Below are 69,384 nucleotides of genomic sequence, written 5' to 3'. Positions count from 1 at the left end.
AATATTTGTGAGAGGAGGAGAGAAAGGTTTATGCATGTCAAGTGATGGTAGCAATAGCAGTGATGGCTAATATTTATGTCACTATCTGCTAGGTACTGTTGAATACATTAACTAATACTTTTCTCCACTAGTCAGTGAGGTGGACATTATTTTTTCTGTTTTATGGAACTTAACAAGTCCCAGTTCCTCATCTTCAAAATGAAGATCGTAATATTACTTACTTATAAAATGAGGATTGTACTCAATAAGCAAAATATCTAGATGGTAAGTGCTGGTTAAACTCTGTCTGTTGCTATGATTATTTGCCTTGCCAAAGATACCAGAATATTCCAGTTTTTAGGGAAATAAGAACAACATTAACCTGACCCTGAAGATGGCTGGTAGAGCAGAGAAGAGTCTTTGTGAGACATCCAAGCTCTGGAGTAGAAGCAGAAAGATCTTTCGCTGCCTGCTACTCCCCAACCCCAGCAGCATTCAGGGAGGAAACCACAGCGGAGAAAAATCTGCAGGTGACAAAAAGTCTGTGGATTTGCTGACTCTGAACTCCAGTGAATAAAACTTCCCCAGTATTAGATAACTCTTTGATAGTTTCCACTCTGTGTAGCATTAAAAAAAGGAGAGAAAAAGCATGTTCATGCGGTATTTGATAGTCAAATGACAGACAATGACATTTGGAATCAGTTGGTCTCATGTTAGCACCATGACAATAAACCCAACCATGAACAAATCTTTTATACTTTCTGAGCCTCAGTTTTGTCACTCATAAAATGGAATAATAAAAACCATCACTCAATAGAAATTAGTTCCCTCCCCCACTGGCTAATTATCATAATCTTTCTGATACTCAGCGTCTTCTTTAAAAAATGGATGTGAAAGTTATACTATCAGGAAATTGATGTTTAAATGGGCTAATTTGTAAACTGCAAAGCTTACTATGTACTAAATCCACTGATAGATACAGGTAAAATACATCTACAGAGGCAGGGTCTTGTCCTCAGGGGAGAGATGCTGGGAGAGAGATCCATTCTTCTCCTTGGTCCAGAGGGAAAAAGGACGCAAGGTCAGAGAAAGGCCTGTGGCCCACAGAGCATCTAACTTCTTGGCACTAGCCCTCCCCAGGGGATATCTGATACCCTAACCCCAGCCATCAGCTGAGAGCCTGCCAGGCTGCCCGACCCAGAGCTCTAGGGACAAGGCTGCAGGATGGATTTCTAAATCTCCAAAATCAGCAGGCAAAGAAATCTTACAGCCAACAAAGACAATGACCTAAGTGTAGCATGGAAGTAGTTTTGCTAACTGACAGGAGGCTGCCAAGGATAAGTAAAGGAAAATCACCAGAGAATTCTGTGTTTCTACAGCAAGTGGATTAGTCAGTCTGAATACACTGATTCCCAGTCCGGCAAGGCAGGCTGCCTCCTTTTAAGTTTCCTAAGAGGTCTTTTCCTCTGTCTTCTGAAAAGATACAGAATGAATAAGGGGTGGAAGGATTCTTGCTCAACTATGAATCAGGAGGAATCTCAACCACAGAGGAGTCAAGTGTGGCATTGCCTTGGAGGAAAAGAACTTGTAGAGACAGGTCTCAGACAGATCCACCCCAGATTTTTTAGTGTAGGAATTCCTTCATGAAATGTTCTCAGACCTTCCAAGTACGAGAAGAAACCATCTACTTCTACACTGAACAACAGATCCAATGTGCCCAGCAGGCCCCCTGTGAATGAACAGGAGACTTCTCTACAACATGACACACAGGGACAATGTAAGCCTCCTCTGCAGTCTGAGGTTTGTGACTCTTTTAGTTGCTCTAAGCCCAGAGCTTGTATTCCTGGGAGCTGGAGTGCAGCTTCGAGACAATGGATATGATGGATTACTCGTCGCAATTAATCCATGGGTACCTGAGAATCAGAATCTCATCCCAAACATTAAGGTGAGTGGCAATTACAAATCAAGGTTACAATCTCAGTAGATCAGACCTGTAGCCTTCATTAAAAAGCTAAAATCTACACCTGGTTTGCATTTGAACAGAGCTTCTTAAAGAGAACTCCAAAAATTACGATTGTGACCAAGCCAGTTTGTTCAACTAATTGTGTTCACCTAATCCAGAGAGTATAGATCTAGCCCTTTTTTTCTTGTCTGTTATTATGGTCCTGTAGTCTTCTTTGTTGTTGTTGTTGTTTCTGTTACTGTAATTTTCACTTTGTTATTGTTTTCCTACATGATTGTCTTCGGGATAACAGCTTACAAAAATAACAATAAAATAAGGCTGGGTATTTGATGAAAAACCATGATAGTACTTACTAGAATCATCTTGTTGAATCTCATCCTGAGGCCGAAAATTCTCAGACTCAATACAGAAAGTCTGTATTGAGTGCCAGAGAACAAAACTATCTTTTCACCTAATGTTCTGAAAGTAGGTGCTTTCACTTTAATATACCAAGGAAAGATCATTACTTAAGAGTCTCTTTCTGGTATTGCCTAAGTGAAAACTGTATCATTACAAGGTGTGGTCTTGAACATGCCTACAGGTATGAAATGAAAAGGATTTGTGAAAGCTGAAAGCTCTTTCAAAATTTTCGGATAACCACAAGGGCAAGCTTTGACATGTAGTTTCCTCTCTTCCACATTAAATTTTTCCTCTCTTCCACTATTAATTTTTTTTTAATTTTGCTCCTGTATTTTCACACAGAGTGCCAAAATATAAATGATTTACAAAAGATAAAATAAATTTTCCTTTGGTTGGTGTATAGGAAATGATAACTGAAGCTTCTTTTTACCTCTTCAATGCTACCAAGAGAAGAGTGTTCTTCAGAAATATACAGATATTGATACCTGCCACATGGAAAGCTAACAATTACAGCAAAGTAAAACAAGAATCATATGAAAAGGTAAGAAGCCGGGATTTCATTAAATAAATTTAACTACACTGGAAGAGAAAAAATACCAAAATATACTGTGTTATTTGGGTTAATATACAAATATTTCTGGGCAGTATTACTAATGAAATACATGACCATACCCCATAAACATATGAAGTTATGTCAGTTAAAATAAAAAATTAATAGAAAAAAGAAAAATATTTGGAAATAAAATAAATGAATGCAAATTGTGGAGTAAAAAATTAAGTAAAATGCGATTGCCCAAGTAGCTTCTCAGAAGGCCTCTTTATAACTTGGAGGATCTTCAGAGAAATTTTTGGTTGAGGACCAAGAATCAGTTATATCCTCCTGAGGATGACCAGTGAGGGGAACAATTTCAGCTATAATTCCATTAGGGGCAGAAACATGCATGTCTAGATGGGAACATAAGTCACCCATGCATATTAAAAAATGAGTTTTTTCATGGTGCAAATCATCAGAATTTCACCTTAAATAAAGTCCAATATTCTAATTAAAGGTAAGAGTGGGTGGGGAAAAGGCTACCTTTTTTTCTGCAACTGGAAAAGAACTTAACCTTGAAAGATTCTCACATCACAAGTAAGCACCAATGAGGATGCCTAGCATGTAGCAGTATGTACACTATAAATAAATATCAAATAAGTTTGGCAAGTGACTGCTGGAAATTAACATGAACAAGAGCCAGTCACAGCTACCAGAAGGCCCTGGAAAAGAGACACTGAGAATTTAACTCAGGGTTTCAGCAGTGGAGTGGAATTGATGTCAGCAACTCCAGCGCAATCAGTATAGCTAGACCATGTAGCACAACTCTCTTGTTCCTTCTTTGTGTCTTTTGGTATGAAATAGCTTAAGATTGTTTTCATTCTTACTTACTCTCAGGAATTAAATGATATAGCAATATTGACAGGCACCCGAAAGTCCTTAAGAAGTTAAAGAAGCCTTTCAAAGCATTTGATTCACAGCCAATGAAAGCATTCAGTAATGCTTGCCATAGAGATGAGATAAGATAGGAGAACTGGACTAAAATAGGAAGACAGCTTCAGCTAAGTGCCAGATCTTTTACATATATTGTTAACTTCTTATGGAGCCTGAAATTAGTTGCTGTAATTACATCTTAGAAAACTGAGTCTCATACAAAATAAGAATATTGTTATAAGTGAAAGAGCTAATAAATTGGAGAGCTACAATTTGAATGTTGATTCAACTTCAAAACCTGTGCTGTTACCCCTAAGGTAAACTATGTTTGCTCTTGCTCTCTACAGAAAGGATGTTAATCAATTTGGCCTTCAGTAAAACTGGAAACTATTGGAGACACCCAGCATCAAAACTAGGTACTTATCAAAGGTAGTAGTACTCCTAATGTTAAAGGCCAGGAGAGAAATAAGTCATCCATACATAAGACTATGACTAGACAGAAGGGTGAGAGGAAAGAAGAGTCACTGAATTCTGTTTATGTATCTCATGAATGTCATTTCCTTCAACTTCAGAATGTCAGTTATATAAACACTTAGAGAATAATCAGTCTTTTGTAAAAGCTACCTAGCAATACCCTTGGCTTTCTAAAAATAAGTGGAAATAATAATTTAAAAATTATAATAATTTGTGTTTGTTAGAAAAATAAAAATATATAGAAATATGGAAAATTAAAATTAAAATATTTTCCTCTGCTCCTCAGTGTCTTACACATATACATATATATTACATATAATGATATATACATATGGGATCTAAGTGTTTCACAACCAGTCTCCCTTTATTACCTTAAGTTACAAGGGTTGATCTGAGACAGTAAGTAATCATTCTTCCTAAAAATAATGAAAAATAGTTATATATAAAAATTATGCTGTCTTGATGGCTATTGGAACAGATACTTTATTTTTGGACTCAAAATGTCGCATATTAGCAATTGGAGTTTAAATGGTCATGGCATAAGATGAAATATAATTTCATTAGACTGATTGTTTTCCTGATCAAATTGGTTAGAGAAATGAAAGAACAAGGCTAAAGAGAAACATGTTCTTTGGCCTTCAGTGATGAAATAAGCCATAATTGTTTGCAAAAAGCTGTAATTCTTAACAGTACAAATTTAAATAGTATATATGAATGCTCTTAAAATTGCTTTATTTTATTACATTGTAATAAATGCTTTATAATATCAGATATTTATAGTGTGGATTTTTTGGAATATTTTAATCTGGAAAATGAGAAGGTCAAAAGAGAAAATGAAGTCTCATGGAAATTTGCCAAGCATTTGAAACCGTTTCACAGTGCCAATATATATTTAGCTGTGAGTATTCTAGACCCAACCTAGAAAGCATTCTTTTTCTTTCATTTTTATCCAATTTCTAAGTTGGGTTACATGCAGCAAAATGCACAAATCTTAGGTGTACAGTTCAAAGTGCTGTATTACATGTATATGTTTCTGTCACCGACATCCCAGTGGAGATGTAAAAGATGACAATGTATCTCTTTCAATTCAGGCTAATGTCATAGTGACTGATTGGAAAGGAGTGGATGGAGATGACCCACATACCCTCCAGTACAGAGGGTGTGGGAGAGAGGGAAAATACATTCATTTCACATCTAATTTCCTACTGAATGATGACTTGATAACTGGCTATGGATCACGGGGTAAGTGTAACTAATAAAAAAGATAGCCACTGGACAGTATTATTCACAATATTTTGTGCTGAAAGGGACCTCAGGAAACCTGAAATTTGTCAGTGTCTTACTTAGCACTTAGAGGCCACACGCATGTGTAAAAATGAGAGAGAGTGAGCCAGAAAGTCAAGTGCCAGATTAGTGGCCCAGGACAAGAGTGTTCCAAGAATTCAGTGAAGGGATTTTGAGAAAAGGTGGTCAGAACTGGTCTCCCAAAGGAGGGGTGCTTCAAGCTTGACATCATTCTTTAATGGGATGAACAAGAAATCAGTGGAGAGAATATGAACGAAGCTGTGGCTGCAGAGGAACCCAAGCCGTGTTACAAAGGTGCAGAGCAGCAGAAGCTGAGACTGGAGGTAGGAGAAAATGATGCAAGCTATAGGAGAGCCAGGCGATGTGATAGAGACCTGAAATATCCACATGATCAAGTCTCCACTGACAGTTCGTCTGCACAGTAGTGCCACCATCACGGCATTGTTTTCAGACGATTAATCTGGCTGTGCGATGATCTGGTGCACCGAAATCAATGTGGGATAAACTGGATATCAGGAGGAACATTGGGAGAAACTCAAGTATGAGGCCAAAGGCTGCACTTTAGAATGGAGGTACTAAGACAGGAAAGACATCAAAACGGGCAATAAGGACTTCCCGTGTGGCAGGAAGACTGAGTTGCCCTGCTGACAGTTACAGTTTCTGGTTAGGTATCAATGGCTGGAGCTTCTGAGCCAAGTTGGGGTCACAGGTCTGTAGACCTGGGCAGCAAATAAGAGTAAGAAACTGAGTAAAAAACTAGTGAGAAGAGGTCAGTTGGTCAAGGGATAACTCTCCCAAAATATAGTTTTTTTTTTTAATGTATAGTAGTGCCTTTCAAGTAATGTTTTAGTTTTTTGCACTATTTAAATCTAAATAGATTTTGTTATCCTCTACATAATTAGCAGAAAATGTGGTAACTCACTTTATAAACTACATTTTATGAAACACTTTATAAAACATTATCATACCTTTATAAAACACTGTACATGAATTTTTCCTCCTGGCAACTGAAAGGTGCAGATAATCTGGCACCAACACATGACATAATCAGTACTTGTAAATTCCATGAGCAGGCACAAATGCTCCTAAATACTTTCAGTGGGGGTGTTCTCCTTCCTCCTCTGGTCCCAAGATCCCCAAATTATACAATACACTTCAACCTGAGTCAATTCAGCAAATGCTTCCTGGATTCCTACAACTTAAAATAACTCTGCAAAAAGAAATATATGCTTTGGGAGGATAGTTGATGTGGGAAACTTTTATGAGGAAATAAGTTTCTGGTCTTAACTTTGAAGGAAATATAGGATTTATAAAGGTAAAATTATGAAGGATTTGGTTCCTAGGATGGAGTTCTTCCTTGGAATAAGAGTTGGAAATACACATAAACATGAATAATAATAATTTATTAATATTTAATATTAATAATAATAGAAAACAGAGACAAGACAGTGAAAGCTGGAGAGGGAATTCTGCCTTCTTTTATTGTGGTGGTTGTTTTTTCCATCCGAGCTCCTACCCGTAGGTTTCTGTCATTGTTATAAATAAGAGAATTACTGGGCTGGCGATATAGCTCAGTGGCCCAAGCATTTGCCTGGCAAGTATGAGGTCATGTGTTTGATTCTCGGTACCAGAAAGAAAGAACGAGAAAGAGAGACAGAGAGAGAGAGAGAATTACTTGCAAGAAAAAATTTTAAAACAACAAAAAGTCAGGCATGTTTGAATGGCACAGAGTGGGGACTGGGAAAGCTTTATTTGCTTTCCTGGATGTACTTTTTCCCCTTGCTCCAAACCTAAATTTTCAGGCCTCTCTGAAGCTAAACAGAACCTGTTAGACAACTTCATTAGGGAATGAGATGATGTGGAACATGTGGGTGCTGCTCTACCTTCTAATAGGTGTAGAAGTAAATCACTGCTCTGCATTTACAGGACTATTTATATTTTCATATCGTGCTTTCTATGATTATATAGAGTAGGGCAAGAGGAAATGGAGAGGGAAGTAGGAGAAGGAATCGTATTTCAGTTCTTTTAAGTGAGGTGTTCTGTATACTCAAACGACGCTGCATCTTCTTACCAGCAAGGGCCTTTGCTGTGATGTCAGGAACTTCTCTCTTCCACAGGTAGAGTGTTCGTCCACGAATGGGCCCATCTCCGCTGGGGAGTGTTTGATGAATATAACAACGATAAACCTTTCTATTTGGATGGCCAAAATAAAATTAAAGCAACAAGGTGAGTGCTTTTCATTTTTAAATCTATAAGTTACCTGATTCTAGAATTAACTAGTGTATTATGTATTTCAAAGAGAAGAAGAAAGTATTGAGTGTTTTTACCATAAAGAAATGATAAACACTTGAGGAGGTAGATGTTTTTACTGATTTAAATGTCACATAATGTAATAAATAAATAAAATTAAATGTTTAATGGCAACTAAAAATTAATAGGGAAGAGATTCATTTTTCTAAACAATTATTGCATTTTAAGAAAAATAGGTAAATATATGATTAAATATCACAATATAAAAAAATTATACTCTTAACTGTCTTATTTCCACCACTGTCCTCATTTTGTTTCCTTTCATCCTCTCTAAAAAGTCTTTTTATTTATTAGTACCGGGGATTGAACGCAGGACCTCGCACTTGCCAGGCAGGCGCTTATGCCGCTGAACTAAATCCCCAGCCCTTAAATAGCCATTTTGATTGCCATTTTGTCTATTTTTTAGTATTTCTTCAGAAAAATTCAAATAAATATGAATATGTATTTTCTCACTTCTTTTAAATTATTGCTTTATAATATTTCATTCATTGTGTAGGTATACCTTAATTTGTTCATTAGATTGAATTCCATCTTTTGTTATTACTACTAACACTGCAAGTTATAATGTTATGTATATACTATTTCTTATTATGCAAGCAGGTCTCTAAATCTACTGAGTCTTCCAGGAATTACTGGGTCAGAGGATCCCCTCAGCTGTGATTCTTGATAGATATTCACAGGTTCCTCTCCTAAAGGTGACACTTATCACTCCTATCAGCAACATTTGAGATTGCTTATTGAGAAAGAAATTTTTAAAATGTCCTCATTGTATGTTCATTCTCTTCTTTTCTTGGTATCCAGGGACATGAATCCATAGGAGTGTTGACTCAAGATATCGCTTCTTATGCCCTTACTTGGGCTTCCAAAGTTCCTCTAGGTTCCTCATATCTTCTGATTTGATTCTGGTTGTTAAAACTCTTTGGCAACACATACCCCCTTTCACAGACATAAAATGCTTTGCAGTAAAGTGGCGTGCGTTTGTAAATTAATTAACTTTCTTAGTAGAGCAGTGTTTGAAATGTTTTACGTGTACTTAGCAAGCTACAATACTTGGAACAAATTGTTATCGAAGATAAATCAGCAAAAAATAGTAGTTTCTAAAACAGAACCAACTCCCAGTTTCTCTTTATTTTTTAGGTGTTCATCAGATATCGCAGGCACTTTTGTGTGTGAAAAAGGCCCATGCCCCCATGAGAATTGTATTATTAGTAAGCTTTTCAAAGAAGGATGTACGTTCCTCTACAATAGCACCCAAAATGCAACTGCATCAATAATGTTCATGCAAAGTTTATCTTCTGTAAGTATCTCCTTGGGATGACAAACTCCTATCAGATTTCATCTGTTCCCAAGATATATGACATGTTTTTAATATTTTGAATATTACAATTAAGATTGGAAAATGAAGGAGGGGCGGAGCAAAAGAAGAAAGCAAGAGAAAAGGAAAAAATGAGAAAAGATGGATAAAATGGAAACAAAGCTTTGTAACTAAGAAAGGGAAAAGGAGTTGAAGGGAGGGAAGTGACTGCAAATAAAAGAAGAATCATGTACAGGTACAATTTTCCTACGATGAACATGATCATTTAAATATCTAAATTGTACCAATAAACTTAAAAGAAAAAAGATTCTTACACTAGAGCTTGTGGGTCCTTAGGACTCATTTAGTTTTTATTCTGCATATTAAAAACAGACGCCTTCCAAGATGATCACCAAATTTAAAATTTTTTTGAAAAGTGATAATTTGCTTTCCAGAGAAGCTGGTTTTACAAAACTCTAGAGATCACAAAATAAATTTTTCATGTAGTAGAGTTTCTGTACCCTTTCATAGGAAAGTTTTAGGTTAAGGAAAATGAAAAACATTTCCTGATTTGAGGTATGAAATCACTTTATAGTTTAATTTTATTTGCCGAGTGGCTTTTTTCTTTGTTTTGCATAGTCTAGCACTTGAAAAGAAACATAAGACATCACCTGTGTCTTCTGGCCAGCTTATGCTCTCTCTGAAGAAAGCAGATAGAATAGCTAAATTCTCACCAGAAGCCTGCTGAGAGAATATAGGCAGATAGGAAAGAGCTGCGTAATTTAGAGATTTAGAGAAATCAGCCTTCATGACCTGCTATATCTATCCAACTTCCCAAAGACCTGGAAGTCACATCTGCGGGCCACCTCTCCATGGGCTGGGAGCAGTATGGGTGCCTGCCTATGTGGAATTTCCTCTTTGTTTCTGCAGCTGACCAACGCCACTCACTTGAAATACTGCTTTTTTAAAAGATTATTTTTCCTCATCCCAGTTTTAGACAAGGCTAGGTAGGAGTCATTTGTAACTTTAGGTGATTTTTTTGTATTTTTCATGCTATCTATTATGTTTCTAATTTATTGCTTTCATATCTGCAGTCAATCTAATTCCAGGTATTTTAATCCATATTACTTTGTGACAGGACACAATCTTTGTGATCCTTTAAAAGACCTACTCAAAAAACATCCAGTCACAAATGTCTCACGGTCTCCTAGCCACAGGCATGATATACAGGTAAAAAGATCCAAATAGAACAAAGGGGGCTCTGCGCCTGTCTGACACCTAAGAAGCACATATCTGGTGTGGTATTCACGTTCTCAAGCTTCAGTTTCTGTGAGTCAGAGGTGGAACTAGAGTCTATAAGAACTATTCTACCTTTAAGTTCACATGACTGTTAGCAGGAAATACAAGTGTTTGTGGGAAAAGAACCACTGGGAACTGGTGGTGACATGCTACCTTGAAATGGAAACCATACTTTTAAGTGGGATACTAACATTGTTTAATAATTAGTAAGTAAATTATAAGCTATATTTCTAAATGAAAGCTTTCAGGAAGTAAATTTAAGTTACTTTTCCTCTTATCCTATTCTCACAGGGATCAATATTTGAAGTAGATCATTAGATAAACATGCATAAATAAAGGATCAGGATTATTTTATTGATTTCCAAAGAATAGGCTGGCCAAGATAACATCTCTTGGGGTGTTCCTTTACTATAATATCACACTAAGAAGGTAGATGGTTTTGTTTAAGATCATGATAGTCTGCTCTCTGTATCCCAGTGCAAATAAACTTAAATAGAGTTTGCCCTCAGTAGCACAAGAGCTGGTGCTTCAAGCAGAAGGTGCCAAAGTTTATCCGTAAGCCTGATGTCCTTTCATAAGAAAAGAAGTATATGAATGTAGCAATGTTGACTGTCTGCCTTTTATCTCACCCTTTCTTTAACCTATCCAGAATGAGTAATGTGTTTGGGGTGGGGGAAATGCTGTTATTCTCTGATGAACTCTGCTCTTTTTGCAGGTAGTTGAATTCTGTAACACAAGTACCCACAACCAAGAAGCTCCCAACCTACAGAACCAAATGTGCAGCCTGAGAAGTGCATGGGATGTAATCACGGATTCCCCTGACTTCAGTCACAGTATCCCCATGAACGGGACTGAGCTTCCACCTCCTCCTATGTTCTCTGTTGTCCAGGATGGCGACAAAGTGGTCTGTTTAGTGCTGGATGTATCTAGCAAGATGGCAGAGGTAACATCTAAAAACAAAATCACTGTAAATCATTTATCGTTTTTCAATCATTTTTATTTTCAGGGATAAGAATGAAGGTGGGAGAGATAAAAGGTTTGAAGTAATTAAAAGCCTTTCTTTCAGTACAGGATAGGAGGAACAAATGCAGAATGTGGCCCGAAAATTGAGGTAACCAATAAACAAAATCCAGAATTCATTTTTAACCATCATTTTTGTTTTGATTCTAAGTTTCCTAATGAAGACCAGGACAATGAAATTTGATATATTTTTCATGTGCCATAAAACAATCTCTTGATTTTCTTTTTTTAACCATTTAAGGTATAAAACAATTTTGAATCTGTGACTTATAAAATAATCTCCTGTTTGGTCACTCACTGGTGAACATAATTGAGGTAGTAAAGTAAAACCTTTTTTGAATCTATGACTTATAAAATAATCTTCTGTTTGGTCACTCACTGGTGAACATAATTGAGGTAGTAATGTAAATTTGCAGAGAGGATTTGTGTCCACTACTCATGTTTTCATGTCACTGCATACAGTCATCTGACAACTTGACAACCTCCTGAAAATCCACTCTGGAAAAATAGCTCTCAGAGAGGGATTGAAGGATTAGTCTCTGGAATCAAGCAGATAGGTTTCCTCTCTTGCTTTCTATGTAAGGAAGATGACTTCTTTGAAGCAGTTTTCTCATCTGTAAAATAGAGATAATAATATCTAATTTGATGAGAGTTAACTGTTAATTTTTTAGGAAACTTTCAAGCCAGTTGTTAAGTATAGTTATTACTTCAGTTACATGGTTAGGGTGTAGCTTAGTTGTGAGAGTATGCTTAGCATGCAAGAGGCCTTTAATACGAGTGGCATCACCCCTCCCACCAAATTACACAAAAAAATATACTATATAGTCTTACAATAAATAAAATATATCAGAATAAAAGTGCTAAGTGTTCAAAACTTATCACTTCCTAATTTTTCCTACTATTTATTATTACTATCTATGCTCAGGGTTGGAAAACTATTCCCATAGGCCAAGACTGGCCCATTGTCTAATTTGCATGACTCACAAAATAAGAGCAATTTTATACATTAAATGATTAAGAAAGAAAAATCAAGAAAATCATTTTATGGCACATGAAAATTGTATTCAGTGTCCCTAAGTAGAATTTTATTGGGACACAGTAACTGATTTAATAGGTACTAACTATGCTTACTTCATATAATACCAGAGTTGAGTACGTAGAACAGAGAATGTATCGCCTACAAAACCTAAAATACTTACTACCTGGCTCCTTATAAGACACGTCTGCTGATCCTTGAGCTATATGGATAAAGTTTAATTTCTCCCTGCTGAATCTGTGTGTATCTTTTCCCACTTCCACATTCAGTGATGAAATGTAAACAACCTGAAATAAGCCATGCTAGTAACACATCTCTGATAGAAATTCACAATTTCTACAAATCAGGACTCTTTTTTTAAATCAGAAAGCTAGATATTAAATATTTATCAGCATAATCACTTCCTATGTTGTAGGACCACTGAGGAAGAATAGATGAGACAATAAATATAAAATGTGAGGTTAATAGTCAATAATAAGTGCTTGTTAGGGGAGAGATTTTATCTTGTTTTACTCTCTGGATCAGTGGTCCTGGGATATTTGCCTTTTTTTGGCTTGTCTCCATGAATACAAGTCAGATTTGGAAAATTTTGTCATGTTGCTTAGCTGCAGTGTGAAAGGGTATGATTCTCTCAAATATGGTCTTGGTGCAATTTATACATTATCAGTTGAACAAATAGAAAGAGAAAAATAATTGCACTCAAGACCTGAAATAAGTAGGAAAGAAATCCAAAGTAAAAAATCATGCCAACCAAACTTCCATCCCTTTTTCTTACTAAACTGTCAAAGAACCATTATGGTCACACAATCATTTATGTGGTCCTTACATTGTGATGGCCTAGAGATAGAAATGGCAGAAAGAAGCCGTCCTCCTCAGAGCATTCACAATATAACAAGGAGGACAAAGCCAAAATGTAAATAAAATAATTAGTAGAATGATAGGTCTCCACTGAGATATAAGTTGCTGTGCTAGAGGAAAGAAGGGCAGAAGACTACACTGAGAAGACGAACTTGGAATTGAATCTTGAAGGATGAGGAGGCATTTGGTAAGCTGGAGGTGAAGGAAGAGAAGAGAGGATGTTCTAGGGGAAGGAAAGAGTGTGTGCAGTGGCCAAGAGTCTTGTTCAGGGGAAGGGAATTGCTTGGCATGGCTCTGACAAACACTGGGTTGGGTGAATTTAGGGAGTGGCAAGTGGAATGGAGACCTGACATGGATCTGAGACAAATTAAGTCATTGAATTGATGGAACTGTTCAGGGACAGAGGGCTGGTAAGAGGCATAGTAAAAAAAAAAAAAGCTTCACGTTTCTGGTTTATCTAGTTGGGAGTAGAGGTTGGGACTGAGAATGATGATTTGACAGTTGTGAGGCTGGCGATCACTGTCATATTCTGAGTACTTGTTTAGTATTCATTTTGCAGTGAGAAAACTAAAGCTATGCAAAGAGAGATAATTTTTTTCTACGGTTAAATAATTATCAAGTGATGAGGGCAGGCTTCAAAGTCCTTGTTTTATGTATGCTACTAAATTATTTCCCAATATTGTAAGAGAACCAATATTTGGTAAGGGAGGCAATGAATTAAAAATGCATAGAATTTGATGTTTCTATGAAATATTAAATTGGTGTTGTGTCCTAAGAGGTGTAAAGTGTAAGCCTGGATATTAAGGGCGAGGCCTGTGTTGGAAGCAGAGATCACGCCATCCCTAAATGAAGTGCACCATGCTACTCCTTTCTCTTCTCCCTCAGCCTTCAAAGCAAGAGGCCACATGGACTAATGAGTAGCTGCTGCCAAAACCTTGACAGTAACTTTAAAGTTGATTAGTAGCTCACAGTGACATATAATTGTCACATACATACCTCGGTTGATCCTCATAGCAATTCTAATTCAATAATTAAGAAAGTTACTATTATTCCCACTTTACAACTTCAGTATCCGCCCTAAAGTAACCACCGTATAGAGAGTAGCAGCAGGATAGGCATCAGATCCTCTAACTGCTGCTCCTCTCCATTATCTGGTCTGCTTGTAAGGTTTACTCTTACGGGCTGAATTTTAAGAGAAGCAACTACAAACCTAATGTCAGGCAGTTCCATGTATCTTTAAATTCTGAGCTGGAGAGAAATAATAAAGATATATGTTTTTAATTATATGCAGCTTGTTCCAAACAATACTTCTTCCCACAACAACATGCCTTTTTGGGGACCTGAAATTAATCAGACAATGTTCTAGAATGATGTCACTCTTGACAACTCAAAACGGCATTATGTGTCTCTAAAGAATCAGAAGTATTAGATAATTGAGTTACTTAGTCATACTTTTGTCTGCCAGTCAACTGTTCTCAGTTTTCTTTTTTCCTTTTTGGGACATAGGCTAACAGATTTCTTCGACTGAAACAAGCAGCTGAATTTTACTTGATGCAGATTGTTGAAATCCATACTTTTGTGGGCATTGCCAGCTTCAATAGCAAAGGACAGATCAGAGCACAGTTACACCAAATTAACAATGATGATGACCGCAAGCTGCTAGTTTCGTATCTGCCTATCACTACATCAGCTGAAGCAGAAACCAGCATCTGCTCAGGGCTTAAGAAAGGATTTGAGGTACGGTGGAATATCCTAAAACTTGATCACCATCAATATCCTTTCCTTCACTTTCCTTATAGCTGAGATTCCTAACGAGGGAAAATCTGCTGCAGTGTGATCACAGCGGAGAGCAGTGTGGATCATCGTTCAAGTCAGGAACCATACAACAGTCACTGTTGTACTCTACTTAGCAAAATACTTGGCATGTAGTAGTTGCTTAATAAATGCTTATCAAAGAAATTAGTATATAAATGAACACAATGGCCAACACCAAGGGACTTAAATGCCACCTGAACAATGTCTTAACTATCCGTGTTTATTCTGGGACATCTCAGTTTTGGTCACAGTTAACCTGGGATTTTCTAGTCAAAATCAATGTGTCTGGTTCCTCTCTATAGTCATACTACACCTCAAGTGTATGAGAATCAATTAAGGTCAGAGGTATATTTTAGGAATGACAGTTTGTCTAAATAAGCATCTGAGATAAGCTTATATCCCTGTGTTGATAGCATCTGATAGCAAGCAAGCATAAATTGTGGCTGTCACTGTGTATGAGCAAGTGGCTCTCAACCTAGGCTGTCCCTGGAACCCTCTGAATAAGAAAATACTTAGAGGTTGGGGGTGTTTAGCAGTGGTAGAGCACACACTTGGCCATGCTTAAGGCTCTGGGTTCAATCTCCAGCACTAAAACAACAACAAAACTGATGCCTGGGTCTCATGTTCAAGTATTCTGATTTCACTGACCTAGGATTTCCTCATCTACTCTGTCGTGTATCCAAGGTCAAGAACAACTGCTCTAAGCCCTCTCATTAGTCACTCACTAGACTTTGAGGCAAGGCTGCCTTATGATAACGTACCCCATTGTCACTGTGATGGATACCTACGAGCACATCAAGGCAATTCAAACAGGAAAGGTCCCCAAGCACAAGCAAACTGGCAGTGGCATGGAGGGTGACAAGCGCTGTGATGGGGAGAGACGAGGACTGAATTGGGAGAGGGCTTGGAGTGTAAGGAGCTACAGAGGACCGCAAAGAGGCATCCCAGGGCATTTAGAATGAAAGTGAATTCTTGCATTCAGTAAGAAAATCTGAACTACATTTGCTTTCCAATGACTGGTACTTGTGTTCAGGTGGTTGAAAAGCTGAATGGAAAAGCTTCTGGCTCTGTGATGATATTAGTGACCAGCGGCGCTGACCAACACATCAGCAACTGCTTGCCCACCGTGCTCAGCAGTGGTGCAACCATTCATTCCATTGCCATGGGGTCCTCTGAGGCCGAAAAAGTGGAGGAATTAGCACATCGTACAGGTAACAGTTTCTAAAAACTTACCTTTGAGAGCATTTCTTTAGAGCTGCATATTTAAAAGCACAACTTGGAAACTCAGAGTATATGGCTTAATTTAACAAATTGGAAAGGTTTTCTTAAAAGCATAAAAATCGTGACTAAAAATCATGATTACAATTACTAAATTATTAAAATCATTACTAAAATCAGCCATTCAAAATTTTGCTAATTTTGTTATAGTCAATTAAAATGGGTATTTTACCATTGAAATTAGGATGTGTTAAATTATATTTTAAAACAGTGATTTCAGAATATAAATGTAAATATAGAGCAATATAAGTAGATAGAAATCAGCTTAAATCATGTGGGAACTACCTTGCTCCCAAAGTTATTTAATAAACATTCACTGAGTTCTTATGTAGTGGGCAGAGAACAGGCTGCTTACCACGTGGCTATATAGGATGTCGGGGCATCGCTCGTGCTTCCCTAAAATTAACACCCTGATGCAAAAATGTTTATCTGAAAAGGTGTAACACTTTATTTTTTGTTTTGCTTTACCCATTGTTAATAGCTAGTGATCCACTCATGTATTTCAGGTGGCTTAAAGTTCTATGTACCAGATAAATCAAATGCTAACATGATTGATGCTTTCAGTAGAATTTCTTCGGGTACCGGAGACATCTTTCAGCAAACAATTCAGGTCAGTATTTCCTCAGCGTTACATCTACAGTTTGGCAGGAAAAGGGGGAGGAAGCAAGGGAAACTAAGGAATTGCGCTGTTTTATTCACTTTATTTGAATCTGAGTTCTTGGTGTCCTGAATGCTAGGCTTTGTTTCTACCTGACGCCTTTATTTTTGAGTTCTAGGAGGTATTTTCTGTAATTAGCATACCAGTTCAGTTTTTCAAGGTATGTGAGAGCACTTTTTCTTTGTGGCTCTAAATGCAGATAAATGAGGGAGTAGGGTGGAAACAGGTCCAGAAGAAAAATAAGAAACTATGTATTTGATTCCATAACTTTCCATCAATCAGACTATATTTTACTTCTGCATCTAAAGTGAAGCTACTCACTTTAATAAGGGGTATTAACTAGTTCATTAAATTCTAAAAATTTCTAAGTATCTCTTTACCGGCAATTTTATTGATTTTGGTCACACACACAAAAAAACTTGCTCTAATCAAGCCATTCTTACAAGGGCCAATTTTTTTCTAAGTACTTTAAAGATATTTTAAACAAATTTGAATAGTGTTTCAAGAATTTTTCACCTGTAGTTTCCTCACAGATGGTGAGTGAACTTGCCAAGTTAATAACTTAATGTAAACAACTCCCTATTGTTAGAAAATATTTACAATGAAGGTTATATATACACAGCAAAGGCAATAACCAGTGTTCTGTCGTTAGAAGTAAAAATAGAAAAGAAAAGAAAAAAATCCTCCCATCAAAGAATAGCCCTGGACTAGATGGCTTCATTATTTCACTACTGAGATCTTTCAAACTTGTACCAAGAACTAATATCATTTCTGCTTTTATAATTCCAAAAGAACTTGAAGAGGATGGACTTCTTCCCAACACATTCTATGAGGCCAGTATTACCCCAATATCAGAATCAGACAAGGACATAACGAAGAAAACAGAGCTGTGGATCAGTATCTTTAATGAACATAAACCCAAAACTCCTTACCAAATTACTAGCAAACAAAATCCAACATCAAATTAAAAAAGAGTATTCAAACTGGGGATAGTGGTACACACCTGTGCCCATAATTCCAGCGTTCAGAGGGCTGGGGCAGGAGGATTGTTGTGAGTTTGAGACCAGCCTGGGCTACAAAGTGAGTGCAAGGCAAACCTGAACTGCATAGCACAACCCTGTTGCAAAAGAATGAAAAAAAATTATTCACCATGATCAAATGGGACTCATCTCAAAGATATAAAGAGCACTTCAATATACATAAATCAATAAGCGTGACATAATACACCACCATAAATAATAACAAACCTTATAATCATATGAATAAATGCAGAAAAGGCACTTTATAAAATTTAATATCTTTCATGATAAAAGATTAGATATAGAATGACCAAGTCTCAAATAATAAAGGTCATATGTAACAATAGCAAGAGCAATACCAAGCATCATACCGAATAGGGGAAAGCTGACATTTTTTTCCTCTGAGATGTGGAATGAGACAAATTTGCTCACTTTCACCATTTTTTATTCAACATTGTACTAGAGGTAGCAGGTGGAGCAGTCAGGCAAGAAAAATATACTAAGAGCATCTAAATTGGAAAAGAAGTCAAATTGTCACTGCTTGCAGAAAACATGATCTTACATGTAGAAAATGCCCAAACCCACCAAAACTACTAGAATTAATGAGTGAATTTAGCAAAGTTACATGATAGAACAATGAATGTGCAAAAATCAATATCATTGGTATATATTACTAATGAATTTTTAAACTAGAAGTCAAGAAAGCTATTCCATTTATAATAGCCATAAGTATTTTTATACAGGGATAAATTTATCACAGATGAAAGATTTCTGTAATGAAAACCAAAATGTTGATGAGAGAAACAGAAAAAGCTGGAAAATATGGAAAGCCATCCTGTGTTCCTGGGTGAGAAGAATCAATGTTGTCAAATGTCCTTACTACCCAAGGCAGCTTAGAGAGCTAATGAAACCCATGTCCAGCCCCTCGGCAGCCCAGGGTCCGGCACAGAGTGTGGTACAGAGTTCACAGCCAAAAGACACTTGTTAAATTGTTAAACAGATAATCTACAATACCTTTGGTGCCATCTGTCAGTATAACTTCATATGGTGTCTAGGTTTGAGCAATTGTACTGTGTTCCTAATGTGTTTAACAATTATAAAATTTTGAAGTTATTTGCAGAATTGTACCCACTGTAAATACATAGCAATTAAATGCAAGGTGTCTGGCTAGCCCAGTTAGGTTTTATATTAGCTACATTTTATCTCAGTTCTACCAGATAAGTTTTATATTAGTTCCACCTTTTTGGTGCATGACTCAGGGCAAATTATTTCTCTATATTTCTGACTTTTCATCTGATAGAGGAGGATAGCAATAGTATTTATTGCAGAAGATTTTCATGAAGATCAAGTGAAGCATTTAATATGATGTCAGGCATATGTACACACCTTGCACATGTCACACACACGTGTGTACCCAAATTCATACACAGGTCATTGTGAATGACTAAAAATTTGTTTAAATATACCAAAACTTACTTTTATATTTCTTATTAAAATCTGTAAAGTATCTGGATATATTATGTGCAAGTTAAAACAATTTAAACACATTCACAAATGAAGCTTTTAAAATTATATTTTATGGGGCTGGGGATTTAGCTCAGCAGCATAAGCGCCTGCCTTGCAAGCAGGCAGTCCTGAGTTCGGTCCCCGGTACCGATAAAAAGGAAAAAGACAAAAAAATTATATTTTATAACATATTATAATTGCCTTTGATTTGATAGATAACAGCTAAATTATTCTTCATGAAGAATAAATGACAACTGCATTAACTATAACAAAATATCTTTATAACTACTTGCATAACATATAATAATTTATGATACATGTCAGACTTAAATGGTTTCTATTTTTGTTTGTGATAAACAAAAACAGGGAATGACTAGAACATTTCACGTTTATATTTCTTTAACAGCTTGAAAGTATGAGTGAAAATGTCAAACCTCACCATCAACTGAAAAACACTGTAACTGTGGATAACAGTGTGGGAAATGATACTATTTTCCTAGTCACGTGGCAGATCAGTGATCCTCCTGAGATTGTGTTAGTGGATCCTACTGGAAAAAAATACTACACAAATAATTTTACCACTAGTCTAGCTTCTCGCACAGCTAGCCTTTGCATTCCAGGAACTGCCAAGGTAGGTGTTTGTTGTTTATTATGACAACATTTGACTAAGTATATAACTTTCGGTTGAATACAATTAAATGCATTATGGAAAGAAAATTTCGTTCTACATATGAAGGTTTTGAATTTATGAAAACACCTTGTGCGTGCTAAAAATCTAAGGGGAGCAAATAGACTATGTATAAAACCTTACTGGGCTTCTCATGTCAACAACAGAAATTAATGTTTTCAGTAGTTCCACAAATAATTTCTGCAGGTTAGATTTTTCTTTATATAATCCATACATATGTATATGCTTAGAAAAAAATCTGTATCTAGAATTTATAAGACAAGCAATATAATATATAGGTTTTTGAGTACCATTTTTAATGTGGAGGTTCCTGTTACACAGCTGTTACTAATGTTAAAATTCCAAAACAAGATTGGGTAGAGAGAAGATCTAAATGCTTGTATCAGATGTCACTGGAAAATGAGGACTCACATGAATCCTACCAAAAAAGTCTTGGCTGGGTGTAATAGCACCCTGAGTCTCACCTGGACACCTCGCTTTCCTCTCTTGGTTCCGCTGTTACTGCTGGGATTTAATAAGGAGCAGCAGCAGGAATCAGGAAAAAAGAAAATCTATATAACTTAATTACAAGGAGATGCTTTGATGCACTGAAACCTTAGTCCTATTTTTTTTTCACACTATGTTTTGTAGATTTCTTCTAGGTATTCTAGGAAGGCGAGAGAGTGGTATGTAGCAGTATTTCTTTTTTTAATAAAAAGAAAAGGTTTATTTGAAGATGAGGGAAAGGGAAAAAGAGAGAGAGGACAGCAGCTACTCTAGGAATAATCAAAAGTTAAATACTCATGGATTTCTTGTCTGTAGCTCCTTTTATTGCGATCAGTATTTCTATAAATTACACCACACAGACATTGTTCAATCCTGACCTATTGAAAATAGTACATCTTTTCTTGATCCTTACGAGTTTGGTTTTTTGGTTGTTTGAGATTTCCTGGACTAGGGGTTTGGGGGAATGGAGGGAAAGAAGACTGTTATTGTCCCTAGTTTGGTATACCTGCACAAATTGTAACAGTTCACTTAATTTGCTATGATTTTCTCAGTTTTGGAAAGAAATGAAAGCATTTATCATCTTTTCGAGTAAAGGGCCCCAGATTAATATTTGCAAAGAACTTTGGTCCGGATGCTGTTATGTGCTAAAAGTGTGAATCAAGATGTATCCTCCCAGCTCAAAATAAACCCACATTATAATTCCCTGAAGTTAACAGTAACAGTGGTTTGTTAGCCATCCTTTAACCAATGTTACTTTTCACAACATCCTTTTACAGTACCTTGAAAAGTACATCAACAAAACAAAACCATAAGGCCTTAGATAAGTGCTTTAAAATTAAGAGCTCATTTTTTGTCTTCATTTTTTACAAAGCAAAAAGTGTTTATCTTTCAGCCTGGGCACTGGGCCTACTCCCTGAACAATACCCACCATTCTCCTCGAGCCCTGACGGTGACAGTAGCCTCCCGCGCCTCTAGCTCTGCTGTGCCCCCAGCCACTGTGGAAGTCTTTGTGGAAAAAGACAGCGTCCATTTTCCTGATCCTGTGACAATTTATGCAAATGTGAGAAGAGGGTTTTATCCCATTCTTAATGCCACTGTCACTGCTATAATTGAGCCAGGGTCTGGAGATCCTGTTATGCTGAAACTCTTTGATGACGGAGCAGGTAACAAGAAAGAATGGTGTTTTTGTATGTTCTTAAGAGCTGTCCTGTAGTGATGAGGCTGTATCCACGTTAAGCTCATCTGCAAAATTCTTTCAGTTCTTTTTCTTATTCAATCATATCATACTCTCAAATTCTCGTGGAATTACTGACATGCTGAGTAGGTACAGCTAGGTTGGGGAAAGATAGTACCACTGAGGTTCCCCAGAGTGCCTGTGCCAGAGCAAAAGTATGAGAGGAAACTACCTGACAGCTAGGTCTTAGCTTCCACATGGCCAGTGAAACTGGCCACTGCCACTTCATGGGGTCACATAGAAACAGGGTTATGGATCCTTTTGACATGTCCATTATCTTCTCAGAGTGACCAGCTTTATTCACTGCAGCAATCAGACCTGACAACTAAAAAGAGCAAGTGGAAACCAAGAAAGGAAATGCAGTGATGGTTAACCCCTATTTTCCTTTTGGACCCAGTTGTGAAGAAAAATGGCAAATTGAACTTATGCCTCACAAGATAATTCTACATCAGTGGAGGCAAGCCTATGGCATATTGTGTTTTTCTTTTAAGACAAAAGATGTTAATGTATGAATTTTTTTTCCTCTCTCAACTCAAACCTTAGTACTCAGGTTTAATTGCATTGTGAGCACTTTGCAATGAATAAGTGGGTTTTAGGTTGCAGTTTGGACACTGGGTCTAAAATGTTCGCCATCACTGCCCTAGATTATTCTTTGTCAAGTAACCAGGTTGATGAGAGAACACAGCCCATGTCTAGCCCAGAGCCGGTGCCTTTGATGTGTGTGATTTTGTCCTAAAGAGACCTGAGCAGAAAGCTAGTGGGCTGGGAAAACAAAGTAAATCAAAAAACTACTACAAAGCTCTCATTCTGCACAGTGGCTTCGAAGTCCCTTTGGTATGCAGGGCGGGAAGCAGAGTATCAGGCTAAGCAGACAGTAGCTGTTGGACTGTTTCTGATTAGCATTTTTTTTGGCTTTTAAAAACAAACTCATTTGTCATTCCACTTCTTTAGTTTCCTGTTCTATTCTTTCCTAGGCTAAATTCTCAGAATGATAATGATCCATAAAATCTGCATTGGCACCCTCAAATTACCTATCTTTGCTCTGTTATTTCAAAGTTAGTTTTTTTCAAGATTCTTGGTTTGGCAGTCCAGCACGGCAATCATCTATGACATTTATGAACACAAGTCTATTCAGAGGACTTAACTCAGTGCCATAGAGAGATATCAGAGAAGTCTTATTTGCCTATTGAAATGAATCCAAATGGACTGCCATGTTCTGATTGTTTATGCATGACCAACCCTACCTTTCTTTTTCTTTTTAATATGGTCCAAAAATGCACTTTGGAGAATATTTCTCCCTTGCTTCAGCCTGTGAGCTGGCCTGGAGAACAGATCATGTGGTCTTAAGGAAAATCAAGTGACTGAACTCAATAGGCTCTTACATTTCTTCCCTGGAAATATTTCTTTGTTTGTTATCTAAATTTATAGACTAATAAAAGAAACAATGGAAAATATTTCTTAGTCACTGAAGTGCAAATTTAGTTTTTCCCCTTAACACTTAACACATGTGTACAGATTGTAGGTAGTATTTATCTGCTAAGAAAAATTAAGGAACAATAATAAAATTTATACACATAAAACGCTTTATAATTTACTTTCTCATGCACAATCTCAGTCACTAGAACAACCCAATGAGGTAATTTATCCTTGTTTTAAGGATGGTAAAACAGAGGCTCAGACATTTAGCTTCAAGGCTACTAAGTGGTAAATTCAGATCATAAAACTAAGTTTCCCAGCTACCAAGCCAATTTTGTTTCACCATTTCCTTCCGCCTCCATGATTAAAAGAGGTGGCAGAGATGACTGTGATATAGAGTGTTTCCTTTGCATAAAGATAAACTGACTTAGTCACTACTAAATACTAAGATTTGATTTCCTTCCAATAGACCAACATGTTTTCTAAGTCTACCCTGATGGTATATTTAGCACTTATTTTTTAAAATATGCTCCCACTTTTCTTGTGTTAAGGAGCTTGCTACTGAAATGGGGAAAGGGAGTTTAATATACTTTGAAAATGATGATACATAGATACATTGAGGCTGGGTGTGTAGTGTGAGAACTAATCTGACCTCTGGGATAGGCCAAATTGCTTCCCCAGTGAAGTCACCTGCATTTTAAAGGGGATGTAAGCTGCATTTGGGCTAAGATAGATATCCCAGTCACACTGGAGTCGAGGTCTTTCTGTTACTTAGCTGTGGACTTGGCTTAGAATTGAGCTCCCTGAGAATCAATCTAAAAAGCAGGGCATTTGTCAGATATTGAGAGTACCTCTTGCAGCAAGGCCGAGTGGGTCCAACCAAACCCTGCCCAACTCTAGGGCTCCAAGCCCCTTAGAACTAAGGACAGTTCCTTTAATGAGGAAATTAATTCCATACTATTTTATTAGCTAGTGAACTTTTTTGGCAGAGGCTTTTAAGCAAATGGCTTCAGGACATTCATAAACCCTTGAAATCGTATGAAAATGTGAACATATGCTTATATACTTATATCTTGAGGATAAAGCTTTTACTTAAAAAGAGCCTATGACCATAAATAAGCTTTAGAATGGGCTTCTTTGAAAAGTTAGCACTATTTTCAGTGAGATATTTAAAAATGATTCAAAGGGTTGTATTATAACATATTCACCTTTAGAGAATAGTTTTTCAGAGTTTAAAAACATCACAGGAGGAAATTATAGAGCTATTGCATTTTCAGTCATCCATTATACCCATGGTACATATACTAAAACCGAAACAATAAGGGGTGGATGGATAATATTTTAATAGCTTTTAAGACATTAGCAATCAACTATGATAGCAAGCTTTGACACTGAGTTTTTGTCTTCATACGCAGGTGCCGATGTTATTAAAAATGATGGAATTTACTCGAGGTATTTTTTCTCCTTTGCTGTAAATGGTAGATATAGCTTGAAAGTGTATGTCAGTCGCTCTGCCAGCATAAGCACCCTAGTCCACTCTATCGCAGGAAGTCATGCTATGTATGTACCAGGTTATATAACAAATGGTAAGAATCATCAGCACTGTTAACTTGCGATGTTATTTCATATATATAATCTCTGATGTGTATGTGTGTGTGTGTGTGTACAAGAGAGAGAGGGAGGAGAAAGAGAAAGAGGGAGGAGAAAGAGAGAGAGCATAATAGATGAAATTTTCAAAACTCTACTTAAAAACCATAATTCACTGGCCACCTTATCAGCCCTCATTTATCTCAAACAATGGGTAATTGCCTGAGATAACTCTTACCCTCATTTTAGTAATTGTTTTGACCTCTTTCTTGTGACTGTTTTTTTTTTAATTTTATTTAAAAGGAAAAAAGAGAAAAACACAAAACAAAACAGAGCGGTGTAAGGGTACAAGTAATACAGAACTAAAAAAAAAAAAAAAAACAGTAAGAAATCACCAGTTAATAGATTATATATTATCATCTTAGAAATAGTTGCTCAAATCACAGTATCAAAGAATACAAAGTGGACATTCAAACAGTGAGACTGCAAACAGTTGTGTTCAATGATCCAACCAAAAACATTAATATGGTCAGCTATTTAACACCCCTAAACACACTTGCTGTTGTATCCTTTAGAGCTCTTTTTTTCCCTCTCTTTTTACAACAAAATTTACACATTTTGGGTTTTATTACTCCTTAGTTCTTAATACTTTTTTTTTTTTGGAAGAGAATAAAGTCAAATATGGCAAAACAAAGCTGTCAGTCAAAACCAAGGATAGACATAGCACATGATGTAAAACAGAGTACAAGGTTATCAACAATGGTTATCAACAGTGTCTCTTGTTTCCTTAAAAAGAATTGTCTATCTCATTGGATATTATAAAGTTGAACAAAACAGTAGAGAACAAGACCAATAAAACTTAAGCATTGTAAACATTACAGGACTTCCAAAGGAGACAATAGTCAAACCAGAATGGGCATCTTAGTGAATCTTATTGCCTTCAAAGTAGTTGCCTATACCCTCAAACTTGATACTATCATACAGAACGGAACAGAGTCTAATCAGTCAAAACAAGATCGTGGGAGTATTACAGGATCTTGTGACTGTTTTAACAGAATTACTACTGGATATATTACTGACATTTCTAAGTGCCAGCTCCTATATTTCCTCTGTAGTTAGGCAAGAGAAAGAAGCAAAATTTTGCCAGCAGAGGAAAGAAGGAAGCAAATGCCTCAAATAATCTACTCAGGAAGTGAGCTCCTGAATAAATATGAGCGTGGATATTAGAGATAACTTTGTGATTCCTGCAAATGCTCTGTTTTCCTTCAAGATAAAAAGTACCAGATGAATAGAAGATAAATATGTCTTTAATTTTGAACAGCGTTATTCTAGTTCCTCATAGACAGTAGTTAGAACATCACAGACAATGTATCATGCTGTTGTCTCTCTAAAACAGTCTCAAAAACCATTTTTTAGCATTTTAATGATGATGAGTATTATTCGTGTATTTCATCAGTTAAAACCAGTCATCTGGACTATTTCATCACATAATTCTATATCTTTGTGTATTATTTGTGCTTCTCCCTAGAAGCTAATCAGGGTGCTATAGCAGATTTGCATTTTCTGGTGTGTTTTATGTTACCTAGTAGACAATTGACTCTCACTTATAATTATAATAATTTGGATTTCTTCCAAACCAATGTAAATTAATTTGCAAGATAACATGGTTTTATTGAGGAACTAGAATAACGCTGTTTAAAATTAAAGACATGTTTATCTTCTATTCATCTGGTACTTTTTATCTTGAAGGAAAACAGAGCATTTGCAGGAATCACAAAGTTATCTCTAAGATAACATGGTTTTATTGGATACATATGATGTTATATCTAGATAAAATGCTTTGTTTCTAAATAGGTGTTCCTTTTTATCTATGCATAACATTTTTGAAGGCCTACTAGGTGACAAGTTAGAACTTAACATACCAAGTGGAAGACCTGATTGTCATCAAGGAGCTTGTAATTCACCTACTCAAATGATTAAAACCTTAAAGCATGCAAATATCAGTACCTAGCATGCACGGAGATTAAAAATGTTCAACTGTGGTTGTGTCTGTGTATATAATAGAAGCACTCATAGCACAGAAAGGAAAAAGGGCTCCTCTGACGTGCCTGCTGTTCACAGCATTCACTTTGAGAGCTTATTTTCAAGTGATAACCTTGAGCACACACTTCTCTAAAAAAACAGGAGCTGCTGTATTTGCACACCAGCAACTCCAGACAGAGCAGCACCTGACCTTCCTCTCCTCCTGCAAGGCCACTATCTGCTGGATGTGCTCTGGATCCAGGGAGAGCTTGAGGGCTCCCCCTTATCTATCCCGTGTCTACTGTCCTCTCTGAGTGGCATTCAGGTGCATTCCCATCTTACAAATTGGTCACCTTCCTGCTCCCACCTCTCTATTTCTATCCCAGTCCCCCAAACTAGCCCAAACCTGACAACTGTGCTTTTTCACCTCCTGTTTGTTATTCCAGTCCCTGGAATCTGACTTCTACCCAATCGGTCCATTGGAACTTCTCTGCCCTGATTGCCAATGGCCACCCTGTTGCTAAATCCAAAGCAAATGTGTCAGTCTTCATTTTTCCTGACCTCAGCAGTATTACAAGGAGACTACTTATTCTCTAGTTTCTATGACACTGCAGTCACCTGGTGGTCTCTTAGTCTCTGGAATATTTTGTCGGTCTCTTTTTCTGGCTCATTCTTTCCTACCAGGCCTCTAAACATTGAAATTCTCAGAGCTTGGTCCTACCCTTTTTAGTCTACTGGCTAAAGCCAAACAACCTGAGGCTAAGCTACATGACTTTGATCAAGCTTTTGTGTCTGTTCCATCTTTTATTCAAATGGTGGTAATAACTCCACCCCACTCATAGCATTGCTGAGAAAATAAAATATTTGATATGCATAAATTTCTTTTAAAAGTGTCTGGCACATAATCACTCAATAAATACTGCTTATCATTATAATAAAAATATTATTAGGTAATCTCGTTAATCTACATGGCTTTAATAATGTCTACATACCTGTAATCTCTGTCTTCAAATTCATCATCAACTTTTGCTGACTTTTTCTCCAAGATGCCTCTTGCCACCTCTCACTGCGATCAACTGTCCCAAGCTGCTTCCTTCTGTCATCTGGTCTGCTGGGCGGCTCTCTAAGATGCCCCCTTGCTTCCTGAGGTCCTTCATGAACTTCTCTCTTCTGCTCCTCTCAAACTACTTCCCTCCCCTCCCTCTTCTCTGTCCTCTCCACCCCTCACTTACCTTCTTTCCCTTCCTTCCTCGTTTGTGTTCTTGCTTGCTCATTTTATCACTTTATTTCTTGGTGTGTGTGTGTGTGTGTGTGTGTGTGTGTGTGCTGGGGATGAAATTTAGGACCTAAGGCATGCTAGGGAAGCGCTCTGAACACAAATCAGGTGCACAAGCTTAAATATCACAATTGAAACTGGAAAACAGATCTTGTGCTAATAGGCAGGGGACTAAAAAGGGGGGACATAAACAGAACTAAGATGTCTCATGTACAGGTACAAGCTACCCACAAAGAATATAATCATTCTATATTACAAATATGTTCTAATAAAAATAAGACCAAAGCAAACAAAAACTCTTTTGCTCCTCAGAGTTTGCACACCAACTGTTCCCATTGCCTGAAATATTCTTCCCTCCACAGTTTACCTGGCTGATTTCTCAACCTTTAGGAGACCATTAAATGTGACTCTCTTGATTTTACTCTAAATTATGTATTTGAGCTATTTTCTTTCATAATACCACTATTTGTCAATGTATGTTACTAATACAATTGATATTACTATAAGTTCTATGAGCAATTGTCTTGTTTTCTTCTGTAATTACTGGCATAGCATATGTACTTAATAAGTACTTACAGAATGAATGGATGGATGAATGAATGAATTACTGAATAAACTAAGGTACTCTAAACAGGTAACTTTTGAAAAAGGTTTTCAAGAGTCTCTTGATAATTTCTCAGAAACAAGCTATTCAGGAGATTTGTCATTTGTCTATTTTTGTCTTTTGGGTCAAGGTAACATTCAGATGAATGCTCCAAAGAAGTCAGCACACAGAAGTGAAGAAGAGCAAAAGTGTGGCTTTAACAGAGTAAGCTCAGGGGGCTCCTTTTCAGTGCAAGGAGTTCCAGAGGGCTCCCATGCTGACATCTTCCCACCATGCAAAATTATTGACCTGGAAGCTGTAAAAGTGGAAGAGGAGGTGACTCTATCTTGGACAGCACCTGGAGAAGACTTTGATCAGGGTCAGGGTAGGTTTGCTGGCTTCTGTATCTAATTTTCCACAAGACAACATTTCTGAAAACTATGTCAGGAGTTAGTGGAGTGAAAATAGCTTTGGGATTTAGAACTGAAAACGTGGCAGAGGACTGTCGTGAAAAGCTCTGTGTGGCTCATACTGCTTTAAATCCTGGATCCCAGGAACGAGGGTGAGTCAGATGCCCTAGGAGTAGAGGACAGGGTAAGCTCACCCCAGTCACAGAAATCCTGATTGGAGACATGCACACCACACAGCTTAATTATCTATTCAGCAAAAGGGAAGTCTGTTCTTATATAGTCTATGTTTCCAAATACTTACAATGACGACATTTCTTAAGATTTACTAGCAAATATTTACTCATACATTTACAAGTCAGATTTGGACACATATTTCCCACAACTAATACAAACCTTGGTGCACTCTCTTCTCCTGCTCTAGCCATGACTTTTGTGATAAAAGCTGAGAGAAGTTGACTAATCCAGGACTTTATTGCCCTTTCTTTGTGGCCATTGATGGGAAACCTAATTCTACTTTTCCTTCTGTAAGACATGTGCTGACTTTTAAGGTTCCATTTACTTCTTTTTTTTTTCTTCCAGATTTTTACCCAATTATCACAACAGTTTTTCTTAAGAAGTTTTTATTTCCTACTATTGATTTGAATTCCAATTCTATTTTCTGAATTTGGTCTACTTCTTAATACATACATATGTACTAGGCAGTAGCATTTTAGCTGTGAAGGTATTATTCTATTTTTGTACCTAGTAGCATTAGTCTCTTTGCACTGCTATATTTTAGACTTTATATCACTATTTTGTTATTCATTTTCCATATAAACTTTACAAAAAGCTTTACTAGTCAAAGTAAAAACTGAAGGCATTTTTAATAAATAACACATAAAATTTTCATGATAATCATAAAGACATTATTATATCTTGCCTTCAAAAAAAATAAGTCCTCTTGCTCAACTTTTAGTATGACTTTTTATGTAGTGTTTTAAAGTTTGACTCATTTATTTTTCTTGTTATGTTATTCCTAGATATTTTAACTTTTTTGTTGCTGTTCTGTCATTACTAATAAACTAGAAAACTTACTTAAGATGACTTAACCTTCCCATTTATGTTTTTAATTTCAGCTACAAGTTATGAAATAAGGATAAGTATAAGCCTACAGAATATTCAAGATGATTTTAACAATGCCATTTTGGTGAATACATCAAAGCTACATCCTAAGCAGGCTGGCTCCAAAGAGATATTTAAATTCTCACCCAGATTTTTTGCAAATGGACTTGAACCTCAATCTGAAAGAGAAATACAAGAAAACCACAGAATTTATGTGGCCATCAGAGCAATGGATAGGAACTCTTTAAAGTCTGCTGTATCTAACATAGTTCAGGTATCTCTGCCCAGTCCTCCAAAATCTGCTTCTGTACCTGGCAGAGATCATCTCATATTGAAAGGAGTTTTAACAGCAATGAGTTTGATAGGAATCATTTGCCTTGTGATAACTGTAACACATTATATTTTAAACAAGAAAAAGTGTAGTCATGAGAGACAATGGGACAAAATTGCTATGAACAAATGTACAGAGTACCTTCCTTCTTAGGTTTAAGACCCATAGCCATCAAACTTTGCAAAAACACAACAATAAATTGAAATGAAAGTCAAGTTGTATTAAAGTGTATTGAATTTTTGTACAATATGGATCATAGTTTTTTATATTAATACTTATTTTTGGAGAAGAAGTTAGAAAAAAGACCGTTATGAAAAAATAATAAAGATTATTCTTCAAAGTAATGTCTTTAAAGGCAAAGGCAATGACAAAGTTGAATCAGGGTCAAGAGAAACTTACTTTATTAAGGTGGAAAAGTATCTCCGAGAAGAGGAAAGAGGGTTAGATTCTGAACCGTGCAGTATAACTGTCTATTTAATGCAACTGTTTAGTTACTTTGATTAACTTTTTATTTGTCCTTATCTGTGCAGAACAGGTTGCTTGTTTATGGTGAATGATCAAGCTACATTTTTTACATGAGGCGCCAACTGTAAAATTCTTTATCTCTTGTCATTTGGTTAAATGTACTATGGGTCAAATCTCACCACTAATATTCAAAGAAATCTTTTTGAAGAGTAAGAGGAAACCTTAAAATGTGGTTATTATCCTTGTCCCTTCATACCAGTTTTGTAACAAAGATTTATTAAATTTATTGTTTGTAAATTTCTACTTCCATCAAAGCAGTTTTCAAAGTTATTGCCCTGGGGTTACTGGATGAAAATGGCTTTCCTTCGCATAAGGCTTTAAGAATGAAAGACAGAGTTGTGAGCTTATTTTAATAAGTATGTAGACAATACAGTTTTACTCAGTTAAGTGAAAGAAGAGGTCAGAGGGAGAGACTCATCTTTAGCAATGATTATCATGTTCTTTGATTAAATAAAAGTCTAGAATCTTCTTCCATCAAAAGCAAGGGAAAGGGAAAGCAAATGCCACAAGGAAATAAAAATCATCTTCCTCTAATTTACTTGCTTGCATTTTATTAAAGATAGTTGAACAACAGAATTTGGTCTTTAAATTACAGAGCCTGAAATTTTATTGAATAAATTTAAAAACTAATATAGAAGAGATCTCAGCTTTATAACCAGGACCTGTTAAGAATGAAAATCAGACTATGTTTTGAAAGGTACATAAGGAAGTGTGGTGACCTCAAACAACAGAGAAGAAAAAGATCGAAGCCCTGAGTAGAGACTTGGTGCAGTGCTGGGGAGAAAACAAATAGTCGTTTCCCACCTAGTCTGAATCTTCACAGCTATACTACAGCCCATGACTGGCCCACCACATCTAAGACTCAGTGCTTAAATCTTGGCCCACAAGAGCTTCAAAATCCATGCAGTCCAGTTTCTAACTTGCCAGTTTGTCCCTTGTGCGTGGTCGTTTACTCATGCGAGCCTGGAATTTGTTTCTCTGTGGTTTCAAACGTGGCTGGTAAAATACCAAGAGAAGGCTGTGGTCAGTTTCAAGTCCTCAAATATTTTCCCTATTTTACAGACAGGAAGATGAAAAGTGAGTAACTCAAAGTTTTGTGTTGATGAAAGGCAGATTTACATAGAAGAAGAGCTAGGTTCTCAGACTTCCCTTTACACTGCCTGCCTGAGAGGAAGAGGAAAGATGCTGGGGATTGTGCTTGGGAGTACTCAGCTCTTCCAAGATCAGAGAGCAGAAACACAAATCTAGCTCCAAAGGAATCTGCTTCTTTTTGTGTGTATTTTGCTCTTTAGCTCTTTTTCCATTTGGTGAATGCTGGAACAGAAGTGGACTGAAGTCTAGAAATTAGTGAAGTGTAAGAAGAGGAAAAACTATGGGATGCCAAAGATATAAAGCACACCAAACGTAACAAGGTAGAAGGTGACATTAAGAAGGTGGTGTTTAGTGTTGTGAGGGAATGAAGGCATTAGACAAGAAAGATGTGATACGTGTGAGAAAATACAGATTTAGTCACTGGGAAGTCCCTACTGATCCTGAATAAAAAGAGAAACAGAATAATTGAGCCAAAGAGAAGGAGGAATTTTTCTCACTTCTCAATTTTGGACACCACGTGAACAATAATAGCATGGAAGATATGAGGATTGCAAGACAAGAAAGTTATCTGGGTATGAGAATACAATTCTGGGAAATGAGGGTGGGCTGAGGAGGTAGCTAATGGAGCACCTTTCTAGCATTCTCAGAGCCTTGGGTTCAATTTGTAATACTGCCATCAAAAAATAAGAAAAGGAAAGGAAAAAGGAATGAAAAATATAGGCCGATGGTATTTTATTAAAAAGCAGAATAATCATTGGTCTGCAATAGATAGAAATTTGTTCGGAAAATTGAAGAAAACATTTCTCTGGTTTTGCCCCATTCTTTTAGTGACAGTAAAGTAAGATTGAATTCCAGTGGGGAAGAGACATAAGTAGTACATAGCTTATTTTAAGGGTGATTGATACAGCTTATACAGGTTACTGTTTATGTGCACACTGTTGTCTGCCATCCAAAATCTTTGTATTTGCATTTTAATACATTAAGTTTATAGGAAAAATTTTATAATGTATATTTAAAATGTATATTTCCTACATACATTAAGTATATAGGAAAATTTTTACTTATGATTTATTTTTTAAAATGTAGCTATCTTTGGAAAAGGTGACCCCCAGATATATCATTCATTTAAAAATATGACAGATAAAGTAATATTAATGTTGAAGTCACTCAATCAACTAATCCTTTTGATAACAATTATAACTCTGGACACAGTAGAAAACAAAATTCTTAGATACACTGGGCTCTGACAAAGACAGAAACTAGAAAAGGGAAGAAACCCAGGCAAAGTACGCACATAACCACCTTTCTCTTAGAGGCTCACCTCAGTTTGTTTGGACCATGTGGACAGGATTTACACAGAAGTCAGCAGTCTTACTGGTTTGACAAACCAGATGTAGAAGGCCTTTGTTGCCAGAATATTTAGAATTTAAGAGAGGAAATCCAAGAATGGAGGCAACCACAAACCATGGAGGCAACCATACCTACATCCTTTTAATCTTTGGAAGAGTCCTGAATAGAAAAGAATCTAATGGAAAACGAGAGCTGAGAAGCTAAATGAGTTGAACAAACATTTCAGCTTCTGCTTAGTTCTGGGGAGAAACGGTTTAGGATTCAACTCCACTTATTTTAGAAGGAAATGGCAAGTACTGTGAATTTCCACTGGAACTCCAGAAGGGAGGAAGACCTTGTGCCCAGACCCAGAGTTATACCCAGGAACTAGGCAAATCTTAGATAAATCAGCTTTGACAAAGCCTAAAACTAAGTTTCCACAAAGTCAAAGTGATTCACTAACAATTTACTACTAGAGCATAACTCAAAGAAAGACAACATAATACAGAGACCCTACAACACACCATCCAGTATCTAGTAAAAAAAAATTGCTAGACATGTTGATCTAGGAAGATTATCCAGATTCGAAATTAGAAAATACAGATTTGAAAAGTATTAAGAGGTGGGTGGTACCAGGTGGGATTAGTTCAATAGTGCCCTGCCATCCTTAATGGATTAATGGATTATCTTAAGAGAGGGCCTTGTAACAAAAGCCACATTGGCTTTACGTCACCATGTGATATCCTCTTCCATGTTTATGTCACAAGAAAGCCAAACAGATGCTAGTGCCATGTGTTTGAATTTCACAACCTATAAAACTAGGAGCTAAATAAATCTCTGCTCTTTATAAATTATCTAGTTCGTGAAATTCAGCTGGAGCAATAGAAAACAGCTCAAGACAAGAGGTACATTTTCAAACTTTATAAGGAACTCAACTCAATATTAAGAAAACAAATAGCTGCCTTTTAAAATTTTATTTATTTATTTATACAAGACAGGGTCTCACTATGCAGTTCAGGCTGGCCTTGAACTCAACGATTCTCTTGCCTCAGCCTGCCAAGTGGTAGGGCTGCAGGCGTGCGCCACTACACCTGGGTCCTGTATTTTTTAAAATGGACAAAGATGAGCATGGCGGCACACATCTGTAGTGTCAGCAGTTGGAGGCTAGAGCAAGAAGATTGCAAATCTGAGGCCATTCTCAGGGACACAGCAAATTCAAGGCCGTCATGAAGTATATAGCAAAATTCTGTCTCAAAACAGATAAATGAATAAAATACCCGAATAGACATTTCTAAAAGAACACACATAAACAGCCAAAAGGTGTGTGAAAAGGTGTTCAACATTACTAACCATAAGGAAGGGCATATTAGTAGTGTACTAGGATACTGCTTCACGCTTGTTAGAAGAGCCAGTACCAAAAATACAAGAGACAATCCATGCTAGCAAGGTTATGGAATAGAGGAAATAATTATGCACTGTTAGTGAGAATGTAAATTAGAACATCTACTATTGAAAACAGCATGGAGGCTCCCCCCAAATAATAAAAATAGGAGTTCTGTATGATCCAACAATCTCACTACTGCATATATAGTCAGGAGCTAAAATCAGTATATCAAAGAGATACTGTATTTCCATTGTAACAGTATTGGTCACAACTGTTAAGATATGAAATCAACCCATATCTATTATGGGTGACTGGATAAAGAAAATGAAGTATATAAACACTTATGACCACATAAATGAAAGCCAGTCACAGAACAATAAATACTGCGTGATCTCACTCATATGTGGGGAAAAAAAAGCACGTGATCTCTCATGGAACAGAAGAGTAGCATGTTGGTTACCAGAGGCTTGGTCAAAGGATGTAAAATTTTAGGTCACCCTTTGCTGGTCTGAGGACATACAATTTGCATTACATAGGAACAGTACTGTAATAAAAAAGTCCAGAATAGGCAAATATAAAGAGACAGAAGGTAGACAAGTGATCACTCATAAAGGTATTTTTTAAAAAGAAAAGAAAATCCACCTGGCTAAATAAAAGAGAGAGAGAGGGAATGTGTATAAATTCAGTGACTGCACTGTGTGTAGAAGATCTGCTAATGCAAACTACAAGGAAACAAGGAATGGAGGCAAAAATAAAGTAAAATGAGTAGTGGCCTCTGAAAGAAAGGAGAAGCTGACTTCTTGTGTATCATAGGAAGTTTAAAAAGCATGGGTCGGGCACAAAGCGACAGAAAGTGACAAAATGAAAGTCAGAGACACAGAAAGCAGCATATGGATGTTAAAGAGGTGTCCAAAGGCTCGACGTATAATGTGGTGCTGTCCCCAGGGGCCAAAGAAAGGGTCCCACCATAAATCCTCCCTCCTGCTCCTAGATTGGGCAGCTGTTATCAGAAAGATGGTTCCACGGATGGGTGGCGAAGAACCCAGATGGTAACCAGTTCTATTTCTGTCAGCCTCCCAGGTGTACTGGCCACTGAGTCTTACCCAAAACCTGCCATCTGAGAATGGTAGTCTGAGGGCACAGCAAGGAGGAAGTGACCTCGCGCAAGGGGCAGTGTTTTCCATTTCCCTGGCTCTGGGGAGCAGTAGGACTATAATGACCAACACTCCAAACGGAACAACTTGTCAATTTGTTTCACATCAGTATCGGAAAGAAGCAAGAATTCTACATACACTTTTATAAACCTGTGTGAAGTTGTGCCTTGTGCAACTGTGCGTGTGCCTTGTGTGCCGTGTGTAAGGTGTAACCTTGTGCACTGGTGTGTCTCTACAGTAAATTATGAGGCATGGAATGGCTGTGTTAAAGGTAGACATGACTAAATTTTAATAATGAATTCCCTCCAAAACGTTTGTACTGTCTTTTTCTCACCAGTAATGAATGCCTTCTTCTTCATGATCCCAATGTTACTAAAGGCAGTAATGAAACGGGGAGGTAGGAGCAATCATAGGCTGTGCATGGGAAAGAGCGCCAGGGTGACTCTTAAACATGCATATCCTTAAATTAAACCTCGAGCACTCTTATTTGATGCCATCTGATATAAGACCTTAGCTTGCTCCATCTCATTGGCACTGCTCCACCTATTCCTCCAAAGCTGAGTCCTGGGAGGGATGGAATACTGTAAAGACACTACAGACACATTTCTTATTAAATGAATTCTATGTGCCAGGCATGTGCTAGCCATGTTATATTTGTTTCATTTTTACATTTTTCAATATTCAAAAGATACCAGTGTACTACAGATGAAATCACAATAGAAGAGATATTATGAGAGACAGAAAAGAACTACTGTGCCTGGTGTAAGAGTGTATGGCTGTAATCCCACCTACTGAGGACCCTGAGACAGGAGGATTCCGAGACAGGAGGATCCCAAGTTCAATTACAGCTTGAGCAACTTACTGACAAAACAGTTTCTCAAAATTTTTTTAGATTTTAACTTTGTAAATAGTTTGGTATGTAGCTCAGTGTAAACGCTCTCTGGTCAGTAAAACGCACACACACACACACACTCTCTCTCTCTCTCTCTCTCTCTCTCACAGGAAAGGAACATTTGGAGATGTAGCTCAGTGGCATAGCACATAGCCAGCATTCATAAGGTCCCAGAAGCACAAAAAAGGAAGGATGGATCAGACACCTCAATGTTAAAGGCAAAATGACAAAACACATAGAATACAATATTATATAATATCTTAATGAACTGCAAAAACTATAGGATGGATGATATGGGTTGTGAACAATATAGGAATCCAAGCAGCCTAATTGATAAATTTGGAGTTTTATTAGCTGAGCTGAGGACCACTCGCGTATGGACCCCAGTTTCAGAGTCCTACCAAGTGGCCCTGAACTGGAAAGTTACAGAGCTTTTGAAACAGAAAGCCACAAAAAAACATCCTGTTGGAAACAATGTAGCTAGAACCTATTAACTTTTGATTGACACCTGTATCCTGCTTCTTTGTTGAGCAGGTTAATTTTTTCTCTTGTGGGTACAACTCATTTCACTTTTCTCATGGGACTGTACCTAGGTGATTTTTCACTATTCTGGGTCAAATACAGGCCATTTGTCAAATACAGGGAACAAGACGGCATCAGTTATGCCAAGGTACAACACATATGATCAAAAAAAAATCACTACACATAAAAGAGATGATTAAGCTCAGCAGCAAAAGTGCCTGCCTTGTACAGACTTTACTAAAAAAAGTTAACTATGTTTATCCAGGAATAACATTTATTAAAACAAGTCATAAACTGAAAGAGATACTTATAATACATATATCCAGCAAAATATGTGGTATCCAGAATATATAAATATTATAAATCACAAAGAAAAACACAAAAAAAATTAAAATCAGACTTGAATAGGCATTTCACAAAAATAGATACCCAAAAAGCAAAGAAGTACATAAAATGTGATTAAAATATTATAAAACTGGAAAATTAAAATATAATCAGGGAAAATCAATTTGAATCAAATACCAAGAGTGATATGGCTATCTTACCAAAAGAATAGATAAAATTGCAAAGACTGACCTTTGGAAATGTGGAACTGGAACAATCAGTTTGCAAAGTGCTTGAAGGATCCAAGCCTTAGTTAAAGATGGTAAGAAGAGGCCATGGCAATAGATACAGGAACTTCTGCAGTAGGGTCCTAAGGTGGAGGAGAGAGACTGAATTTAACCACTACAAGTAGTGAAGAACAAACTGAAGCTGGGTGTAGTGGCACATTCCTGTAATCCCAGCACTTGGGAGGCTGAGGGAGAGAATCATTTGCAACATTTGCAAGTTCGAGACCAGCCTGGGCTACAAAGTGACCCCAGGCCAACCTGAACTGCATAGCAAGACACTGTCTCAAAATGACCAAAAAAAAAAAAAAAAAAAAAAAAAAAGAAAGAAAGAAAGAAAAAAGAAAAGAAAAAGAACAAGTTGAGACTTATAATCAAGGAGTAGGGTAGTGTCAGTGGGGAATAAATCACTAAAGGGAAGCATCAGGATACAGGGTTTCTGTCAGTGCTAAATTCTTAAGATTATCATCGAAGGCAGGGCAGGGTGATTGTGGGGAGTGACTGAAGCTGAAGGTGGATCACATGTGTGGGGCAGGAGCAAGGTCAGCCCCAGAACACAGGGTGCCTGAGACGAGCCAGGTGACCGAGCTGCTAGGCAGAGGGCTTTCACATGGCGTCAGCCTGCATCGAGCATAAACAAACACACTGTGGTCACTGGTGGCTTCTTGGGGCTTTGCCTGACCTTGGCTTTCTGCATGTTCACTTTTGCCTTCATTTCTTCATGGTCCTCCCCACTGGGAGTTTCTGAAAAACTGCTCCAGACATGGCAGTGACAAAATACTGAGAGTGGTCAACTTGAGACCAAATGCTGGTGAGAGGAGGGATCTAGGAGGCGAAGGAGGGAAATGATAAATATCTATCATGGCCTTGGCACCAGCATAGCTGCAAGTGCTGTAATTTATTTTAATATCCCTCACGTCTTATGTAATTTAGGAAGTTGTGATTAACCGCCAATTTGAAGCAGATTCCATCAAAGATTTGACTTGTAACTTCTCTAAGAGAAGAAGTGCGACACCTTGTACTCACCAAAAACAAAAGCAAACCGTCCCGTATAATCCTGGAACTGGATATGAGAAAAGTGAGTCTGAGCCATCCAGACAGTGATTCATCCTAATGAACACATAGGCTCCTCTTAGGGAGCATCTTCCAGTCTGGCTGATCCCTCTGTCTGCGAGAACCTCACCGCCTCTGTCATTATCGGTTCCTTGAAAAGGTCAGTGGTTCCACTGCCAGAGGCCAACCTGTCATCCTTTGGACTCACTGACTTCACATCACAGGTCATGGCCTCTCACTTCCCACCCACCTGCTGGAGGGACAGGAGGTCCAGGAAAATCAGCACCTAGCCAAGATGAGGAGGAGGCCGTCACCCTTTCCTCTCTGCAGTGCACAGATCCAGACCATGTTTCTTTTTCACCCTTGGGAGACAACCCCTGAGGGGAAGGAGGGTCCCTTGAAAGCTGACCCCCTGGGTCTCCCCACTGAGTGGCACCAACTTATTAGCATGTCTTTTCATTGCCTCTGAGCTCTCACTGGCTCATTTTCCATTCTTCTTCTTTTCTAACTGTGGAATTAACTCTTTAATCATCATCAGCTTGTAAGCTTGACTCAGGCTTTGATTTCTAGGGAACTCAAAGACACACAGTGTTGGACATCTAGATACTTTTGAATCTAAATTTTAGAATTTGGTGTGTATAAATGTATTCATCTTTTTATGTAAAAGCATCGAGAGGCCACTTCATCATGTCAATGCTTCCTTTTTAATTACTGAAGGTTATGTTAGTAGGAAGCACTAATTTAATTTTATGAAACAGTGTTTGTGAATATCAAAGAAAAGGGACTGACAAGATGAAACTGACATTTATCACTACCTGAAGACAAAGTTAAGTTTGGATAAGGGATATTTCCAAATAGTTTTAATATAGGAAAGTGGTGGGACCATGTGGGTTTTCATTTGAGACTTTGCAAACTTAAAAGAATCTATGCAGTAGCTAATAATCCATAATTCATATTCTATGAGACATTGATTTCAGAAAAAAGAAGTTAATATTATTAATTTAAACTTGACTGTCAGGAGATGTGGACTAGGAAGAGGAGAGGGCTGATGGGGAAACTTGAAGGAGTTAGTTTTTCAAAGTGTGATGCAAATTTTATCTTTTGTCTTGATTATAGAGCAATAGATCCTCTCGGTATTACTTGCAAATACTTCTGGTGTGACAGTGTATTCTAAGGGGAACACCAAGAGCTGCTGAGGCCGTGTCAAGCTTGTGAGGATACAAATAAAGGTGACCAACAGTTATAACTAGATACGGAACGTGCAAAAGTCAAGCCTTTGTTGGACAGGGTTGGCAAGGGTCGGTGGTATTGCGGGATGAGTTAGATTCCCCGGCTGGACAAATATTGATAAGTAAGCAGATCTTTGAATGTGCTCGGTATGAGGATTTCCAGGGAACCAGGTGTGGGCTTCCCCACCCTCAGCAAACATCTGGCACAGCTGAAGGCAAACCCAGCACTCCTTCTTCTACAGTGAAACACTTAAAAAGTACACAACGTATTAAGCGATCGCTGTCTTCCCATCAAAGACAAATGCAATAAGAAACCCTTTAGTTCAAGAGGTTAAAGCCCTGTGATAAATCACCTTTGATAAGCTGGGGAAAGTGTGTGTCTGTTTTCATATATATATAGGGGCAAAGAAAGTCCTCTACCTAAGCAACAACATCCACAGTGGGATGTGCAGCCATGGGATCATGGAAGAGTTCCGTCTTCATCTTGGTCCTTCACTTTCTAGAAGGGGCCCTGAGCGATTCCCTCATTAAGCTGAATAACAATGGCTATGAAGACATTGTCATTGCAATTGACCCCAGTGTGCCCGAAGACGAAGCACTTATTCAACAAATAAAGGTAAGTTCAAAGTGGTACTTACTTACACTGTGACAGTGATCAATGGCAATGATCTTAAACAGTGCAATATTGTGATAGAAAATAAATTCTCTCATTTTAGGTACATGACACTAGCAATCAGTTTTTTATTTGAGTCTCAGTCTCTTCATCTGTGAAATGGAAATGATAACTCTAACCATCAGGCTTTTTGCAAGGGATGAGATGAACACAGTATGCATAACTCAGGGTTAGTTCCATTGCTGGAATTTAAAGAAGGATTTGATATTTACTGGCTGTGAGTTATTTGACTGAAAATGACTTCATTCTGCACTACTGCAGAATCAGTTTAGTTTGGCAGGTCCTGTGATGTGCACACAGGTATTTCCTTTGCCTGCTTTCACCACAGGCACCTATCAGGCTCACTTTTCATACTCCTAATTGCAATCCCCTTCCCTGTGATACCAAATAGGAGCCCAGAATGCAAGCTCCGATTTATAAGAACAGCCCTGAGCATTCCAGGGAAGGAAACTGCATTTTGTCAACCTAGAAGCAAAATCCCATCAGGGCTGCTGAGGAGCTGCACCTCATCTTATTTCCTCCTGCGCGGGAGAAGGAGTGACAATCATATGCCCCCAAGCTCTTGCCATGTTGGAGGGACTAGAGGTATTACACAAATGGCTAAAAATAAAAGGGAAAATCCTTTTGAAAGATCACCCTAGAATGTGGGTGTAGCACATTCATTCAGAGGCAGAATTACATAGAGTGAGAGTGATCTGTAAAGCAGGAATGCTTTAAAAAAATAGGGCATCGTGAGGATTAAATATAAAAATGTATTCACGCAAAGGGAAACTGAGTGAAAAGTAAATAGGAAATCTGTACAATGTTTGTATGTCACCTGCAAGTCTGAAATCGTCTCAAAACTTTAAAAATAACATAAAAATATATCATATGTGTTGCTTTATAAATGTTAGATATAGTCACCAATCACATGTCCTTTGTAACGTAAATAGTACAAGAGCCCAGAGATCTCTCCCCCGGAAATAAAGCCAGAAAAGTGGAGTTTGGAGAAAGAACCATTTCTACTTAGGAGGAGTTTCGTGGTGCTCCCCACATGTTTTATTGATTTCCTCCATGTTCACTGACAGGTTCTTCCGAGACTCCTTTGTTGGCTCCTCCTCTGCCCACCGGGAAATGCTAGCGTTCCCTTCCATCCTCTGTCACCACTCACTGTCCATCCTGCCAAGCAGGGCGCCCTCAGCTCCCTCTGCAGCAATCTGGGAGACTCTGGTCAAAACCCATCTCAGAGAGTCTACCCACGCGTTTAACACTGGGCTGTTTCATTTTAGAGAAATAAAGTTACATGTAACTTAAAAATATGTCATGATGCCATCTCCCTGTATCTACTTCCTTAAACTATACTAAAGCTCAAAGCTACCACAACCTGCAGTATTAAACTAAATTAAGTTAACTTGGTATTAAATGCCAAAATTATTACAAGATGTGGTAAGGGTCAAGGTCATACTCATTAGAATTTCTCTCCACTGCTGTTTGCTAAGTATCAGTTTCTCCCTGAAATGTTCACTGATTGCCAAGAGAGGTTATGCCACAGAACCACTAGGTGAGTTTAATAAACATTTATTTGTGCGAAGAAAACATCATTGCTAACACTTCGTGTGCCTGGTTTCTTTGTTCCTCACTCCAACATTATTGACTGGTCACTATGATATTTCCTGTTTAATAAACAGGATAGTTAGGACTCAGGATAAGAAAGTGTCCAGTGAGTAGTTAAGCCAAGATTAGCATCTGCTTCTAGTATCTGAATTGCTCACCACTGCATGGTATCACAGAGTATGTGGTAAATATCGAGAAAGTCTAGCTGCTAGAAACTATTAATAAAAGCATGGCCACATTTCCCCCTCCCATCTCATCTTTCCTAAGGTAAAACAGAGGTATAAATTTAAATGATTGGTGTCCTGGTCCTTTTTCAGTCATAATTGTTGTTTTGGGTATGTTTTCTTTCTTTCTAGGACATGGTCACTGAGGCATCTCCATACCTGTTTGAAGCAACAGAAAAAAGATTTTATTTCAAAAGTGTTTCCATCTTGATTCCCGAAAACTGGAACGCAAAACCTGAGTATACGAAACCAAAACTTGAGACCTACAAAAATGTGAGCATACCAAGTTCTTTTTTCAAAATTACCTTTCTTCTTTGACCTAGATTTTTCTTAAGTCAAATACTTCTGCGCCAAATGCAACTGTTCAGTGTGGTTACTGAAATGTGGTGATGATAAAAAAGCTTTTCTAAAATTTCAGGCAGACGTTGTGGTCGAACCTAATCAACTAAGTACTGATGAGCCTTATACCGAGCAGTTTGGAAAGTGTGGAGAAAGAGGTGAAAAGATTCATCTCACTCCTGACTTCTTAGCGGGAAAGGCATTGAAGCAATACGGACCACAAGGTATTGGCATGGATAAAATGTTCTACTATATCACTCACAGTCCAATAATTATTTTTCAAAGTGAATACATAATAGTATTTTTTTTATGAATTAGCCCATGTAATATAACCTGACAAAACGTGTTTTTCATGTAAAATTCAGAACAAAACGTCCCTCATCTATAACTTATTATTTTGTATATATGTGTAAATATAATATTTGGTTTAGAAAGCATCATTGTGCCAGGTTATAACCATGAAACAGTTTAATACACTATGTAGTGTTAGGTTTCTGTAGATCTGTGAGAAATCACCTAAATGAAACCTCCTGCCTGCAATTCAGATGGTGGCCACCAGAGGGCGAAGGCCCACCTTGCTTTGCAGTTATAAGCAGCTAGGGTTAAAGCAGAACCCGACTCAGCACAGGCTACAAGAGACCTGAGCTCATGGGTGGTGCTGAGACTCCTGGTCTGTGTGCCGTACTCCTGGGTGGCACAGTATTCTTTAGCACTGAAAAGACTTTGTTAAAAAGAAAAAAGGCCAGTTTCCTTTTACAAATAAACAAACCCTATCATATCTACGTGAACTTAACCCAGACATCTTTAAAAAAATATTAAAATCAACACGCAACAAGGCATATGTATAATATGTGCTCTCCAAGTGCAATCAAGTTGCATTCGTTAATGAATAATTGTGCTGATTTACCTCGCTGGCCCATCTGCCCCCGGAGCCCACTCCGTCCACCATGTATAGTGGTACCTCTCTATGATGTCCCCTTTCTGTGCTGTGACTCTACTCTTGCACTCTCAGTCTGCCCTCACCTTTAATAAGAAACCATCAGCTGCTCCCCAGCCCTGACAGAATAAAGTCCCAGCCCTTAGAGTCCAGTATCAGAGCTCCCTTAGCACGTCCTCCTCACCTAACATTCTAGACGCACCCAACCTGAAATTTCAGAAACACTAAACTGTGTCTAAACCCCCCGGATCCATCCAAACTTAACAGATAGCCAGGTGCCTATTAATTTCGAGGTACCATGTGCTCAGCATGACGATGAAGGAGTCAGACTTCTTGTCCTGATACAGACAGGTGTCTGGTGTGGGAGGCTGGCAAGGAAGCAGCAACACTATTACCTTACGGGGTACGATGACAGCCACAAGGAGGAGCTCCTGGTGAGTCTGAGCAAACTGGGAATGGATTTTGGGTACACAGAGGCTGCATTTTGAAAGAACAGTGGGAATTAGCCAGGCAGAGAGAGAGAGAGAGAGAGAGAGAGAATATGAGAATATTCCACCAAGGGGGAAACTGACAAGAATCAGAGATGAACAGGAGGATCTTGTGGCCCAGAACCGACAGTTCAGGAGTTCATCTCGATTGCAGAGTTTCAGATGTGGGTGGAGGACAGCAAGAGACTGGGGTGTAGGAAGGAGCAGGACCCAAAACATCAAGTACCTTGTGTCCTTTGCTCAAGAGCTGGATCTGGCACCATGCGTGTTTTCTCCTGGACCAGGAACTGCATGCATGGAAAAGGGCCAGTGGTTCATCTCTGTGTGAGTAACTGCTGCATTTACCACGTGCCTGATTAACGTTCGATGAGCCAAAATGAGTGCTTGTGCTTTACAGAAATGTACACTTGTTGTATTAGATCTTTCTTTCTTTCTTTCTTTTTTTTTTTTTTTTTTTTTTTTTTTTTTTGGTCTTTTTTCCTTTTTATTAGTACCCAGGATCGAACTCACGACTGCCTTCTTACAAGGCAGGCACTTAGGCCGCTGAACTAAACCTCCAGCCCCTGTATTAGGTCTTTCAAACCTCTAATGTAAAAAACAAACAAACTTATCTGGCCTTGGCAGCGCGCGCCTATGATCCCAGCACCCAGGAGGCTGTTGGATGCCAGCCTGGGGTAATAGCGAAAGCCTGTCTTACAAAAAAATAAAATCAAAACATAAAAAACATTTGAAAGTGTTGCTTTCTGCTCTTGCAAGAAAGTTATCTTACCATTCTTATTTTACTCAGGTAACCGAAATGTTTTCTCACAGGCAGGGTCTTTGTTCATGAATGGGCTCACCTACAATGGGGAGTATTTGATGAGTACAACAACGAAGAGAAATTCTACTTATCCAGGGGAAGACCTCAAGCCGTAAGGTATTTCATCTTCTCAAACTATTCTAAATTGTAGCTCCTTTCTTCTAGAATTAATTACTTTAAAAATCAGCCTATTTTCTCTAATTCATTCTCTCAGTGCATTTTTTGATGTCTACAAAATCACTGCTTTGAATTCTTTCAAATTAATTAAATTATCTACTTTGCAGCTATAAATCATTTGCCCCTTTTCAGAAAAAAAATAGTGTGCCAACTACAATAAGTCCCTGGTACCGTGTGCACTGTCTGTCTTCTGCACCAGAATCAGTGATGTGAGGAGAGCTAGTGTCACTTCAAAACAAAGTGACACTGTGTGGACTTGGTCAGTGTGAGCGGGCCTGGGGGAGGCTGTGGAACTTACCTGAAAGACAATGCAGATATCAAAGCAAAAAATCTTCACAGTTTGAATTAAACCCTGAATGATGTCCGAAATGAAAAGGAAAAAAACCCTAATTCACATTTGGCATGTACTCTTGGCAGTCACAAATTTAGGGTGAGCTCTGGCCACAAGTAATTTCTATGAATATAAACTGCACTAGTGCAGACAGACGTGACAGGAAACAGCAATTTTTTAAAAAAAAATCTGGCATAATTCAGATGCTAACATTGGACAGGTGAAGCGAAGAAACAAACTGTAGTTATGGATCTCTAAAAAGATGAAGATTTTAAATAAAAGGATAATAAATTACAGGTAGGGGAACAGAGGGAATAACAAACAAGGCCCAGTAGGATACTTCTGGAAATCCAAAAATGTAATGTTAGCTAGATGACATAGTACTTCAAGGAAAGCAAAAATTAAATGAATATTCACATAGTCTCAGCATCAACTTGGCAGAATTACATATTCATTCATGAATTAAGGAGCAGTTTATTCATGAATTAAGGACCCCCTTTTAAGGAATAAAAGTTGGTACAGCACCCTTTCTGCCTCCAGTCTTTCTGGACTGATGTTTGCCTAAGGAGTTGTGCTTGGCTTTCTCCGTTATGAGGCTTGGCTTGGTGCAGTCACTGCACGGGCTCAGGACTTGGCCTCCCACATGAAGATTGCTATACTCCAAGGTTTTCTTCCTTTATTCCATTCGAGCTCTTCAGTGTTGTCCACTTCCGTTTCTCCGTCCCCCTTTACTGGCACTCTGCAGCCATCAATGGACACTGGTACATTGCTAACTCCCAGAGCCGTGCAGTCTCTCGGATCTCGGGTTCCTTCAGCTTCTCTCCTTGGCCCTACCTGGCTCACAGGCCAACGTCGCTTCCCGGATATTAAAGGCGCTGGCTGACCTTCCAAAGTCTCCATCTACCTGTCCCACTTCTCCTTGCTAAGCTTCCAGACAGTGAAGACTCTGTGTCTTCCTTTGAGAGAAAGGCTGATTCATACCTACTCCTTTTTCAAATATTCTAGAAAAATCCATGTATCAGCATGTCCTTTCTTCCATGGAAACTATGTATACTGCATTAGTAAAGCTGATATGATTATCATGTCCTTTTAAAAAGAAATTTTGTAATAACATACTAGTAATATGTATTGCTTCTTATCTTCCAAACTTTTAAATTACGCTTTAGGCCTAGAAGCAACAACTAAAATGGCAGGACTTCCCAAAACAAGAGGTTACTCCTTGAACATGACACAGAACATCTATGAAAGCCGTGTCTATACCATATTTCATAAATAAACACTAGACACATTCCCAGGAGTGAGATAAAGGTGGCCGCTATCACCACAGTTACCCAGATTTGCCTAGGAAGTTATAGTCAATGCAGTAATACCTGAAACTTGGGAAACACTGTTATGGAACAGACTGTGAGAAAGGAAGAGAAAAAGTGCCCTATGCAAATGATACATAGTCCATTTAGAAAGCCCAAGGAAATAAACTGAAATTAAAATCAAGATAGCCAGGCATGGTGGCACACGTCTATATCCCTGCACTTGGGAAGCTAAGGCAGGAGGACTACCATAAATTCAAAGCCAGCCTGGATTACACAGAGATTTCAAGACCATTCTAGATGACATAGCAAGACCCTGTCTCAAAAATACATAAATAAATAAATTCAACAAGGTTACCATATGAAAAATAAACAAATTGCTTCTCAATTTATTAGCAGTAATCATTTCAAAAATATAATGAAAAAAATGCTCCACTTAATGTGGCAATTCATTAAAAAAACCTCTTAGAAATATGAAAGAAATATTTGAAGAAATTATTAATTCTTTTCAAAATACTTAAATGGAAAGATAAATTAAGAAACTTTCAATTCATGAAAGTTATAAGTTCAACAAAAATTCATATGTAGGTTTTATGAAACTTTATTCAAAATGATACCATTTTTACCTCATTTCAAAAATCCTAGTTAAACTGAGATAACTTTTGAAAAAGAAAATAAAGAGAAAATTTGCTTAACAAATTTTAATATACTATAAGACTAAAAAACGAGCTGACACATATATGATTATTTAATATAGCTTAAGTTACAAATCTATGGGAAAAGAAATTTTTTAAGATAGGAGGAAAAATTTTAATTTACGTCTTTCAAATGACCAGTGATGTTAAACATTTTTATCATATATTTATTTGCCATTTGTTTCTTCATCTGAGAAGTGTGTATTCATTTCAGATGCCCACATTTGGGTTGAATCTTTCAATTTCAATGGCCTGCTTATTTTTAATGCTTTATATGTTCTAGATATATGTCCTTTTTCTGAAGGACAACTTGCTACATTTTTTTTCCATTCTGTGGGTTTTCTTTTCACTCTGATGGTGATTTCTTTTGATATACAAAAGCTTTTTAATATTATTATTGATTCTTTGAAGTATTTCCCATGCAGTTTGGGTTTTGCTCATGAACTCTCTGGCTACACCTATGTCTTCAAGATTTGTCGTACTTTTTATTCCTGTAGATTTACTGTTTCTATTTTAATATTTAGATCTTTGGTCTGTAGTTGTCTTTTCTGGTTGAGTCCTTCTGTACTTTAGGTATCAGAGTAATGTTTGCTTCCAGGATTGACTTTGGAAGTACTGTTTCCTTTTCAATTTCATTAAAGAATTTCAGCATTAGTGGAATTAGTAATTAGTAAGCAAAGAGATGCAAATTGGTTAATAATGAAATTCATCTATTACCTAGCAAGTTATTGTTACTGGGTTGAGAGCTCCCAGAAATAGTTGTTAGAAATATAAATTTGACCAATCAACATTTTGGACAGAAATATAGGTGCCACATACCGCATCTCTAATTTTTTTCTGTTTTTTGACTCAATAATTTCATGTTTAAAAGTCAGGCATGAAGACACACACCTGTAATCCCAGCGCTCAGGAGGCTGAAGCAGGATTATTATAAGTTTGAGACCAGCCTGGGTTACAAAGTGAGCTCAAGACCAGCCTGGACTGCATAGTGTAACCCTGTCTCAAAAAGACAAAAAATAATAATAATAATAATTTCATGTTTAAAAATCCACTTTAAAGAAATAGTAGAACAAGCCTTATGAACAGGCTATAAAATGTTTAAGTTTTAGATCTGATAATTTCCCCTTGGAATTAATTGTGTTACAAACTTGCAAATACAATCAAAACTTCATGTAAAATTTTGTTTATTCATTAATCTTCTATTTTTAGTATTGACAAGTTAGGGGAGAAATTAAATTAAATAAAGGTTGCTGAATTCACATTATAGTATTAAAAGATAAAGGTATAGAAACACATTTTTGAAAGTATTATACATTAAAATTTAATATTATATAATATTAAATTATATATTAAAATTTACCTTAGAATTTACTAATGTACCAAGTTTTTTAAAAGCAGAGAATACTTATGTGTGCAATATGACTCTGATACATAGAATGAGAAGGAAGTGATTCAGCATGTTAACAGTGCTTTATTTCTGACGGTGACACTTTTTTCCCTTGGACTTTCTTTTTTCTTTATGCATTGTTTATATAATCAAAACTATAATTAAAAAAAAAGATGGGAGACAAAATTCAGTTTATAACACCAAAATTGATAAGCATTTAAACTCATGAATATAAAGGATCTATGCAAAACTGTATGAAATAAACCAATTGGAAGAGGCAAAAATAAGCAGGAAATGTCAGCACATCTTTTGGGGAAAACAAAGAGGGTTCCTGATTTTTGAGGAACTAGAATTGTTTAGAAGGTGGCGAAAGTCAGAACCTTATTGATGCTGATATCAACTCTAGCCAGACTTAGTTTCCTGCTGCATAGAAATAAATTCTGATACTTTCTAGCAAATAGACAATCACTTCAATGGAGATTCAGTAATTTTGCTATCTGAAGGAATGTATTTGTTTCTTGAATTAGAAAATATAGACAAGCAATTTATCAGCCACTGACCATAATCTACCCCTTTGAAATGATTACATTGTCTAAACATCTAACCATAACTCTTTTCAGATGTTCAACAGATATTACCGGACAATATAAAACAATTAAGTGCCAGGGAGGCAGTTGTACAGTTGGACCATGCAGACTCAACAAATTAACAGGACTGTATAATAAAGAATGTGTGCTGATACCACAGAAGCAACAGATTGCAAAGGCTTCCATAATGTTTGCACAAAGTATTGAGTCTGTAAGTACCTTATTTTTTTCTCCCAGGCTCTTACCAACTTAATGAGGTTTTTCCCTGGTGCTCTGGGGAAAATCAAATTCCAGAGAAAATTTAGAGCAATATATCTGTTTTAGGAAAAAAAAATCATTATCTGATTCTCTCTGCAACAAGCTGAGAGCACAAAATCTGGGATAAATACCAGAATATTCCCTTTCTTTTATCCTATGTCCATTCCTTTTTCTGCTCCATCTTTCTTCTACTAGCTTTTAAGTGTTTAGAATTTTTTCAGATACTCTTAACTTCATGCAAGCACAAAAACATTTAAATGACACAATTGTCCAGGAGGATTATAGCAATTCTTTTCATTACTTAAGAATGAAAATAATGAACAGCATTCCTACTTCAACTTCTAAAGAACTCTTTTCTGCTTGTATATTTGTCTTTGACTGTTAAGCAAAATTTCTATCATTTAACAATTGCTAATACTCTTAGGGAGTTCTTTCATAGTTATAATGGCTTTAAACAGTGTTAAAATATATCTTAACAGTTTTGATTGGTTCGTTGAGATCGGGTTTTGCTAGGTTGATCTTGAACTTGTGATCCTTCTGCATCAGCCTCCTGTGTGTTGGGCTTACAGATGTGCACCATCATGGCAGGCTTACTGTTTATTTTTAATGTCCAGTTGGTCACAGATGAACCTCACTATCCTTATTAATGTTAAATATATAGGCCAGCAAATTTTCACAAAATAAAATGAAATGCATGAGCTAACTGACTTTAGCAGGGAGTGCTTATCTTCTAGCATCCTACATAAAATTAGATTTTTCCACTGGAACTTACCAGAGCCTGTCAATAGTGATAGATAATTTGATGAACCATAGCTTACCAGTCTACTCCCAAACCAATTAAGAAACTTTCAGATAAAGATCAGATAATGTACAGAAACTCTTTAACTTATGATGAGGTTAAATATCCCAAAAAACCCACCTTACATTGAAAATACTGTAAGTGAAAAATTCATTTAATACTCCTAAGTTACTGGGCATCATAGTTTAGCATTGCAGTGCAGCGGAGTGGGAGCAATGGCTCCAGCATCATGAGAGGCTATCCAACCCAGGAAACGACTAAAACTCAAAGTACCATTTTTACTGAATGTCTGTCCCTTTTGCACCACCAAAGGTGAAAAATTCTACACTGTATCATTGTAAGTCAAGAGCCATCTGGGTTTTAAATTAGCTACAGAGTTAAATTTGATGTACAGATTTGGGGAATTCTGGTTGAGATTCACATAAAAGCTTTTCAGGTTTCCTTGCTAAAAATTGGTCATAGCAATAATATGAGAAAACTATCAAAATTTATGAGGTGGAAAAAGCAAATAAAGTGGAAAATAAATGTTTACAAGTATAATCATTGCTTTCTGAATTATTAGACTCCCAGATAAGATTTTTAACTGAATGGTAAGAAAAGAAATAGATTACTTTTTCTTTGTGTATTGTGCTTCCCTTTTTAGTTCTCCAAATGCTAGGAACATAAACACCAAGGAAGAAGAAAAGAATCATTCTTTAATGACCATTAGTATTGTCCTTATTACATATTATTTTTGCATAATAAATGTCATTTTGTAGATGAAAAAAATTAATGCATAAAGAGGATAAGCTCACTCTAAAAGCAACAGAGTTAGCATTGAGCTTGTATTTATGTTAGACACAGGACTAAATTTTGAGGAAGTAAAATTTAATGAGATAATTTTCTCATCTGAGTGGTTTATAGCCCAGTGCATGCACCATTATCTTTAAAGGACCTTACTGAAGTTACTTTGTTGTACTATAAGACCACAAAGAGTTGATTAGAAATTCTCAGGAGAACAGAGGCTGCGAGCTCCACAACTTTACATGTCCATAAAAAAATCTCATCAACTTTATCCAACACTGCTCCTCTTCATGTGTATTACCTAATTCATTGTCACTACTAAGCCTTCAGTTGCCTGTATTTGGAAGGGCGTTTTCCTCTCCCACAACAAAATAACCAAAATCAATACATTTCACCAATGAGGCATCCAAGTGGACCACAGAGCCACATGGAGAGCTGAAATGATGTTGAAAGTTGGAATGAAGGGTACTGGCCAATAAGTGGGAAGTAAGGAGGCGAAGTCTAATGGTACAAGGTGGGAGGAAAAGATGGTACCAGGAGAGGAATGCCGAAAAGGGTGATACAAAGAGAGTAGTGAGAACTTGGAACAGCAAGTTTGAGGATTAGACAGGAAGCCACTTACAGTAGGGAAATGGATTTCTGAGAAGCAATAAGGGTACAGTGACGTTGAAGACATGGTGTGAGGTAGAATCTCCAAACCATGGCTAAGATGCACCCAAGAATCGTCTGTAGTAGTTGTGATATTGAATCATTGTGATAGGTTAGCAAGGCAGACTGGGAAAAAAAAACAGGAATTTAAACTGTGAGATACTTATTTTAATAAGTACTTTACTGTTAACTATATCATTTCATTGACAATTTCAGGTGGTTGGGTTCTGTAACGAAAAAAACCACAATAAAGAAGCCCCAAACCTGCAAAACCAAAAATGCAATCTCCGAAGCACATGGGAAGTGATCAGCGAATCTGAGGACTTTAAGAAAACCACTCCTATGACAACAAACCCACCCAAACCCACCTTCTCTTTGCTGCAGATTGCACAAAGGGTTGTGTGTTTAGTCCTTGATAAATCTGGAAGCATGGCGGTATGTTCACTGAGCCCCGGTCTTCTCTATGCCCCTCATAAATGTGTATGGTATGATCTGGACCACAACTTTGAATTGGTTGGGAATAAATATAACCCCCAACTTAAAACAATTGCAATAACATTCCCATCAGAAATGCCCACTGGCTGGGGATTTAGCTCTGTGGCATAAGCGCCTTCCTGGCAAGTGCAAGGTCGGAGTTCGGGCCATGGTCCAAAAAAAGGAGAAAGGATAAAAAAAATGCCCACTTCATTTCACAGAGATTTGGCATCAACGGTTTCATTTTCCAAATTAAATTAGTTTTAATTTGTGAGCAAAGATCTGATTAGTTAGATAAACTTCATGTTTTTAATGTTTTACTGACATTATATAGGTCTACAGGTCTATACTTCTATACAGGACTTATCCAGAACTATCACTAAAACACTGTACTTAATGATCATGTTATCTGGCTTTGCCTTTTGCTATTTATGCAAAAGTACTAAATTTTATGTAAAAATGCTGCTAAATATGAATGGAAAATTGCCTCAGGCAAGTCACTTACTGTATCTCAAAGCAGCCACCTCAGAATACCCTTTCGCCTGTTCAGTAATCAATCTGTTCGTTTAAATCCAACTTGATTGCTTTTCTTTTGCTTGTCCATCCAGAGTGATAACCGCCTTGACCGCATGAATCAAGCGGCCAAGTTTTTCCTGCTGCAGACGGTGGAGGACAGGTCCTGGGTTGGGCTGGTAACATTTGACGGTAGCGCCCAAGTACGAAGTGAACTTGTCCAGATAAAGAGTGATGCAGACAGAGATGCACTCACCAAACACTTACCAACAGTTTCTTCAGGAGGGACATCCATCTGCTCCGGCCTTCAATCAGCATTTACTGTGAGATATGCTCTGCTATTGTGGTTTGCCAGTGTTTGCCATGTTTTTTTTCTAAGCAATGTTTCCTTATATGGCCAGTGTCTATTTGAATTAGACAACCAAGAGCAAAGCAATGCTTCAAATGATGCAAAGACACAGGCCCCCAACTCTATTATTAACTAATTTATTCATGCTTTTGTGCTGTTCTGCATCTGTATAGCTGTGCTTTTTCTGAACATATGCTTGCACTCAACAGTATTTGTGGTAGCCTTCTACATATCTGTAGTGCTGTAAAGAAAAGATACAAAAGGCTCTAAAAGTATCTTCTATGAAAAAAAACTCCATCCATTTAGTAAATCTCCAAGGCAGCTGGACACTCCAAAGGCCATCTTGTTAAGGAAGAAAATATTGTTGAAGCAGCAGGCCCTCGGAACTGTAAATTACATTAATGTCATACCTAATGATCCAGTTACATCATCCCTCAATTAGTTTCTCAAATTCTTCTAAATATTTAAGCTCTTTCATTATAAATCTACTACTGCCTTTCCAGACTTAAGGTCCTGGGCCTCTTCCAGGAATCCTGCATGTAAAGAAATAGAGTCCCCAGTCCTTCGGAGTGTCCACACCTTCGGCAGGCTAACTCCTCCCCTAATGGAGGTTCTTCTCACACCTAACTTCAATGAACTATCAGAGGCATCATATACTTCCTACCACCTTTCCTAGTCCTTTCATCTGTATAGAAATATTTTTCGGAATCCTATAACATTTTTAAATTTAAAAACATTTGTTAAGACTTCTGGGCTTTTCTGTCTTATCATCCAGCCATGTATTTCAACCAAGCAAAGCTTCTTTAGAGCTAAAACTTAATCTTTTAAGTCCAAGTCTGTTGACATGCTGTCATTTATACAGGAAGTTCTTTGTAAATAAATTGCACTGGGTTACTTAACGCACCAATAACACCTAAGTTTGAATAGATCCAGGTACCCTGTATTTATGGAGGGGCTACTGACACAGAACAGCAGGCTGGATGAGTGCACTGGTCTGATGTTTCAGAACCTCAGCACACTTGGGACATGGCTGCCCTTGGCTTGCTCTTTGGGTACAGCACACATATTGCTGGGTGATGAGGCTGTTGCCGCTCGTAAAGAGACAGCAGCAGGAATATGTATTTTCCCGCTCACAGAGGTAGACGTGGAAACTGGACATGACCATTTCCTGTCCCTTTGACCCTTTACCTGGAAGATCAGTTCCCTGGAAGTATTTTATACTGTATACTTAGCACAAAACCCTCCTCCAGGCCAGGAGCATAAAAAATCCTTTATGCACTTGGGTTCTGCTGCCTCTGCCACCACCCAAGTGTTGATTAAAGGAGTGAGGGAGGGGAAAGCACTGAAAATGAAATTGCTGATGTGCTGAACTCCTGCTGTGTGGCATCCAGATGTTTGGTGCTGAGCAGAGAATTTCTGGCTCTTCGTTTTCCAGTCAGATGAGTCAGAGAGGGTGGGAGGGATGCAACTGGAATTTACAATGCTCCTCAGCCTGGTGGAGGCTGGTGTGGGGTACAGGAGCTTGTGGGCTTCAGGTGAGGAGGCAAGGGGCCTTGGAGGCTGCAGTGTCCTCCAGATCCCTTCAGGGCCCTGGTCCTGGTCAGGTCTGTCCTGTCTCCTGTGGTGGTGCCTGCAGAGGTATTAAGAGGGAGCACCTGTTTATTCCCTAGGTGTGGCCAGGGCCTTGTGGTCCTACCTGGCCGGCTCCATTACCTCAGCAAAGTCTGGAAAGCCCTGTTCTCCCCTGGGATGTAGCCAGGCTGCCTGTGCCTCGGCAGGATCGCCCTCTGTCACACGCTGACTCTTCACTCAGCCTTCCTTATGACAGATGTGGAGACCATCTTCCATTTCTCCTGACACACAGTATTCATAGAGCATGCAACAAGGGAGTCCAAACTGGCCATTTCTCTGGCTTCTCAGACCCTGAATTTGTTCATATCAAGGCATAGTTGCAGCTTCCCGCTTCTGGGCTCTTTCTCCTTTTCATGGCCACAGTCCCAGTTTTGCTCTCTCCTCGTGTCATCACGGCTGCCTTGGGGTGATGGCCTCTTCTCCATCAAATAGGGAGAGAGACAGAAGGTTCCTGTCCTCAACGCTCTCTTCAACCTTCAGAGGTTTGGTTGGTCCAGGGAGGTGTTTCAGCACTTAGCCTGACTGTCTTCCCTACTTCAAAATCTTTCACTTATTTAGGGGACAATAGACTCTGTTTCCTCTTCTTAAATAGATCACATATTCTTTTATCTAACTTTCACCCCATCATAATCTTTTTTGAGGCAGGAGGATCACAAGTTTTTGCCCAGCCTGTGCATCTTAGTGACTTGTCTCAAAATAAAATACCAGGGGAGGCTGGGGAGATAGTTTAGTGTAAAGGTCCGGGGTTCAGTCAAGAGCAAGAGAAAGGGACATGCAGAGAGAGAGAGACTCATAATGTTGGTGCTGTAAAATCATATATATGATATTAATGTGATCATTATGTATATAAGGAATGTACCAATGAAGTTAGTTTTAAAAAGAAAATAAAAAACAAGAAAAACACACCTCCAAACACTCCCACATAGTTCTGGGTTTGCTCTCCTTGTCTCATGTAAAGACAGGTTTTACACACTCCAGTAACCCATGTCCTGAATCATGTCCTTAGGTGATCAAGAAAAAGTATCCAACAGATGGCTCTGAGATTGTGCTGCTGACCGATGGGGAGGACAACACTATCAGCATGTGCTTTAATATGGTGAAGCAGAGCGGAGCCATAATCCACACCGTTGCCCTGGGGCCCTCTGCAGCTGCAGAGCTGGAGCAGCTGTCTCAAATGACAGGTGAGGGATGACGGATCGGTTTAGACCCAGTGCATTTTCTCTTCCACTGGACTGAGGACTCCATGAACTGGAGAGAAGCCGGAATTGGGGTGAAGAAAGAGGGAGGTGGTCTTCTTAACCAACTAGTTACCCTTCCTTCGCTTGTCGCCATGAGAGTGAACTCCACCCAATTATTTTAAGAGCTGAGTTTAGGACTAGGGAAGTCTGAAGAAGATGGGTCAAGCGTGGTACTTAGTGAAGATTCAAGCCTGTTTTCTTTCCAGGCACCTTGTAAGAACTAAGCGGACTCTCACAGATAACCAGGAGCCACTTACTTTCATTTGACAGTGGCCAAGAGGCTGAAGGGAGACAGGTGACAAACCACAGACTACACACTACCATATCATAAGTGTTCTATTAGCAATAAAAAGTATTATATGGTAGACAGAAGGGAGATTTAACTTTTTCTGGAGCAGAAAACCCTGATAAAGAGAGCAAAGAGTCTCATGAAAGGGTAAAGAGGCTGATGAACAAATCAGAAGTTTGCTCCACATTGTAGCATATAATGTAGTGTCTCTATAAAGCATTAATGCACCATGTACTTAATTCCCATAGACAGCCGGGTCAACTAGATGCCTTGTGTCCTGGCTACTTGAGCAGAGTAGGCGAGCGCACTCTGGTTCTTTTTTTTTTCACTTAGGTAGGGATGGAGTGAAGGATATAAATTATTATACTAAGCTGCCTTCTGGGGCAATTTGGATGGCATTTTAATAGTTTAAATATGGTTTCACATTAACTGGGTTATTTATACTTACTCTAAGTAGCCCAGGACTGTCAGGCTTGATGTACAATCTTGCTTTTATAATGCACCCTACTTTCTATAACTGTTCTTTGGTGCTCTGTTATTTCTTGCTGTCGTCACCTACTTGTCTTAGTTGAGTTAGAAGGAAACTCTAGAACTAAGTGTGATAGAATTACATCTCAAGTGTAAACCAATCACCAATAACTGAAGGAAATAGCCACACAGAAGGTGGCCTTCTTGCCTCCAGGTGAGACCTCCTTGGTCCCACTGTGATGCAGTTCCTGGTGCAGATACCCCTGGGCCCTGTCTTTAGCTAGATTCTAAACTTAGCTCCTCCCCCTGACCTTTCTCTTCTTCCTGTTTGGTTTTTCTTGAGAACTTTCTTTCCCTAATCACATGTGCCCAAATGCCTGAGAGGCTTAATGCGTTCTTTCATGTCCAAGTGCATGACTTTTAAAATGTAGATTTTTAATTATATCAATTTTAGCTTCACAGAGATTGCAGTTAATATGTAGACAGTGAAAGTAGCCAGATAACATGGGGGCCAGGGATTTAGCTCAGTGGTGTAAGTGCCTGCCTGGCAAGCCTGAGGTGATAAGTTCAATCCTTGGTACCACCAAAAAAAAAAAAAAAAAGAAAAAGAAAAAAAAAGGAAGTAGCCAGATGACAGAGATATTGCTAAAGTTTTATTTATTAATATTAAAAATTTAGTATTCACTTCTGAGTTTATGTGCACATACATTTGATGTTGATCTGTTTTTACTTTAATAAAAATGCGATATTTATTTTATGTATTCCATCATTTTAGCAACAGCTAAAGTGTTGTGAACACTTGCTGTCTGGAAAATAACTTCTGATGATGTAATTGCATTTTAGGAGGTTTGCAGACATATGCTTCTGATCAGGCTCAAAACAATGGCCTCATTGATGCTTTTGGGGCCCTTTCCTCAGGAAATGGCGCCATCACTCAGCGCTCCATCCAGGTAGGAGTTTTTCCTCCTCGTGTTTACTTATTTTGTATGTACATTTGTGTGTTAATATCTAATCACAGTAAAGATGCAAAATTTAATGGTTAAAAATTTTAAGTTCTATATTCCTCTAGTATTGCATTAAAATGAAAATAAATGGTTCAGTCTGATTTCAGACATCATTCCTAAAATGCAACACTACTCACTAAACAAGGCAATTAATGTTGACTCCTTTAGAAATAAAACTAAGTGAATTCCTCCAGAAATCAACAACATAAATGTAATAGGTCCAAGAATTCTTAACATCTGCTAACAAAGACCCATGACAATATAATTGGCTGGGAATTTTCTTCAGGGTAGATCATCTCAATTACAAATTTTCTGGGATATGTGTCCAGGGATTACTTGCTCTATTTTCCATTACCTCAAATCTCTAATATTTGCCAAGATTGTCGTAAAACACAGGGGAGGCACTTTGCATTGTGGAAAAGTCCATGCTGTCCATTCAGATGCCTGGATTTCAGCCCTTGGTCTGTCATTAACTCTGACCATAAGCAAAGCCTGTCGAACTATGAACCAGAAAATGTCCATGACCCCATAGAGTTCCAAAATTTCCAGAAAACCAAATTATCTTTCAACATTCTTGGGACTATTTTTAAGGGGACAAATTATTTTAAAATGCTCTTTTGTAATAGTTGCAGATGTTACTCACAAGAATTTTTAAATTAGAGAGAATAAGCAATCAGTAATGATATTGATGTGAATTATAAATTTTAATATAAAAGTTTGGGTAAAGGTAAAAGGAATGTCAAAGCCTAAATGTCACATTTCAAAACTATAGGTTTTTGGGTCTACTTACAGGGCCCTGTCCTAGGACCACTGATCTCTATCAGTGGACTGACACAAATAAAATTCTATACGAGTTCACAGGAAAGAGAGATGTCATTTGAGTAATAAATGAGGTGAACAAAGAAAGTGTCATGGAGAAAATGATTGGGAAGACTTCTGGGGATTGAACCCAGGTCTCAGTGTTAAACTATATCTCTAGCTCCTTTTTATTTCTCTGGAGACAGGGTCTCACTAAGTCTCTAAATTGTCCAGTTTGGATTTAAATTTACATTCCTCATGCCTCAGCTTCCCAGAATGCTGAGATAACAGTCTTGTGCCCACATGCCCTGCTGAGAAAGTGAGTCGAACACAATTTTTAAGGATGAGTGAGGTTTAGACAAGTGGAGAGAACTTCCAGAAAAAGAGCGTGCAATAATGTTATAAATTAATAAAAGGGATTTATTGAACTTAAAGATTTATTAAAGTTAGAGATTCATAAGGATCCTTTGAGAAAGTGATCTTGTTTCAGTAGAAAATTGTGGAAGCTAAAGCCAGAAAGGCAATTTAGAACTGGATCATAATAGTTGTAAGTACCAAATCAAGAACTGAGGCATCATTGATGGCTTTTTGGGCACTTGGGAAAGGGAGAAGTAGAAAACACCATTGGATATGAGCCGTGTTCTCCAGAAGGTAAAGCGTTGTTTTCTTAACAGCTGGAGAGTAGAGGAGCAACCCTCCAGAACCGCCAGTGGATGAATGGCACAGTGATTGTGGATGACACAGTAGGAAAGGACACATTGTTCCTTATCACATGGACAAATCAGCAGCCCCAAATCTTTCTCTGGGATCCCAGTGGAACAAGGCAGAATGGTTTCGTAGTGGATGCAGCCAGCAAAATGGCCTACCTCCAGGTCCCAGACATCGCTAAGGTACGAAGTCAGGATTTTCTTTTTCCTTCTCATACCCTGACAAGGTAAAACAAAATAACTGTGGCTTTTAGAATAGTTGCTAAGAGGAGAGTAAGTATTGAATCAATAAAAAAATGATGGGAAAATCTCCATGCAGTGGAAAATCACTCAGTTTGCCAGCATGTCAAGAGAAAGGAAACTAATGATGTTTTGTGCAGATACTAAAGACAGAATCTTCCAATTACATAGTGTTGAAGATGCAAAACAACGCTGGAAGCTTTGACAGCACAAAAAATGTTCCTTCTACCTCAGCAATCCATGTCTTAGGAAACCAGGCCAATGATAAATGAGGGCCCAGCTTTCAGACCTTATTTTCTCTGATTGGGATCTTCCCAACGAGGAGAACCATGTAGGCTGTGCAAACCCTCTGAAATGTGCCTTGGCTGACAAAGTGCCGGTGATGCCCACGTCTTAGATATGCTTGCAACACACTTGTGTCAGACAGCCTTTTCCTATACGTGCCACTGAAGGCAAGCTTCTGTCATAGTTATTTATTGGAAATGTCTGCATCTATTTTGGTCAGGTTGGCATTTGGAAATACAGTCTGCAAGCGAGCTCACAAACTCTCACCCTGACAGTCACCTCACGTGCATCAAGTGCTACCCTGCCTCCGATTACAGTGACCTCCAAAATGAACAAGGACACAGGCAAATTCCCCAGTCCTATGATAGTTTATGCAAATATTCACCAAGGAGCTTCACCAATTCTCGGGGCCCAGGTCACAGCTGTGATTGAATCGGCAAATGGGAAAACAGTCACCTTGGAACTACTGGATAATGGAGCAGGTAACATCCAAGAATTGGAAAATATATTTTTGTTTTTCCAAGAAGCAACCAGGGAATGACAGAAGGTCTGGTGAGGGAGCCCAGCACTGGAAGGCTGGCTGAAAGAATCCTATGTCTCCCTACGATTCCTGTATTCTAAAATGTTGGAAAACGTGAAGAAGGGCTTGCCGCAGCTTTTATAAAACCAAATGCATTAGTGGCTTGAGCACAATAGACTCAGAGACTCTAGGGGATGTTTGAACTCCCAATCTAAAAGAAGATAAATTGCTAGCTTATTAATAGCTTATTTTGTGTTAGATATTTTTCCTGCCCTGCTTTCCTCTCTTCCTCCCTCTCTCTCCCTCTGTCTCTCTAACTCTGTACATACACACACACATACACACACACAATGTAAATATGTGTGTATATTTATATAGAAGCATATATACAGAGTTACGTAGAGATCTGTCTTCATTTTTATGTAGAACATTCATTTTTTAGACATTATTATCTTTATATTACAGTGAATAAATGGAGGCTTTCATAGTTCAAAAACAGCAGCAGTGTATCTTAGCACACTTCCCATGATTCCCGTGTCTATGCAGACTCTGTGTTAGCTTGCTTCCAAAGTGAAATCTAAACCTCCGCCCATTGTTTCTGTATTCAAAGACAAAAAAATAATTCTACATTTCTTTTCAGAAGGAATATGTCTGCTTGCTATGGTGCAAATAGCCTTATTAGAATGAATTTCCCAGCTATATTTACCTTGGGGAGAAGACAGAAATTTTATTAAATAGTTATATAGAACTTTTTCTTCCCCAGTCATATACAGAAATCATTCTGGTTGAATACATACTTATTAAATAGTTACTTCATGCTATGTTTAGTGTAACAGAGTCATATGACATGATCTCTGATTTCACAAAGAATGAAAAATTCAAGAAAAGAAGATAGACACATATAAAACCACTCATACAATGATAAAATATAAAACCACACATACATACAGTGGTAAAACCACACACACAACAGTAAAATAAGAAGTAGGTTCATCCTTAGCATTATCAGATCCTAAGGTCTTTTGGAGGTAATACTGAATTTCTTTTTGCTTTGAGAAATGTTAATGTATATGAATTATAAATATACGAATGCCCAGATACTGTTAGGACATTTATTATTTCCTTCATTTCCCTGGCCAGGTGCTGATGCTACTAAGAATGATGGTGTCTACTCAAGGTATTTTATAGCTTATGATACAAACGGAAGATACAGTGTGAAAATATGGGCCCTGGGAGGCATTAATACAGTCAGACAGGGAACAGCATCCAGGTCAAATGGAGCCCTGCTTGTAGCTGGCTGGATAGAGAATGGTAAGTAATTCAGCTTATGTAAAATGCTTGGAAACAGCAGAAAACTCTGCGAGGCAGAGTAATTCAAGGAGAACTGAGAGTTTCTCAGCTTTGCACGATTGGTATTTTGGGCCAGACAACCTTTTGCTGTGGGGCACTGTTCTGTTTATTGTAGATGGTTTAGCAACATCCCTGGCCTCCTCTAACCAGAGGCCAGTAGCAGCTCCCAGTTATCACAATAAAAAATGTCCCAGACATCATCTGCTGTCCACTCAAGAGGCAAACTAGCTCAATAAAACATAACTTTTGACTATGTTGGTACAAATTCTAGCCCTCTACCAAGTAAAATGTAAAACTTCTGTGTGTTTCATTTTTATCTGTTGTAGAGATAATAATGATAACTGCCTCGTTTGATGGTAGTGAGGAATAAACAGGGAAATATACCTGGTACGTTATTGCTAGAAATTATTATTTAATAAATATTTTTATTATTTTTTAAGAAAACATTAAAATATTTTGTAATGAAGCTCATTTTACTAACATTAACTTTTCCACAAAATGAAAATATAAGTTAGAACTTGTCATCTACATCAGGATTTCCGTAACCCACTCTGTCTCTTGCCTCCCTTCTTCGAACTCAGACCAAGAAGGACAGTAGACTAATTGTGCTAGCCAGCACGCTGAGCCTACGTGTAACCAGATGGGAAAACGATGTTTATGAAATAGATAATTCCACACCACTCTTGTTACAAGAACCTGCCCTGGACAAGTGCAGGGATTGGGGCAAAGACTGAGTCTAACAGGTTCCAGGGCTTGTTTTCCATCCATCTCCACTGTGTTTTGGCAGGCCTTTTCTTGTCACTCAAGTGAAGAAAGATCTTATCTCTTTTCTTGGGTGAAGGAGGATTCTGGAATATAGTGTGTCTTCTCAGCAAAGATGATCATAGGGATATGCTTTAAAAGACACCTATATTAGTTTCTTGTGTCTAGGACAAAATATCCAACAGCCACAAGTTAAAGGCAAAAAGGTTTATTTCAGGCCACATTTTATAGCGCTTTCATTATAGTCAGCTGGTTCCAAAGCAGGTTTGCGTGGCAGAGAAGCAGTCCATAGAAGGGTAAGCAGAAGTCAGAATCTTTTTTCTTCTTTTCCTTTTTATTCCATCCAGATTGCAAGCCTATTGATTGGTTCCACCAACACTAAAGATGAGTATTCTCTCTTTAGGAAGTTCATCTCCCACACCTGAAACTGTGCTAAACCAATCAGTGGCCAAATCCAGTAAACACACCCATGATTGGCAGCCCCATCTACAAGTACAGGAAGCTTTGAGTGACATCTAGATATAAGCCATAACAGCACCATTGTACCCAATATTCTTTCATATATTTAAGCTTTTTTTATCTTGCTTTTTCTTCTTGAGTTAGGGGGAAAATATAGAAGAGAAATTTAGTAGTTTAGCCTTAGCTCAGTGTTCAATTACCTAAGTATAATTCATTCTCCCAAATACCCTTTTCACAGAAAAGAAACAGAAGCTAGAGAGGTTATCAAACCACTGGTAATAGTAATAATATGTTATGTGATGCTGAGAAGCAGTCTTCTTGCCTCTATTCCTTGATAAGCTTGAGGACTTAGGGCAAGACTCTGTTGTTAAATCAAATACATGAATCTACCAAAGCATCTACTTCATCTTTGTTGAAGATGTAGTTAATAGATATGAGGATAAATCTGACTTTATAGAGAAAAACATGGGAACTACAGAAGTACAGTTTATGAGAAAGTAAATTTGGAGTCATGCCATTTTAGATTATAGTAACATTTTCATTAAAAGCATAGTCTGATTACCCCACTAATTGAGGAGGCCAGAGCATTTGTTTGAATCCAAAGATCACTTTTATACAAGAAGAGTGTAAAGGAAATTGGATTGCTACAAGAAAAAAATTTCCCATGAATTCATTAAGCAAGTTGGAAATCTTTCAGAAGTAAAACATTTTGAAATTCTTAGCATAAAACATTTAATGAGAAATTGTAATCAAAGAAGAAAGATGAAGCACATATATGGAGAAGTGAAAGAGAGCTACTTAGAACAATCCTTTGAATTCTTAAAGGTCTAGATGACTCATTATTAAATAAATGGGAAAGATCATGAAGTTCAGTATTTTTATCTGGATGATAGAGATTTTGTAAGGGAACCTGAGGTTTAAATTAGAGGCATTATTTAGACTGACCTTGTGGAAGAGTAAGTTAAAGACAGGCATAGAATGAAAAGAAGATAATTCCAGGACACATGTTACAAAAGTACATTGCAGAGGTTATTTACTAAATCTCCTGAAAACCTGTGAGATAAAAAAGTCATTTTCTCTTTTTTTTAAATCTTTGATGCAACCTGATTTGAAGTCTATATATGAGCCGCTGAAGTAAGCACAGACTTGGGGTCTTGTCACCAGACATTTAAGATGAATTTCATATAAAGGAAAAAAGAAGAGTAAGAAAATTGTTATCACTAAAACCTGGAGAGATGTTCAGCCATTTAGTGGTGTTGCTTACCGTATTTTAAATGATCTTTTAATACAGGTAAAATACAATTGAATCCGCCAAGACCTGCAAATAATAAGACTGAAGTTCAAAATAAAAAAGTGTGTTTCAGCAGAACATCTTCAGGAGGTTCGTTTGTGGCCTCTCATGTCCCAAAAGCTCCCATCCCTGACCTCTTCCCACCTTGTCAGATCACTGACCTGAGGGCAAAGGTGCAGGGTTACAGTGTCATCAACCTGACGTGGACAGCTCCTGGCAATGATTATGATCATGGGCAAGGTAAGCTGAGCACAGGGTGGATCCTGACAAGAAGTTTACCAGTCAAGCAGAGGTATAGAAGGAAGTGAGGAAGGGCTATGTGTAGGAATACAGGATAGGGCAGAAGGCACAGAATTCCTAAATATTATCTGAAATAAAAGGTAAAGGGCTTTAAATGAGAGGTGTAGAATCTGAAAAGCTGGCCTATTAGAGGATCAAATTTAAAAGAGAAGAGGTTTATTTTGGCTCACCATTTCAAAAGGTTCAGTCCGTGGTTGGCAGGCTCCAAGGTGAAGTTCACGTGGTGGAAGGGCCTGCTACAAAGGAAAGCTGCTCATGTCATGGCGACCAAGAAGCACAGGGAGAAGAGAGGAGCCAGAGAGAGACATAGCCAGAGAGTCTTAGGTGGCTCAGGTCACCAGTGATCTGCCTTTTCTAAGAAAGTCACACCTCTTAACAGCACATTTGGCTCTATGCCTAATAGCACCACCGGATCCAATCATTTTCCAAACACACAAGGATTCTGGGACCATTTTAGGTCTAAGCCATAACAGGGAGTAAGAGGTTTCAGCCAGCAAAGGCAAACTTTAGTTTTCTTCTCGACTCTTGCCAAAGTATCTCAGGACACCCCATTTTTCAGTAGTGATTTCTGGAGAAGGACTGGGAATAGAGCACCAATATCTGTGGAATGGAAATATCCTTTGGAAGAAATCTCAGGTCCTGCCAGACAGTATAGGTAACACAGGGATACTTGTTAGAAATGTAGACCCTCCACTCCCAACCCAGATCTAATGAACTAGAGCTTGAATTTTAAGATCACTGGGTGATTTTTATGCACTTTAACATTTGAGAAGTCTTGGTATCAAAATCTCCTCTATACATAATAAAACAATAAGCAAGTAATTAAATGACTTCTTCTTTCTGCCAAAAGTAGAAGAAAACATGACAAAAGTTTTAAGTCATGACCAATCCAATTTTACATTTATCACTTTGTTAAGATATACGAATAAGAATACAGAAGAAATATTAATACTTGTCAATACAATTGATTCTATTTCTCTGTTACAACTTTACGGTATGGTGATATATAATTTCTAATAGACTTACCATTAAGATGTGAGAATTTCAAGTTACATCTTTTTTCTCTTTTCCTCTTTAGCTTTCAAGTATATCATTCGAATGAGTACAAATGTCCTTGACCTCAGAGACAAGTTCAATGCTTCAGTTCAAGTGAACACAACTGGTCTCATCCCAAAGAAGGCCAACTCTGAGGAAATCTTTGTGTTTGAACCAGAAAACATTGCCTTTGAAAATGGCACCAATCTTTTCATTGCTATTAAGGCTGTCGATAAGGCTAATCTGGAATCAGAAATATCCAACTTGGCCCAAGTGTCTTTGTTTATTCCTCCTCCTCCAGAGACCCCTAGTCCTCCTGACATTTCTGTTCCTAGTCCTAATATTAGTATCAATAACACCATTCCTGGCCTTCACATTTTAAGAATTATCTGGAAATGGGTAGGAGATTTGCAGCTGACACTGGCCTAACACTGTCTTTTCATGAGAAGCAAAATAAATGAACCATGCTATTGATTGTAGTGTTTTCTAAAATCTATTTTAGGCTTCCTGCAGGGGGCGATATAACCAAATGCTACACAGCTAGGAACACATGCGTATATATGTAATCTCTATTGGAATACAAATGCTTAATCGTTGTTTGGTCTTTTAATAATGATTTTGAATTCTACATAAAAGAAGTGCCTGTATCAATACAAGAGAGTATGTTGTAATTCATTTTTAAGAAGTTTTGCCTGCTGAAAAGGACATGCAATTGCTGTTAATCCAATGAATAGCTAAAAGATTTTGTTTTCATTTAAAGAATGCTGGAAATGCCCAACATAAATTATACAAAGTATGACTTGTAATGTATGAGATCTGTAATATGTTTTCATGTTTCTGGATTTGAGCAAGGGTCATATATTTAAGGAAGGATTTTGTAATGTAGAAAAAACATAAAGATTCCCCACATATGTTACATGCATGCAATTACAAGTCAGTGATAATTGAAGACACTGTGGCAGGAAATGAGGTGGGAAAAGTCCCTTCAGGCCAGGAAGGAAGAGAAAGTGATTCAGAAATAAACATTTATGTTTTTGTACCAAGTGTTCTGTTAATTGCATTGTTATGTACATTAGCTTATTTAATGTAACTCAAATCATTCAACAAATCTTCATCAGTTACGAACTGTATTCCAGGCCTATGTGAAGCCAGAAGCTATAAAAAGATGTAAAGAGTTGATCTTTATCCTGAAAGCAATGAAGAACTCTTTATTTCTAAAATTAAGATTTATTTCTAAAATCAGGTGGCAGATAGATCAGAAAGGGACATTTAAGAATGCCATGAGTGACTGTAAAAAGGTGAGCAGAAACCAGAGGCCTGACAGAAGAAAGGAGAGAAGAAAAGGAAGACAAACACGGGACTAGCAGTGTGGCCGTCCCCAGTGCTCCCAAAGGCGGACATTCTTGTGAAAATATTTCACATTCTCTATTAGCATAATCAGTTCAAGATGTCGGTGGCTCTATGTATAATTGAAAGCAAAATATTTAGGTTATTGTTTCCACATAGTTTCAAATTTTATTTATTCATTTATTTATTTATAGACCTTCCTTATTTCAAAACAAAACAGATTTTGATTCACCTTAGAGATATATTCAATAAGCAAAACAAAAAAACAATTGAGTGAAGTAAATATATAGTAAAAACTACAGGCCAGGTGTTGGGCATGTACCTATAATTCCAGGACTCAAGAGGATGAGGCAGAAAGATCATCAATTAGAGGATGACCTGGCAATTTAGAGAGCTCAAGGCCAGTCTGGACTACGTATCAAGACGTGGTCTCAAAAAACAGAAAACACAAAAACACAATAGAAGAATCAGCTCATGTTCTGCAAAAGAAAATGATGTTCCACTTACATGATATCTGGCCATAAATATAAAGAACAACAACAACAACAAAAAAAAAACAAGACACAGAAAAGCAAAATTAGCCATCCTTTTCACCAAATATTACTGTATCTTGTAATTAGTCATGTTGGGTAGATACGCTGCTAGACACACTCTAAAACGAAAATGGTGATTTAATTATTTCGCTTTCCTGAGGATAATATGGTGATATCAACACCAGCAAAAGAATGAAACTGCAAGAGAGATAGGAGAGCAGAAAAAGAAAGAGCTACAGAGAGGGAAAAAGAAAGTGAGAGAGAAAGAAAATCTAAGTAATATGTTTTTAGAAATTTTATAATTAAAAAAAACTACCTGACATATGGCCTTAATGAATTTCACTTGTTTCCAAATAACTCAGTTCTATGTGGTTTGAAAATTTGGAAGAAATCTTTCAAAAGAAACAACTTTTCTAAGTATGTTTGTTAGAATGAGTCACTAAAACAAAGACAAGACAGAACAACAAAATAGAGTTCCAGGATGCTCACAGCAATATTTCATGTTTCAAACAGAACAGTTCTGGTGAGAAGAAAACAATGACAGGAAAGTTCTCTAAACTAGAAAGACTAGGTTTGTGTAAGTGAGTCAAATCTATTCAACCCAGGTCCTAGAACTCCATTGCCCAAAGGGAAATATAATAAATGGTTCTTCCTATCTTAACTTCCGCTAGAGATACATCTTTTCCTAAAGTTCACAGGAGATTCCAAATCCATAAGGGAAGGAGGAGGATAAACTACAGTGAACTGTAGAGGACACGGTAAGTTCACCACACATGGTCCAACCAGACACAAAATGCAACTGATGCCACCAGGAGACCAGGAGTTGGGTAGAGCATGAACATGGGGTCCAGGCCTCTGACTCATTGAGAGCAGGGCCTTACTGTCTGAGGGTGAGAAACCAGAAGACTCCCACTGGCCAGGTCGGGGGGCAGGAAGAGGTGAATGAGTTTCAAGATCTTGGCCAAGAAGAGAATCCTGTAGCATTCTTGTTGTTGTTACCCATTATCTTACCTGACAATGATAACAGGCACCTTTCCTGGGCTTCTACTAAGTGCCAGGTACTACGTACTGCACATAGACCCAGCCCCTCTTGTAATATTTGAGGCTTCTGGGTCAAGAGAACATAAGGTCCAGACATTGTGTGATAAATATAAGTCATTATAAA

General features: G+C 37.8%; 2 protein-coding genes and 1 long non-coding RNA gene across 4 annotated transcripts; 2 read left to right on the top strand and 1 right to left on the bottom strand.

The window, feature by feature from the left end:
- Positions 1-1,289: 1,289 nt before the first annotated feature.
- LOC100728099 (calcium-activated chloride channel regulator 2) lies at positions 1,290-31,038 on the top strand. 2 transcript variants are annotated; one of them, XM_063257254.1, is made up of 14 exons: positions 1,325-1,924; positions 2,745-2,882; positions 5,372-5,522; positions 7,703-7,811; positions 9,033-9,192; positions 11,204-11,431; positions 14,909-15,139; positions 16,251-16,428; positions 17,002-17,105; positions 20,085-20,309; positions 21,745-22,015; positions 24,918-25,088; positions 29,122-29,355; positions 30,496-31,038. In XM_063257254.1, exons 1-14 carry the CDS (start codon positions 1,715-1,717, stop codon positions 30,963-30,965), a joined length of 2,880 nt encoding a protein of 959 aa, XP_063113324.1. In that variant the 5' UTR covers positions 1,325-1,714; the 3' UTR covers positions 30,966-31,038. The 2 variants fall into 2 exon arrangements, with proteins under 2 accessions (XP_063113333.1, XP_063113324.1); XM_063257263.1 differs by lacking the exon at positions 30,496-31,038 and having other exon boundaries at positions 1,290-1,924; positions 24,918-24,954; positions 29,122-29,307.
- A 9,995-nt stretch (positions 31,039-41,033) lies between these two features.
- Positions 41,034-67,382, top strand: LOC100734482 (calcium-activated chloride channel regulator 1). The gene is made up of 14 exons (XM_003478795.3): positions 41,034-41,216; positions 43,223-43,363; positions 43,509-43,653; positions 45,665-45,770; positions 50,171-50,348; positions 52,842-53,060; positions 53,708-53,935; positions 56,600-56,774; positions 58,432-58,538; positions 60,065-60,280; positions 60,843-61,104; positions 62,283-62,453; positions 65,005-65,244; positions 66,383-67,382. Exons 1-14 carry the CDS (start codon positions 41,055-41,057, stop codon positions 66,766-66,768), a joined length of 2,736 nt encoding a protein of 911 aa, XP_003478843.2. The 5' UTR covers positions 41,034-41,054; the 3' UTR covers positions 66,769-67,382.
- Positions 62,965-66,376, bottom strand: LOC134477875 (uncharacterized). The gene is made up of 3 exons (XR_010050121.1): positions 65,475-66,376; positions 64,978-65,267; positions 62,965-63,610 (listed from the first exon to the last, which is right to left on the bottom strand). It is a non-coding gene; the product is annotated as an uncharacterized LOC134477875 (long non-coding RNA).
- Positions 67,383-69,384: the final 2,002 nt, after the last annotated feature.

The sequence above is a fragment of the Cavia porcellus genome, unplaced genomic scaffold (genome assembly GCF_034190915.1).
Source record: "Cavia porcellus strain 051 isolate PalLab524CR breed Dunkin Hartley unplaced genomic scaffold, mCavPor4.1 scaffold_1, whole genome shotgun sequence".
Lineage (NCBI taxonomy): Eukaryota > Metazoa > Chordata > Mammalia > Rodentia > Caviidae > Cavia > Cavia porcellus.
The sequence above is the reverse complement of the archived record's forward strand: the minus strand, read 5'-3'. Positions and strand labels throughout refer to the sequence as shown.

Coding starts and splice junctions, on each gene's coding strand:
- LOC100728099 (XM_063257254.1), top strand. CDS start 1,715: ATGAACAGGAGACTTCTCTACAACATGACACACAGGGACAATGTAAGC. Junction 7,812..9,032: donor AATAAAATTAAAGCAACAAG/GTGAGTGCTTTT, acceptor TTTATTTTTTAG/GTGTTCATCAGATATCGCAG. Junction 11,432..14,908: donor TATCTAGCAAGATGGCAGAG/GTAACATCTAAA, acceptor TTTGGGACATAG/GCTAACAGATTTCTTCGACT.
- LOC100734482 (XM_003478795.3), top strand. CDS start 41,055: ATGGGATCATGGAAGAGTTCCGTCTTCATCTTGGTCCTTCACTTTCTA. Junction 43,654..45,664: donor GAAGCAATACGGACCACAAG/GTATTGGCATGG, acceptor GTTTTCTCACAG/GCAGGGTCTTTGTTCATGAA. Junction 53,936..56,599: donor GCCTTCAATCAGCATTTACT/GTGAGATATGCT, acceptor TCATGTCCTTAG/GTGATCAAGAAAAAGTATCC.